Below are 72,089 nucleotides of genomic sequence, written 5' to 3' on the forward strand. Positions count from 1 at the left end.
TGAACAAGTGTTCGTCTGAGACGATAAGTTATTTATGATCATTTTAATGACGGTTAGGTTTGTCCCCCACATCGAATGACACGTGGTTCATATGTATGAAATAAAGTTTTATACATATGATTAGTTATAATAATTTATTCTGCTCATATAACCATGAATTTGCATACAGACAAATGAATACAATTCAATCAAAGGCTAGTGGTTTTGGAAAAACACACACAAACAACACATTGAAAAGAAAATAGAAAATACATAAAGAAACATATTAAGTTTGTAGAAAATTTTATTTATGCATTAAGATTGGTCACACCAAGCTTTGTTATTAATGTGATAAAAGTATCAAATGCTAGTGGTTTTGTAAAAATATCTGCAAGTTGATTTTTAATAGAAACGTGGTTAAATTCAATTTCTCCTTTAGGTACATGATCCCTAATGAAATGATACCTTATGTCTATATGTTTGGTTCTAAAATGTTAAAAAGGATTTTTTAAAATGCAAATGGCACTAGTGTTACCACAATAAATTGGAATTATGCCTTTTATAAATCCTAATTCAGTTAACAATTGTTTCAACTAAAGAACTTATCCCACACAACTTCCTAAGATAATATATTCATCTTTAGTAATATATAGGGCTACTGAATTATATTTTCTACTGGACTAAAACTAATGAATTTCTTATAAATTGATAAATTATAGATGAACTATTTTAATCAACCCAACAACCTCTAAAGTCTGAATCTAAATGTCCAATTATCTCAAATGAAGAGCTAAACTTAGGATACCAAATCCCTAAGTTCTGAGTTCCCAAGAGATATCTCAAAATTCTTTTTACTGCCATTAAACGTGATTATTTTGGATCTGATTGAAATCTAGAACATAAATTAACATTAAACATAATATCTGGTCTGCTAGTAGTAAAATAAATCTAAGATCCAATAATTTCCCTAAATATCTTTTAATCAATAGATTTCCCCTTAGGGGCCTTATCTAACTAAACTGAGGAACTCGTAGGAGTATAAACTGGTTTAGCATTATCTATTTCATACTATTTTAGGATGTCCTTAACATACTTCTATTGACTATGAAATATTCCCTCTTCAATTTGCTTAATGCTAAAATCAATAAAGTAGCTTAAATCTCCCATTAGGTTCATCTCAAATTAACTACTCATTATTTTAAAAAAATTATCACAAATATATTTTATTTGAAGATCCAAAATGATATCATCAACATAAATTTAAACAAGAGGAAAGTGCTTAACCTCTCATATCAAGCCCATGGTGCCTGTTTTAATCCACATAATGTCTTTATTTAATTTAAAAATATGATTTGGGTATTTTGAATTTTTAAAACCTGGAGGTGAATTAATATAAACATCCTCTTGTATCACCCCATTTAAAAGACACTTTTAACATCCATTTGATACAATTTGAATCCTCTAAAATAAACAAAGGCTAACAAATCCCTAATTAATTTAAATCTCACTACAAAGGCAAAAGTCTCCTTAAAAACAACCCCTTCGATTTGATTATATCCCTTAGCCACCAATCTAGCCTTATTTCTAATGACAAATCCTAAGTCATTTATTTTATTTTTAAATACCCACTTAGTTCCAACTACACTTTGATCCTTTGGTCTTAGAATTATTTCCCAAACATCATTCTTTATAAATTTATTTAATTCTTCTTGCATTGCCAAAACTCAAAATACATTCGAAAGTGGTTGATTTACATTTATGAGTTCTATCATCAAAATAAAGGCAGAATGATTGACTTCTTTGCTTAGTCCATAGCTAGTCCTAACACCCTCACTAGGTTCACCTAAAATCAATTCCTTAGGGTGGTTTTTAGAAAATTTCAAATCTCTAGGCAACGGATTTTCTATCTCTAAATTATCTTCCAAATTAATCTTCTCAATCCTTTCGGAGTTTTTTTCTAAACCATCTTCTTCCAAAATTAGCTCTCCTAAAATTTCAAATTCATCAAATATAGCATGTTTGGTCTCCTCAACTACCAAAGTTCTTTTGTTAAATACTCTATAAGATTTTCCAACATTAGAGTATCCAAGAAAACTTCCTTCATCTGATTTTGGATCAAATTTTCCTAAAGAAGATTTTTCATTATTATGTATGAACACCTTGCAATCAAAAATATGCCAATATGACAAATTAGGTGTTCTCCCCTTAAGAAGCTCATATAATATTTTATTTAATTTAGATCTAACGTTCACTCTATTTAGAACATAACATATTTTGTTAACTGCTTCAACCCAAAAATATTTGGAAGTTAATATTCAGCCAACATGGCTCTAATAGCTTCAATTAAAATTCTGTTCTTTCTTTTGGCTACCCCATTCTACTTAGGGGTTCTAGGTGCAGTAAAATTGTGACCAATTCCTCTTTCTTTACAAAAATACTCAAATTTATCATTTTTGAAATCACCATCATGATCATTTTAAATTATTAAAATCTCACACACTAGTTTTCTCTGAATTCAAGTCAAAAAGTCTACAAATTTCTTAAATGATTCACTCTTATGAAATAAAAATTTAACCCACATGAATCTCAAGAAATCATCAACTATCACAAATTTGTATACCTTTCCTCCTAGACTATCAGTGCTAACTAGTCCAAAATGATTCATATGAATAATCTCTAATGGTTTACTAGTTCTCAGATCCATATTAGACTAAAAAGAGGACTTTACCTATTTTTCTAATTGACATGCATCATAAAAATGATCCTTAGTAAAGTCTAATTTTTATATACCCCTAACTAAATCCTTTTGGGGAATTTTTCTAAAGTTTTTCATGCTAGCATGACAAATTCTTTTATGCCATAGCCAAGATTCATCAAAAATTGTTTTTAAACAGAAAGAATTAAGAATTTTAATATAACTCAAATCTAGCATATAAACATTGTTTACACTTTTTTCATGGAAAACATAATTATCATTTAGGCTTAATATGTAGCTAGTGGGAAAAAATTTTATAATGTACCTTTTATCACAAAGCTAACTTATACTTAATAAATTATACTTTAAGTTTTTTATAAGTAGTACATGTGCCAAGCACTTTCCTAGTGGTGTTATCTCCTAGTGTAACTCTTCCTCAATTCCTGGCTTCCAGTGATATGAATTATTTACTGTGTCTATACATATGCTTCTAGCAACTATTATTCAGGTACCAAATGCTCTCATGAGACCTTATACTAGAACGTGCTTTCAAAATAATTAAATATTAGACTTGAGAACCCAAAAAAGTTTGGTTTCTCCTTTTGGAAAAGTAAAACTAGATGCATGTATGATATGACTAGGTTTATGCTTCTTAGGTCTCCTCGCTAAATGAGATTTTCTATCAAAGGTACAAGTGTGTGAAATATATCCAATCATGCCATAAGTATAACATTTAACTCCAGGAAACGAGTTTCTTAAATTTTTTTAATAAATCTGTCTCTTCCTAGATTGTAAAAATTTTTATCTCAAAATAGGATTTATAAAATCTTCATGTGTTGGGTTTCCTATTTTTCTCGAGATATTTCACTTTTAACTTAAGAAATGTGTTTATATCTTCTAACACAATAATATCATATATTAAATAATACTCTCTATTCCTTTATTCATCATTAAAATCCTTAAAAATTCTTTTTCTAATTAAGCATAGGATGTTCTCAAATGATCAATCTTTTTATTTAAGTCATCGAATTCATCAAGTAAGCTCAAGTGGTTATTATCTATCAATGCATGATTTTTTCTAAGGATTTCATGCTCTCTTTGTAATTCTTGCATTTCTAAATTTAAACTGACATGCATTTTCTTTTTCTATATGCATCATGAATTATTTTAGAAACTTCTAGCAATTTATTGTAGGTCAAGTCACATACCACTTCTTAATCTGACTAATCAAGATTATAGGACATTAAGCACAAATTGGTAACTTCCTCATCATTTTTGTTTTTGATGAATCTAAAGATGAGTTCACCCACAAAGCCCTTTAAAATCTCTTATTTCCCTTCTTCACATTTGATTTTTCTTTTACCTTCTCCTTGGTAGGAGTGGCTTTTAGATTTGAGTAATATGATTTTATATGTCCAGATTTCTTGCTTTTATATCAAATAACATAATTAGAAACCATAACATTTTTATTGAACTTGCCTATATTATATTGCTTGTGTCTCCTCTGCTTCCTTTTAAAAAATCTTTTGAACTACCTAGTCATCAAGGCAATGTTATCCTCATCCTCAAGTTATGATTAATCACTCTCTAAGTCCTCCACTTTCAATGCTATATTCTTCTCCTTTTGTTGTTCTCCTGCATCAATCTTTCTTTGACTCACTCCTTGCTCATAAGCAATTAGTGTTCCAAGAAGATTATCAATAGAGTAAATATATAAAACTTTAGACTCTTTAATCATAGTTATTTTAGCATCATAAGAAGTAGGAAAACAACAAAGTATTTTATTAACCATTTCAGCATTCATTAACTCCCTACCTAATGCAAGCAAAGAAGTGACTCTCTGAGTGAATCTTATATACATGTTAGAAATATATTCATTAGGTTTCATGTGAAATAATTCATAATCATGTAACAAGATTTTTAATCAAGATTGCTTTACTTTATTAGTCCCTTCGTAAGTAATATAAAGTCTATCCCATATTTCCTTTCAACTTTTTCTAGTGCAAACCCGTATGTAATATTTTTACTTAAGTGCACAGAAGAAACTATTTAAACACTTTACATTTAGTTATGCTAAGTCACATTCCTCTATGGTCCAATAAGCAAAGGGTGTCTCAAATGTAATGCCATCAACTAATCGAGTTGGTTTGGTATACCCTTCTTGAACTAAAATCCATATGTGATAATCTAGTGATTGGAGAAAAGTAAACATGCATTTTTCCAAAAATTGAAAGGAATATTATCAAATACTGAGGTCTAGTGATCGAATACCTTTCATGTGTGTTTTGGTTTTTAAAAGTAGCCATTCTTATTTTTCAAAAAGTAGTCTAAACTTATAATTTTGAAACAAACCTCTGATACCAGTTGTTGATTTCATATAGGTTATTAAACCTAAGTTATTGTCCCAAATTAGTAAACTAAAAATTTTCTTAGATTTTTATATAGAAAATTATTTGGAATCTTAAAGTAAGTTAAGTTAAGTTTTTAAATGTACTTTTCAACCACAATAAATAACATGTAGAAAATAAAATGTGGAAATTAAAAATATATAAAGATTTATAGTAGTTCGGTCAAACATGACCTACATCCACTCCTTAAAGACTCCCTCTTCAGGTACTGCTCAATTACCAAAGTGACTATCCTTTTGCCCCCATAGCAAGGCAGAGAAGCCTTTACAAAATCCTCTCTTCCACTAATCCCTGGTGTGGCAGAACCATCATTCCTTCACATTCTCTAAGTGTTAGTAGATAACCATCATCCTTTCACACCCTCCAATCGAAGGCAGAGTAACTTCATCCTTTCACACCCTCTAAGTGTCAGCAGAATATTGTCATCCTTTCACACCCTCCTAGTACCGGTAGAGTACTGAATCTTCTCCAGAGATCTTCTCACGATCAATTAGAACAAAGAAAGGAAGAGTAAACACCAAAATTATAAAGAGATCCTTACCTTTGAGTAACCTTGTGAACCCTTCACACTCCACTTGTAAGAAATCTCTCTCAAACACTCTCCCAAACTCTATATTTTAATTTCCCTTGAAATATCACAAAGATAAGACTTTTTCACCTCAATTTTAGTGGACCTTTTATATCAAAGATAAGAAAAACTATCCATAAAATTGAAATTTTTAATTTTGAGCGACCACGATCGTACAGTATAATCTCTCCTAGTGTATCTGTGCATAGTTACTTAATTACAATCACACTGACTTAGACTTAATAAAATGAAAAATACAGACTTTAATTATAAAAACCACTAAACTGATCTGATTTGAAGTCTTCAACAATCTAGAGCATGATTTCCCTGAAATGTTAGTATACACAAATAGAAAAATAATTCTTTCAAAATATGTAAGGAGAAATAATAATGAAAATAATAATATTTGGAATCTTAAAAAACATATAAGTTGCAAGAATATTAATATTTAAGAAAAAAGTAACAAATATCTCAATAGATGGTACTCTACTGATACTTGGAGGGGTATGAAAGGATGAAAGCACTCTATTGTTACGGATCTATGGTTTATGATTTTGATGATAGAAAACATTGTTTATTTCTCTACGATTGCCTTATGTGCTAACATTTCAGGTCCACACGATCAGACCGCAATTTGGAACCAGCTCAAGATTGGGTAGACTACGTCTGTGTCAGTTTGTAATCTTTTTCCTTTCTTGAGTCTATTGTATTTGGTGTGGCATCTAATGATTTGTAACTTGGAAGATTTTCTGTTGTGCCCTAAAAGATTTCTATTTTTGGTAACATCGTCTGGGACGATATTTATATCGTCCTGGACGATCTGACAAAAGTAGAAACCCTAATTAGGGCATCCTCATTAAAGCAGCCATCTTTATGCAAAACACATCGTCCTGGATGAATTTGTATCGGCCAGGACGATCGGCTCAATTCAGCTAGAATCTACCGCCAGATCTACTTAGGAAAATCATATTTTAGGACATCGTCCCGGTGGATCATCCTGGACTATAAAATATCATCCCGGACAATCCAGGACAATTTTTCCAAAATTTCTCATGTAGTTTTGGAAAGCAATTATGGGGATTTCGTCCAGGCCGATCGCAAGATCGTCCGGGACGATTATACATCGTCCATCTTCATTTCAGGGCAATATTGAGGATGATTTTACACATATTTAAACTAATCGGCTAGGATGATATGTCTATCATCCTGAACGATAATGTCGGCAACTTGCATTAATGAGCTCATTTTTAGCTCTTTTATTTAAGCTATGACAAGGCACTTTGTAAGTGTCTTTGGAAGCCATTGAAGCTTCGTTCTTGTGGGGGAGACTTAAAGAGAGAGTTTGAAAGGGAGAAAGGAAAGGGTGGAGTTTGAGAGGGAGAAGATCCTGTGAGGGGGAGTAACTCAAGGGAGTGTGGAGGGGATTCCACACGGTTTGCTCCGGCGAACTCTCACCTTAGTACCATCAGATTCAAGGCTTGTCTCGAGGTAAGTTCACCAAAGAAGAAGATCTCTTTGGTGTCAAAGGACCTGGCGACTCCGCCGTACCGGGGAAGGTGGAATTGATTTTGTAAGTGCTTCTCCGCCTAGCTGTGGGGGCTAAAGGAGAGACACTTGTTTTAGTGCAATTCTTGGAGGGTGCCTCCAAAAAGTGGATGTAGGTCAAGGCTTGACCGAACCACTATAAATCCTTTGTGTTCTTTTCTTATTATCGCTTCCGCATTTATTTTTCTTCCACACTTTGTTTGTGGTAATTTTGGTTGGAGTTTTATCTTTGGTTTTGAAGTTTTTCAATTCACCTCTCTCTTGGTTTGCTTGGGCCAGTTCTATAGGGCTTAACATCCCTAACGAACTTTTAAGTGTTTTCAGAGCACTTTCTAGTGTCATCTGAGAACTTTCAAGTGGTATCAAAGCAAGTTTTCATAAAATAAGTTTTTAAAAGCTTTTGAATTTCGATCCATTGCTAATCGTAATGTTGCGGAAGGTTATTCAATCACCAGACCTCCTTTATTTGAAAATATGTCATTTGATTTTTTGAAAACTCGCATATCTATTTTTTTGCAATCAATTGATTTTCGCATGTGGCATATGATTTTAACTGGTTATTCATTACCATCACATATTGTTAATGGAGTTAAAACTGATATTCCTTTTAATCAATGGAATAGGAAAGAACAAGTAAATACTCAATTGAATGCAAAATCATTAAACTGCTTTTTCTATGCTTTAAATTTTGATGATTTCATGTTAGTATCCACGTGCACTATCGGTAAGGAAGTTTGGGATAAATTGCACACCATATACGAAGGCACTAGTGAAATCAAGCAATCCAAGTTTAATTTATTAATGCATGATTTTGAATTATTTTTCATGAAACCTTTTGAAACGATCTTAGACATGTATACCAGATTCATTCAAATTGTAAACTCATTACATGCTTTAGGAAAAGATTTTTTAAATTTTGAAAAAGTTAATAAAATTCTCCGTTGTCTACTGGATAAGTTTGATGCTAAAGTACTTGCTATTTGCGAATAAAAAAATTTGAATGAGTATTCTATTGATAATTTTATTGGCTCACTCATTACCTACGAGCAAGGTTTGGGTCAAAGACTTTTGGTTGTAGGTGAAACTATTATTCTAAAAGCTGAAAATACAGAAAGAGATAGCCTAGTTGGTGACGAAGGCAATGACGTGTCAAGAAAATCACAAAGCTCACCAAAGCATAAGCAAAAGTATAAAAAAGGTAAAATGGTAAGGATGTTCATATTCCTTCTAACGTTATTTGCTTTCGATGTAGGAAACCTGGACATATGAAAAATCAGTGCCCTAATTTAAAAATTCTTCCTACGAAAGAAAAGGGCAAGGTGAAACAAACTTTGAACTGGGGAAATAATGAAAGGCAAAAAATCTCGTGGGCAGATCTGGTCTCTAAGGCATCAGACCAGGAAAGAGATAATGGTTAAATGTCTTATTTGTGTCTTTCTTTTTTGTTTTTCATTTTTTTTATTTTATTTTTATTTTTTTGTGTTTTTGTTTTCGTTAAGTTTTTCTCTAATCAACACACACATTCACTTTTCTAAAAATGAAAAATCTACTTTTTCTTTTTTCTTGAAATCTTTGGTAAGTTGTGATTGACTTCTTTAAAATAGTCAGAGGAAGGGAACTCATGATTTTGTTTCTCTTTCTCTCTTCTTAAAAGAGGTTATTTTACTTTTGATTCAAAATCTTCATCATATTTTAAATTAGATTTTAAAACTTTTTTTATCTCCCTACATTTCTTCTATCGCATAGGAATCTTTTGCAAGATTGTTGAATCCACCTTAAAATTTTCTTAATCAAGTTGTTCATGTTGTCAATATTTTGGGTTTACTTTAGTTTTGAAAATATAAGAAAGAAAGCATAATTTTTTTTTTCAAAAAAAAAAGTGGCCAATGATGCCAAACCAAAAGATGCGCAATGACGCCAAATTTTAAAAAAAAATTTACACAAAGTGTATTAAAATCAAAAGATGCTCAAAGAGCCATTCAAGTGATAAAAAGCTTAAAATGAGCCCACAAAAAATATATATATGCTTATTTTTTCTTATACTACTAAAAACTTAAGAAAATCTTTGATATGTTCGAAACTTATGCTTGAAAATTTTGGTTTCTGATTCAGCAATTCTTGCATTGATCTTCTATTAGATACGTTTTATGAAAGAAGTTTTGAAAAAATTAATGTTTCTTTTTTCCATTTATTCCTTTATTTTGATTTTGGATTAAAAAGTTTTTGAGCCTTTAAAAGAACTTGAGTTGGGATTATCAAACTCTAAATTTCTAACATTTTTTAGGCTATGCGTTGTCAATCCAATTTTACCAAGTTTTTGATTAAAACAGAGAGGTAACTTTCTCATTTTAAGAATATTTGTTTTTCACTAGATCAAGGAATGTTTTTGTCTTTTGGTCGTTTGGTTTTTGTTTATGCCTCCTCTCTTTTTGATAATGTCAAAGGGGGAGAACGTAATGTTGAATTTATATCATTTTTTAAAAAAAATTTAAAACAACAAAAATATTTTCCTCATATTTGAACTAATCGGCCAGGATGATATGTCTATCATCCAGGACGATAATGTCGACAACTTGCATTAATGAGCTCATTTTTAGCTCTTCTATTTATGCTATGTCAAGGCACTTTATAAGTGTCTTTGGCAGCCATTGGAGCTTCGTTCTTGTGGGGGAGACTTGAAGAGAGAGCTTGAAAGGGAGAGAGGAAAGGGTGTAGTTTGAGAGCGAGAAGATCCTGTGAGGGGGAGGAACTCAAGGTAGTGTGGAGAGGATTCCACACGGTTGCTCTGGAAAACTCGCACCTTAGTACCATCAGATTCAAGGCTTATCTCGAGGTAAGTTCATCAAAGAAGAAGATCTCTTTGGTGTCAAAGGACATGGTGATTCCGCCGCACCGGGGATGGTGGAAGTGATTTTGTAAGGGCTTCTCCGCCTAGCTGTGAAGAGAGACACTTATTTTAGTGCAATACTTGGAGGGTGCCTCCAAGGAGTGGATGTAGGTTAAGGTTTTACCGAACCACTATAAATCCGATGTGTTCTTTTCTTATTATCGCTTCCGCATTTATTTTTCTTCCGCACTTTGTTTGTGGTGATTTTGGTTGGAGTTTTATCTTTGGTTTTAAAGTTTTCCAATTCACCTCTCTCTTGGTTAGCTTGGGCCAGTTCTATAGGGCTTAACATCCCTAACGAACTTTCAAGTGTTTTCAGAGCACTTTCTAGTGTCATCTGAGGACTTTCATCTATCACACTGGGGATTGGTGGAAGAGAGGAAAATTATAAAGGCTTCTCCATCTAGCTGTCGGAGTAAAAGGAGAGTCACTTTGGTAATAGTGAAATACTTGAAGAGGGAGTCTTTAGGGAGTGGATATAGGTCTTGTTGGACAAACCACCATAAATCTTTATACTCTTTTTATTTTTTATCATTTTTATTTTCAATAAGTTTATCTCTTTGGTTGAAAATTTTGTTTTTAAAATTAAAATTAACATGTTTTCTTAAAATTTCAAGAGAAATTATTTTAAATAGCTAATTCACCCCTCTCTTAGCTAGCCTTGAGACAATGACGTTAGGTCTAATAACCTATACAATTTTACATGTGTTATCGGAGCCTTATTTCAAAACTTAAAGTTTAAATTACTTTTTGAAAATGAAAATGACTACTTTTAGAAACCGTCAAACACATGAAGGTTATTTAATCATTAGACCCTATTATTTTATAATATCACTTTTGATTTTTGGAAAACATGAATGCCAACTTCTCTTCAATCATTTGATTATCCCATGTGGATTTTAGTATAAGAAGGATACATTAGGCCAACTAGACTTGTTGATGGCATTAAAACTGTAACACCGTTTGTCGATTAGATTGTAGAAGAATGAGACTTAGCATAATTAAATAGAAATTATTTGTATAGTTTCTTTTGTGCACTTAAATCGGAAGACTACACGCATGTTTTTACTTGCAAAAGTAGAAAAGAAATATGGTATATAATTTGTATAACATATAAATGGACTAACGAAGTGAAATAATATAGATTAAATATTTTGTTGCATGATTATGAACTATCTTACATGAAACCAAGTGAATCAATCATTGACATGCACACATGTTTCACTCAGATAGTCACATCATTGCATGCTTTAGGTAGGGATTAATGAATGTAAAAAATGTTAATATATTTTTTTTGTTTACCTAAAACTTATGATGCTAAAATAACTACTATTATAGAGTTTAAGGATTTAAATATTTATTCTATTGATAATTTTTTTGGATCACTAATTATTTACGAGCATGGAGCGACTCAAAGATAAATTGATGCAGGTGATAAGAAAAAGAAAATGAATATAACTTCAAAGCTGGATAACTCAAGAAGTGATTAGTCGCAGCCTTAGGATAAAGATTATAATTCCTTGATGACTATGCAATTCAAGAGTTTTTTCAAGAGGAAGCAAAAGAGATGCCAATAGTGGAATAAAGGTAAGTTCCACAAAATCGTTTAGGATTCTAACAATTTAATTTGCTATGATTGCAGGAAGCCAGGACACATCAAGTCTTAGTGCCCAAATCTTAAAGCCAATCCTAGCAAGGAGAAAGTTGAGTAGAAAATAAATGTGAGGAAGGCCAAGAAGAGAGTGAAGAGTGCATTTTAGGAAGATTCAGCTTCAGACTCTTCAGAAATAGAGGTAAAAGAAAAAGTCATAAATTTGTGCTTGGTGGCCAATAAGCTTGATCAGTCAGATCAGGAGGAGGTATGTGACTTAAGCTATGATGAGTTAGTTGAAGTTTCTAAAAGAATTAGTAAGGCATATAGAAAATTTAAAAGGATGCATGCTAGATTAAATTTAGACTTCATTGAATTAAAAAAGGATAATAAAATTCTTAGGAAAGATCATGCAATAATTGTTAGCAACCATATGAAATTGCTAGATGAGTATTATGGATTGAATAAACAATATGAATTGTTAAATTAATCCCACGCTAAACTTGAAAAAAGATTTTAAGACTTTTATGGATGAATCTGATAATATAGAGCATTATTTAAAAGTTGATAATGTTGTGTTAGAAAGTGTAAATTCATTCTTTAAAGCTCAATTGAATGCATATGAAAAGAATATGCTTCAACCTACAACTGAATAATTTTTTAATCCTGAAAAGAATTCAAAAATTATAAAACCTAAGAAAAGACAAGTTTACTTTAATAAATTAAAAAATCCTTTTCTTTGATTTAAGTGTTTTTCTTATGGCATGATTGGACATATATCTCACACTTGCACTATTTATAGAAAATAATATATAGTGTGGAGATCAAAGATGCAAAAAATAAATCTTATCATATATGTATCTTGAATAATTTTGCCAAGAGGTGAACCCAAACTTGTTTAGGTTCCCAAGACTAATGTTTGATTATTTGTAAAAATGCTCTAACACAAGACCTCATGAGATCATTTGGTACCTGGATAATTGATGTTTGGATTATATGACTGGAGACACTACACAATTCATATCGCTAGAAGCAAAGAATGGAGGAAAGGTTATACTAGGAGGTATTACCATAGGAAAGTGGTAGGCATAGGTATGATCATACACTTGAATACTTTTTTTATCAACAATGGTTTACTTATAGAAGGCCTAAAGCATAATCTTTTGACTATTAATCAGCTATGTGATAAGGGCTATAGTATTAAAAAAATTTCCATTAGCTGCATATTATTCCAAAATGGAAATGATGTACTGCATGGAACTACGATAAATAATGTTTATATGCTATATTTAAATTGTATTAAAACTCCTAATGCTTTTTATTTGTAAACAATTTCTGATGAGTCATGATTATGGCATAGGAGGCTTTTCTAAGGATCACTTATGTGATGCATGTCAACTAAAAAAAAAAGGTGAAGCCCTCCTTTCATTCAATTAAGGATCTTAGAGCTAGTAAACCATTGGAGATTATTCATATGGATTTTTTTTGACCAGTTAGCACTATATGTCTAGGAGTGAATGTATATGGATTTGTGATTATGGATGACTTTTCTAGATTCACTTAGCTTAAATTTTTATTTCATAAAAGTGAATCATTTGATAAATTTAGGACTTTTTAATTTGGATTCAAAGAAAACTAGGATGTTAAATTATGTCAATTCAAAATGATCATTGAGATGAATTTGAATATAAAAAATTCAAGTAGTTTTGTAAAGAAAAAGGAATTGCTCATAATTTTTCAGCACATAGGACCCATCAATAGAATGAGGTATTCTAAAGAAAGAATAGAACATTAATTAAAGACGCTAGTGCCATGTAGACAGAATACTCACTTCAAAAATATTTTTGGGCTAAAGCAATCAGTAAAGCGTGTTATATTATGAATAAAGTGAACATTAGATCTATGAGCTTCTTAAGGGAAAGTTTAAGAGTAGAACATCAAATTTGTCACATTTATATGTTTTTGGATGTAAAGTATTCATTCATAATAATGGAAACTCTCCTTTAGAAAAATTTAATCCAAAATTTGATGAATTTATTTTCTTGGATATTCTACTATTGGAAAATCATATATAGAGTTTAACAAAAGAACTTTGGTAGTTGAGGAGACAAAATATATTGTGTTTGATGAATCTGGGATTTTAGAAGAACTAAGTTTGGAAGAGGATCATATAGAAAATAACTCTCAAGGGATTGAAAAGATAAATTTGGAAGAAAATATGAAAAAAGAAAACCCTTTGCCTAGAGAATGGAAAACCCTTTTAAACATGGTGATACAAGAGGATATTTATGTTGAGAATTCTTCAGGTTTTGAAAATTCTAAATTCCCTAATAATATTTTTAAATTGAAATGGCATTATATGGATTTAAATAGGCACCTAGGACTTGGTATGAGAGGTTAAGAACTTTCCTATTAGAGAGATCTTTTATAAAAGGAAGTGTGGATATCACTCTTTTTTTGAAAAAATTAGGAGATATGTTGATGATGTCATTTTTCAATCTATAAATAAAAATCTTTGTGAAGATTTTTCAAAAATAATGAGTAGTAAATTTGAGATAAGTTTAATGAAAGATTTGAGTTATTTTCTTGGTTTTAGCCTTAAGCAAAATGAGGAGAGAAATTTTCTTAGTTAGTCAAAGTATATTAAGGACAATCTCAAAAAATATGAAATGCATAATGCTAAATAAGTAATTACACCAATGAGTTCCTCTATTTAATTGGATAAGGACCCAAAGGGAAAATCTATTGATAAAAAAAATTAATGTATAATTGGATCATTATTTTATTTAACTACTAGTAGACTAGATATAATGTTTAGTGTTTCCTTGTGTACTAGATTTTAATCTGATCCAAAAGAATCACATTTGAATACAGTTAAAAGGATTTTAAGATACCTTTTGGGAACTCAAAACTTGAGGATTTTTCTATCCTAAGTAAAGTTCTTCATTTGAAATTGTTAGAATTTTGATTCAGACTTTGTAGGTTGTAGGGTTAATCGAAAGGGTACATCTGGTACTTGTGAATTCATAAGAAATTCATTAGTTTCTTGGTCAAGTAGGAAATAGAATTTGGTAGCCGTATCTACTATTTAAGCTGAATACATTGCCTTATGAACTTTTGTGGCACAAGTACTTTGGAATAAATAATAGTTGGTTGATTTAGGATTTTTAATAGGAACAATTCCTATTTATTCTTGTAATACTAGTGCCATTTGCATTTCAAAAAATTCTATCTAACATTTTAGAACCAAACATGTAGACATAAGGCATCATTTTGTTAGAGACCACGTAGCCAAAGGAGAAATTGAATTGATTCATATTTCTACTGAAAATCAATTTGTAGATATTTTTACAAAACCACTAGCCTTTGACACATTTGCCACCTTAAGCATGAGGTTAGGTGTGATTGATCTTAATGCTTAAATAAAATTTTTTAGAAACTTGATTACTTTTTATGTGTATCTATTTTAGTTTTTAGTTTTTATTTTATTTTCTTTATATTTATTTGTGATTGATTATTTTTTATTTTAATTTTGTTTAGTGTGTTTTTAGTTTGGAAGTATGTCATTTATTAAAATGATTTATTTTAAGAAGTTTTCTAGTTTTCATGTACTATACTCTAAGTGTTATATTCATATTGTACGAATATTTTTTCATCTTGTACAAATTCTGTAGTGTATACATGATAGTTATGGGTGATGAGCATGTGAAACATCATTTTTTGTAAATGTTTCATACTGTATGATGATGTCATTGTATCGCATGATTTGCATGGGTTTGTTTATAGGCATAGGTACAGTTTTACCAGATAGGTTCAGTTGATTTATAACTAATCGTACATATGAAATCACCTCGTCTCTATGATCTAGGTGTCAATTTCTGTAGGGGATGAACCTAACTGTCTTTAAATTAAACTTAAATTTTTAGATTGTCCTGAATAAACACATGTTTATCTATATGATCGTTTGGTCAAAAAGCTTGTACTTTATGCCTCATAAATATCATATTACGAAAAGCCATTTCATCTTTGGCAATTTTCATTCATTCATACAAAAACTTCTTCATCTCGTATGATCTCACAATAATATGTATGATATTCAATTTTTCTATATATATATGGGTTTTGGAAATCATTTTCATTCACTTTCTTTTTCACTTCTAAACTATTTAGAGTCTGTGTCTAAGAAATGGTTAATTGTAGCAAGTGTCCTCGAGGTTCCAAAGGTTCTTCCTCTACTAGTGCTATTGATTCAAACTCCTTGTCTAAGAAGTATGAAAATACATACTTTATGTTATTTGCAGTGAGGATCACTCCTTCTTGACTTCTAATCCAAGATGATCTTCATTTTTTTTGTAAAGCCTCTTTTTGCTTCCACTTAACTGTCCTTCATCCAGACTCTTATCTATGCATATCATAAAGAAACCTTCTATTATTTCATTAACATACATGAGAGTCAGTGAAGACCACACTAGAATAAGTTACTTTATACAAAGATAGCATGTACAGATAACTATAGAGGATTTAAGAACTTTTTGCATTTAAGAACCTAGGGGATTTGAGCACACAAATTAACCTCTAGAGCATATTTTGACTGGTCTTAAATTAGCAAAGTTATTAGAGGTTTTTACCAAGTCAATCACTTAGCTCAAGTGTATTCCTTGAATAAAATTACACGGATCATCCAACATATTTTAAGAACTTCTTATATTCCTAAAGCTGTTGATCGAGTGAATTTGAATTCTGTCTTGTCTACTGTCACAAATCTTTTTATAAGTAGAAACATTTTGATAAAGTACAAATATTTTGAGATTAGTCTACCACATCATAAGAGGAAAAAGAATGTGGGTTCTAGGACACCTTGTTGCATATGTCCTAATAAAGAATTACAATATTATTCATCCTAATCCTCCCACTGAACTGCAAATCTACTTTACCAATGCTTCTTTTAGATCTTTATTTGGGAGAGACAAAAGTTTGAGTACTGATTCTAAAGAAGAAGGGGGAGCTCCTGCACATGCTCAAGGACCTGACCTAAACTCTTTTACGTGATGGTCCAGCATTTTGATCAGTTGGAGACTTACTTTGATCAACATTTTGATCAAATTGAGGCTCGTTTAAATTAGCAGGATGCAAGATACCAGGAGGACATGGGTTGGATCCGTGGTAAGTTTGATATAGTAAATATAAATATAACTATAATGAATAGCAATTTTTAGTGTTCAACCAGCCTCTTCCTCTAGACTAAGGCCCCTTGGAGTTTTAGATGTACTTCTTTTTTGTTGATTCTACCAGTCTTTTGCTAGTGATGTTATGGTGTCTTCTATTTCATGTTTGTAGTGGTGGTTAGATGTTATTATATTTTATGTGATGATGTTATGGATTTTGTTTTAATTAATATCCATGTTGTGAATGCATCTGATATTTTTGATATCAATGAAAAATGTTTTTGAGACTTGTGTTTATTTCTTACTTCTTGAAATATTAGTTTGCCTTTGCAAAAAACTTTTATAATTTATCTAAAATATGGTATAAATTAATTTGTATTATGAAATTAATTTCATTATAAAATCTATTTTTCAAAATTAAATTTAGTTAAGAAGATCAATTTCATGTTCTTTTAGGCAAACATAACTAGAATATCATTATTGCAATATTGATGTCTTATTATTTTTTATTTCTTTTCAATATGCTTTTTTTGTTATCATAGAAGTTTGATTTTAGATTACTGATTTTGGAAAGACCCAAAAAGTAGATAAAAAGAATGCCAAATTACTTCCAGATTTTAGATTACTGATTTTTGAAAGATTGTGCAATTGTTCACAAATTAAAAAGAGGCACAAAATTAGCCCAAATAGAAAAGATGTACAAAGTATGCCACAAATTTTGAAAAGATGCACAATGCCACCAATTAAATTTTTTTATAATTGTGTTCTTTCCACTATTATTTAATCTCTAATTCAAATAAATCTAATTCACAATTATATTCTATATTGAAATTAAAGTTAACTAATCTTCATTTCAGAATTTTTGCAATAATCATTTTTATTTATTTTATTTATCATGAATCAAGACTTTGATTAACTTTTCTTATCTTTGTTGTTCTTTGATTTAAAATTTTAATTTTTTTTCTTTTTTAGTCTTATGAAATTAATATTATTATTGTAATTAGTTTAAATTAATTTTAGAGGTCGATTCTTTTGGTTTATTGTTTTAACATCTTTCATTTCAATTTCTACTTTGATTTTTGTTGTTGTCAAAAGGGGGAGAAATAATATTGTTTATTTTTGTGTTTTTTTTTTATTGTTGCTTGATGTTTTTTGTTTTTTTAGGAGAAACCCACAAAGGGTCGTGCACGTTAATTAAGAAAGGAAACTACAAGGTTCTTAAAGAGAACCTTCAGCTCGCTACTGCTCATAAGCGCTACAAAAAATTGAAAATAAAACCTATGAGCAGATTGTTCCCTATTCTACAGAATATAAACACCCTAATAACATTCTAGGCCTGCCAAAATTTAGGCCCCAAAATGGAAGAACTCTCGGCACCCTCTTTTATCAAAAAAACTAATAGAACTCAAAAATCTCGATTGCTTTAACCTGTAAGAAAGTCAAATTGAAAAACATACATAAATATGTCCAATAATATACAATACTATGAATAATCAAATATTAACACATAAAGGTCCAAGTTTTTAAATAACTACATAAGATACTTCCCTGAAATCAAAAAGGATAACCATTAAAGTTCATGTAATTAATAACCAAGATGTCAGTATGCCACTTCATCTTACTAATGAACCCACCCAAGAGATTGTTAAGATGAATAAAATTAAAGCCAATAAAGGAAATCAGGCAATGATAATAGCAATAGGGACCCAAAATAATAGAGCAATGAGCCTCCAGAATACAACTACACCGGATACCCTTCAAGCTAATATGATGGACTGAATTAATAACACTAGTAATGGGGGATGGTAAGCCAAAAAATAGAAGTCATTAGCGGTACCAGCATCATTATAATTAACCTCACCTTTTAATTATAGATAATCCCATAAATCGGCAGCCAACATTAGCTCATGAAAATAGTATACGAATAGCCAATATTAATGGTAAATGCATGGACTTTAACACCCACAAGCCTACCAAAATTGTTAGCAATATCACAACAAACTTAGCTCACAACCTAGTATTACATGCTCATCAAAACAAATAAATAGAAAGCCATGCCACGACTAATATAATGAAAAATATTCACTTAATTAAGGTAGAAATTAACAAAACCCACAGTAAAATAGTAGCAATGACCTACATTAATCGAAAAAATATGCCAAAGATCTCCAAGGCTATAAAAACAGCTAAAATAGATACTAATAATCAGCAAACTAGAATTCATAGCCTTAGTAAAATGATTCAGGTAAGCCAGATATCTGAGATCATTAATAGAAGTATAGCTCAGGTAATAAGTAATAGTATCATCATGATGTAACCCTAGTCGCAACTCAAATCTAATCCCTGGAACCACTAACCAAAGGTAGCCTAATAAATCAGCAATTGAGTAGACAAGATGATAGGTTAAAGCTTGATACTTAACATGCGAGACACTACCAAGAATGAAACAAATATCCTAGCTATCCCAACTGACAAACCCAATAATGAATGCTCATCAAAGCCATAAACAAGTTTCCAAACACATAAATGTTAGAGCAACCAACATAATCCACGTAAATCTGGTAAGAAGAAACACTAGCCACATCTTCCATAAGGTAACCAGGGATGAGATAGCAGTAATAAGGGGTTAACTCAATAAGATTAAAATTCTAATCATTATTGGCCTCAAACACTAGCCACATCTTCCTCCACCGACCATAACAAAAAAATATAACCAATAAATACGAGACCAAGACACATGTCCTGACATCAATAACACAAGAAAAATGAGCAACGAACATAAACAAAAAGTAGAATTTGGCCTCAAACAAAAAACAATAGAGCACCCAACAAACAGGCCCCAATAACATTAAAAAAAATAAAAAAAAACCAACAAAAGACAAAAGATAATTAGAATGAATGTAGGGAAAACCCAATCGATCAAGTCTAGCAAAGCCTTTAATCTTATTTGGGAGAGTATCCTGATAAAATTCAGTAAAATTAGGTAAATTACAACCCAATTTAGCCAAAGAGTAGGCAATAACTTTCCCCTCTCTTAAGATATGAGAAATATTATAAGTAATGAGAGAAAGAAATACTTAATATCACTAAGCATATAGTAATTAGCATGATTGGATAAGGTGTTGCCCTGGACATAATTGATCAAGAGCATAGCATCAACTTTAATCCATATAGTAGTGATTCCAAGAGAAATGCCAAGTTGAATCTTAAAAAGGTGACTCTCAGTTTGCACTTGAATGACACTAATAGCAATGAACAAACACGTAAAAGCCATAATAAAAAAACAGTTAGAATCCCTGATGGTACCACCACAACCTGCATTTAAGTTAATCCTGACACCATTAGTGTTGAGTTTAAAATAACACTCCAAAGGCTTTCTCTAGTAAATAATCTTGCCAATACCATTAAAAATATTTTGAGTAAAAACTAGGCCAAACTCAGACACCACATGAGGACAACCTTTAAAAGAATAAATCTTTATAGCTTAGCAACATAAAACTAAAAAATTTTATTCTTGACTTTAGAGATGATAGTAGAAGCATCCATTTTAATATTTTCATGTTTCAAATCATTCTTACTTTAACATGTGATTAAATTTTATGGCATTTTTTTTTCTTGGTTGGGAACCACGGGCAAGAGAGAGAACCTCCACAAATCAAGGAAGGATTTGGAAGAACAACTTGAAGATTTCGGTTGCTTGAATTGGAGATGGTAGAAGGTGTCCAATCATCTACGGATGATCGGAACACCAAAGCCATTTTATCTACCGCGAGTCCAATCATGTTGGACTCAAAAGGTAGATTCTCCTTCAAATGCATCTCCCCTCACAATTTTTGGGTTGTAGAATCTCCTCTTGTGATCAAAGGAGGCTTGTTGGCAAAACATAAGGCCTTGCCAGATTTGAGTAAAGGAAAAGAAGTAAATTATAACAATTTACCTATATCTCCTTCACTGAATTCTTTGTTTGGAGAAAATGACAAAGAAGCTTCTTCTTCAAAGCGTACTTTTGTTGATATTTTGAAGAATAACAAGGATATTGACCTCAATATCAATAATCCTAATTCTTCTTCAAATTTGGATAATTCAAATGTGTAGATAAAAAAACCACCCATTAAAATTACTTGGAATACAAATCTAGATGAGAATGATGATCCAAATGTGGTTAAATTGGATATGGAGAAAGAAAAATCCAATATTCAAGTTTTAAATAAATCTTTGGTGGTTAAAATTCTTGCAAAAGATGTTCCTTTCTCAAAATGTTCCATTGAATTAAGAAAGCGATGGAAGAAATATGGAGGATTTCACATAACCCTGCTTGGCCTAGATTGGCTATTATGTTCCTTTCAATATCATGAAGCTATGGAAGAAGTCTTCAATGGAGGACCTTGGTTCATAGGAGGTTTTGTAATTGGGTTAGACAAATGGTCTCCCAATTTCTCTCCTAATTCATTGGAGGGTGTTTCTTCCCCATTATGGGTTCGTCTTCCACACTTACCCCTTCACTGTTGGGATGAGTCCAATATCACTAGAATTGTCACTAGGATTGGAACTCCATTACAATTATATTGTAATATGTTTAGGTGGGGAAGAAGAGAGTTTCCTAGAGCATGTATCCAAGTTAATTTGAACTCTAAACTTCCTACTGGAATATGGGTTGAAGGGTTGCATGGTAGATTTTTTCAAAAAATTGAATATGAGAAACTATCTTCACTTTGTTACAAATGTGGGAGAATAGGACATATTGATTCAGTTTGTCCTTATGTTGAAGAATTCCTTCCATCTCAAATCATACCAACAATCCTTATGGTCCTTGGATGCAAGTGAAATTCAAAAGCATAAAGAAATCAGTGAGAAATCAATTTAATTCCAAGAGTATTTCAGCTTCAATAAAATTTGGAACGGGTCCTCTTCATGAACCAGATGGAAATACTCAAGCTTTGATAGACGGGAAAGGTCTAAATCAGATGGTAGATCATGTTGAAGTTGCAGGTTTCATTTTCCTAAACAAAGAAGTTGCTGATTTCACTGAAGGAGACAAAGTGGAGGTTAATTAGAATTAGAAAATCAAAGTTGTCCAACTTAATCCATGGGATTCTGTTTTTTTAACAAATACTTTTAATGCTTTGGCTGAGGTGGATTATATGGAAACTAGTTTGTTAGAAGGAAATAATGAGATTGGAACTGAAATTGTTGAAAATCTGGACATTCAAAATTCAAATTTTGAAATTTCAAAACTTGAGATGGTAGCTGATCCTCCGGCTATTAAAATTTCTACTCAAAATTCAAAAGACAAGTTGTTGTATTCAAAGGTTGTAGAGGTTCTAGAGCCGGCTTCCTCTCCAACAAATCCATAGAATTCGGAGGCTTAAAAGAAGGATGTTCAAAATTCGGCCTTGACTCCTACAAAGACAACCGATTCTACTCATGATGCAGTAATTCAGGTAACTCATAAAATAGATTTTACCACAATTACTTTGGCGGCTGATGCTAGTGTAATTGGTAATTACACTTATACTACACTCCTTGATTCTTCTTCTTCTCCATCAGCTATTAGTTTGAATTTTAAAAGACCATTCTTAAAAAAGATAAAAAAAAAATTAAGAATGATTCCTCTTCTCAAAGCATGTTTTATTCAAAGAACTTCAAGCATTGGGACTGGTGAAAGATTTACCTAGAAGAAAGATGGCTGAACACAAAGAGAAGAACGGTGGGAAAGGTTCTTCTTCCCTCTTAGCTCACTAATATGAAGGAGTCTTCCGTGAATAGCTAAAAATCGGAGTTATTATTGAAGATAGAGAATATGATCTTAAAATTTGGTATAACTATACCAAACTTTTTGAATTTATTATTGAAATGTAATTTTATTTTTAGATTGTATTTCCTCTTTCGTAGTTTAATTTGTTTTTTTTTAACTTTGCATAATTGTTTATGAGATCTTTACTAATTCTTATTCTCTAACTAGATGGGAACTCTGGGATACTAATCAACCTTCGGGTTGTCTCATATTTTGGTATCCCCTGCATCTCAACAGTTTCAAAATAGGAGTTAGTGGATTTGATTACAATTACAATAAGTTCAAATTAACAAATTACATTTTAATAAGGTCATTTTTATTGTTAAAAAAAAGATCATTTAGTTTTTTTTACTAGTCTGTATTAGGCTATCTACTTTTTTATTCTAATGCAATTTATGCATTTTCTCAAAAAAAAAAAAATCATTCTTACTCTTCCATAAAAACCAATAAATAAGGACCCGGAGGATATTCCTAATATAACATTTAGTAGGAACAAACCACTCTTTAAGAAGTTCACCAATAGTGTTAAAATGAGTATTATTTTGCTTGATGTTTTTGTTGATTGCTTGAAATTTTATTTGATTTGTGCTTATTTATATATATATATATATATATATTATTAGATTAGGGTTCAATATAAATAAAGTATATATATATATATATTTATTGAGTCTGAGAGAGTGTGATCGTAATTAAGTATTCATGCACACATATTGGGGGAGTGTTAAAAAAATTGTAATTTTTTAAAACTAATTGTAGTGTACAATTTCTATTTATACGGGACAAACTGTTTAATTATTTCCCCTACAAGTACTTAATCAAAGCATGGATAAGAAAAGTTTTCTAAGTACTATTTATATTTTATAAAGTTGGCTTCATATAGACAAAATCTAGAGTAAGAAAATGTTGTGATCATTTTTGTTTAGAGGAATAGGTAAATTTTTGAACTATTCATCCGCGATGATATGAACTTCATATAGACGACATCCATAGCACGAAAATGATGCAAACATTTTCATTTAGATAAACAGGTAAATTTTTTGAACTATTTATTCAGGATGATTTGGACATCGTATAGATGACATCTAGAGTATAAAATTATGGGGCATCTTTTTCATTCAGATGAGTATGTAATTTTTAATTACTATTCATATTATATGATATCCTTATCATAATGTACGATATGATTATACAAAAATTTTCATAGAGGATTGTATGTGCTATTTTTGAACTGTTCATCTAAGAGGAATATTGATCGTACTATATGATGGTGTATGGTAAAAATTGAAATTTTTAGTTTTCTGGATGGTTTTTCATGTCTTTCATATAAAAATCCTTAGAAATTGGCTTGGATGAATCTAGTCTTCATGATTTCTTAGAGAGAAAGTGAAAGTATGATTTGGAAGAGTATTTGAGAGAGAGTTCTTGCAAGTGGAGTGTGAAGGAACAAGGTTACTCAAAGGTAAGAATCTCTCTTGTTTTTGTGTTAGTTCTCTTCCTTTCTTCTTTTTAGTTGCTTGAGAGAAGATCTTTGAAGAAGATCCAATACTCTGCCAACGCTTAGATGGTGTTAAGAGATGACGGTACTCTGCCGACACTTGGAGAGTGTGAAAGGATGATAGTACTTTGCTGACACTTAGAGGGTGTAAAATGATGATGATACTATGCCACATCAGGGATTGGTATAAGAGAGGAAAATTATAAAGGCTTCTCTGCCTTTCTATGTGGCAAATGGAGAGTCACTTTGTTAATAGTGCAATACCTAAAGAGAGAGTCTTTAGGGAGTGGATGTAGGTCTTGTTGGACCAAAGCACTATAAATTTTTGTGTTCTTTTTATTTTTTAGCATTTTTATTTTCGGTAAGTTTATCTCTATTCATGAAAAATTTATTTTAAAAATTAAAATTGTGTAGTTTTCTTAAAATTCTATGAGAATTTTCTTTAAATAACCAATTCACCCCTCTCTTGGTTAGCCTTGGGATAATAATGTTAGGTCTAACAACCTATATGAACTTTACATGAGCTATTGAAGATGATATAGAATTTGAGCCTTCTAATAAATCCATTTGGAAATTAGGCCATGCATTTTTGAGAGTTCATTAGGGATGTTAAACCCTTATTAACTAGCCCAAGGCTAATATGAGGGGGGTAATTTGGTATTTTAAAAAATTCTCGAACAAAAATCATGATCAAAACCAAACATTCACCAAAATAAAAATAAAGTGCAAAAATACAATAAGGAAGAATACACCATATTTTATAGTGGTTCGATCAACTTGACTTACGTCCACTCCATAGAGTATTTTCTCCAGGTATTACACTAAACTTAATGACTCTCCTTTTGATCCCATAGCAAGGTAGAGAAGCCTTTACAAAACTCCATTCCACCAATTCTGGTAAGGTAGAGAACCTGACCTCCTTTTGCTTCCTCTTGAAGCATGCAAAGAACATTAACCTCCTTTCACTCCCTCTTGAAGTAGGCAGAGAACCTTGATCGATCATTGAAATAGACTTCTCTAGAACCTCCAATGAACAAGGGATGATGATTGTAGAACATGAATCAGATCCTTGCTTGGAGCAACCTTTATGAACCCCTCATTAACTCCCCCTAACAAGATCCTCTCTCTCTCCCCCAAGCTTTCCCTTTCTTTCTTTTGGCTCTCTCATGTCAGGACAATAACAAAAGATACAATCTTGAGTAACCAAGATATTTTATATAAAAGGGCTTTAAATTTTTCCTTAATTGCAATAAACTATCAAAGATCATCTACGATGATCGATGGATCATCCTTTATGATCAGTACAAATTTAGATCACTCAGCCAGGATGATATGGGGGAGGATTAATGATTAGAAGATTTATTTGTTTCGATCGTCCAGGATGATCGGTACATTATCCTGGATGACATTATCATCCATACAATCGCTCTATTCATCCAAACATTTTATACTAGATGATGAAAAATATCTAATCATCTAGTACAATTCTTTGATCACCTTGTATGATTAATTCAAATTTATATAAATAATTTAAAACATCACTCTATTCATCCAGGAAGATACTAAGTTTTGTTTAGCTGATCGTCCAAGATGATCCTGCGATCATCAAGGATAATATGATCTATCAATCAAACCTTAATTACTTTTCTTAATCATCAAAATAATTTATATATAATTATAATGCATCATCTAGGATGATATCATGTATGATGTCAAAAATAAAATAAGCCTAAAAGAGCTGGTGGCTGATTCTTTTTTATTCAGGCATGTCATTTTTTTTGAGAAGATGCAAAGTGCAATATTATTGAATAAGAACTACAAACAACCTAAACAAAGTTAAGATTATCACATTCCTCCTTCAACAATTTGAAGAACATGGGAGGAACGCTATTGATAATTAAGTTATTCCAAGTATAATTACCCCACTTAGCATGGTTAGCATAATAATCGGCTAACTTATTACATCCTCTCTTCACAAATTGAAAAATGACTTGATTGAAATTCCTAAGAAAGAAAAAATCAAGTAATTCGAAATGATTACTTACAGCTGGTCCCTTTTTAAAAATGTCTTGGATGTGCTTTATAACATTGTAGTTATCCCCTTCTATAATGATACCTTTAGCTTCATACATCCATTCATGAGTAATCTTCTTAACATCCATGAAAGCTTCCAATTCAAGAGCTGAGATATCCAGTGTAAGCTTTTGAAACCAAAGGCAAATAAAATTCTACCTTTGTTATCTCTAATTACTCCACCAATTCCTGCATAATAATTGTTGTTGAGAGAAGCATCCAGATTTAGTTTTATCCAATCAGTTGGAGGGGGTTTCCAAGTATTTTGAAACAGCAATTGCTGATTAGAAACCCAGTTGACCGAAATGAGATCTTGGCTGAATGATAAAGAAGCAAAACTGACTGCATTTGCTGTAATAGAAGATATACTGTCTTCCACCGATCCATGCACCCGTTTGTTCCTACTTTTACAGGAGAAAAAAATTGCAGAACAGTATACATTGGCTATAAAAGGGTTGTAACTAAATAGCTTAGAAAGCCAAATAAAACAACTCTCCAATTTGGTGAAAGTAGGGATATCATAACCCCAGCTTTTTAATGAGATAATGATCTTATTCATGAAGAAGCATTTAATAGCTAGATGACTAGCATCCTCAGCATCAACATATCCTCTTGGGCTTCCATTATTATTGATAATCCTTCTATACATCAAGAAATCATTGGTTGGAATTACTTTGTTAATCAATCTCCACCAAAAGATATTAATTCTTGGCCTCAACTTCAACATTTTAAGCCATCTCCAGTTAGCGTCCTCTTCCTCATTAAAGTTGCTATGTTCAGAAATCAATGCTGCAATTCATTTCCCATAATACTTATACATGATTTCCACTTCATCTTCATGAGTATCAAAATTTGAAGGAACCAAAGAAATCAAGTTTGCTAATTCCTTACCGAATGCCTCATACAATCTATTGATGTTCCAGTTTCCGTCTTTAAGAAAATACTTCAAGCAACATTAATCTTCATGTAAGTTGGACACAAACGTAGGCCATTTTCTAAACACTTATCAAGGATCCAAATATCCTTAGTAGTGTTAATGTGCTCACCATTAAAAACCTTCCATCTAGTAATCTGCTGCAGAATTTTGCCTCCAGAATTTATAATTTTCAAAGTTGGTGAACAACCAACTTTAGCTTTAGAAAAACAGAAATTTCTTCCATATTTTGCAATGATAATTCTATTCAATAAAGATGATGTCTTAGATAACATACTCCAAGAAAATTTGTCTTTCCACAAATCAACTTTATCAGCAGCCGACATAACACCTTGCTCTCCAAATTTAATCTGCTTACAAAGGGTTTTCCATTCCACAATGAATTCCTTTACTCTTGTTCTATTTCATCTAGAGAAAATACCTACACAACTTGTCAAGGTCTCTTAACACCCCCATTGGCACAAGAGAATGTGTAGATATGAAAATAGGAATGGATAAAAGTGTTGTTTTAATCAACTGAATTTTACTAGCTAAAGTGAGAGATAGATTACCCCAACCGTTGAGTTTATCAAAAGCTTTTTCCAATACATCTTGGAAATTAGAAGCTGTATGGCTCCTCATAGCCATCTTGATGCCGAGATAGTTAAGTTCTTCAACTGCTTTGAATCCAATTAATTTGGACAGAATTCTGGATTTATCTTTGTGTACAGCTTTACCAAAAATAAATGAAGATTTCTGTTTATTCACTTTCTGCCCTGTCCAGCCGCTGTACTTCTTAAGGATATTCTTGATTTTAATAACATTTATCCTACTAGCTTCCGCAAAAATAATGATATCATCAACATATTGAAGATGTGAAACTTTTTCTGCATTCGATGCCATCTACACTCCTATTTCAGCTCCATCTCTATTGAATGCTTTGGTGAGAATCTGAGAGCACATAATAAACAAATAAGGGGATAGAGGGCATCCCTGCCTAAAGCCACATTCCACTTGAATCCAATTAGTATTCCTACCATTTACATTAATAGAATACTTAGTGTCCACCACACTTTGGATTAAGAGATTAGAAAAAGATCTTGAAAAACCGTAAAGTTCCAAAACATTATTCAAGGTGTTCCATCCCATACTATCGTATGCTTGCTCCATGTCCACCTTAGTGGCCATCAACCATTTCTTAGATTTAGAGATTCTAAATTTATGAAATATTTCTTGAGTGAGCAAAATATTCTCCAAAATGGATCTTCCTTTGATAAATGCAACTTGATTTTATGAAATAATCTTTGGAATAATATTGATAATCCTATTCAATAACATCCTTGTCACTATCTTATAGATAGAATTGCATAGACTAATAGGTCTATGATTAGAAGGAGTTAAATTATTTTAGGAATAAGGACCACAATGGTTTCTCTCCATTCATCTCACATCAAGCCGGATTTAAAAAATAGGCAAATAGCCTTCCAAACATCAGATTTGATAATAGGACAATAGTATTTAGAAAAAGAGTAGGATAGACCATCCATACCAGGTGCAATATTGCTCTCTAAGTGTGAGATAACATTCTCCAATTCTTCCTCAGAAAAATCTGCCAACAACCGTTCCTTGTTAGCTTCATCAATAATTCTAGAAAATCGTGGCCAACCAGAGAAAGAGCAGTTTCTGAATTTCCATTTCTCATGGAAATAATTAGAGAGGATTTCTTCAATGCATCTTTGATCTTCAGTAAGAGAGCCATCCGAGCTTTTAATTTGATTAATAAAGTTGCTGTTACGTCTTGCTGAAGCCACCGAGTGAAAGTATTCAGAGTTAGAATCACTTTCTTTATACCATTTAACTTTAGCTCTTTGTCTCCACCAAGAGCTTAATCTACCCAATGTAGAATTCAATTTCTTAATTTTGAATCTTAACAAAGAGATTTTGTCTTCTGAAAGACTTCCTAAATTGGCCTCCTCCTCTTGCAAAGACATGATCTCTGCCTTCAAATTTTCTTTCAAAAGGTTAAGATTTGCATGCTTGGCTTTACTCCAGTGAAAAAGAGCTTTAAGGATTCTTTTGAGTTTGAAATTTAATTTCTGGACATCATCTCCACCTGATGGATTTTTCTAAGAATTGGCTATAATTCCTTTAGAAGCTGGATAGGAGATCCAGACTTCTTCGAATTTTAGTTTTTTATTCTTCTTAAATTTTGGACCACAAATACTGATGGCTATTGGACAATGGTCAGATGAAATTCTTCCAAGATGATGAATTGCTGCCAATTGGATGATCTTCAAAGCTGCTGAATTCAAGAAACATCGGTCTAACCTCTCAAGGATGCGAGCTCCACCTTTTTTATTGTTACTCCAAGTAAATTTGGGACCTATAATCCCAATATCATGAAAATTACATCTCTTCATAAACATTTGCATATCTTGAGGGCCTTGAGAAAAAACAAATCTCTTCCCACCTCTCTTCTCCTCCTGTGAGAGAATGCAGTTAAAGTCACCTCCAATTTTGCACGGGATGTTAGAATTAGTAAATGTTTGTAGATCTTCTCAGAGTTGTCTCTATATACTTCTTTGCTTCCATAAGTGGTGGCAATAAGCCATTCACTTCCATTGTGCATCTTCAATTTCCCAATAACCACTTGATTAGAAAAATGGATGGGGTTAAAACAACAAATGCTGGAGTTCCAACAAATGAGGATCCCACCCGACAAACCTTCAGCTGGAACATTAAAAAAATCCCGATTGCTACCGATTAATTTGTTGATTTCATTCATGTCAAAAGATTGGACTTTGGTTTCAATAAGTCCAACAAAAAAAAAAACTTCAAGATCCTTGACAAATTCCCTTAAATACCGAGAGTCCTCAACCTTCCTAGTCCCTCTACAATTCCAAAATGATAGAGACGTCATTTGGATTTAAAAATGGGATTACTCCCATTTTTAATCTTCTTATTAGCTTCTCCTTTCCTTTTTTGTAATAAAATGTTGTCTCTTCCCAAAGAATTAAGCTCTTTGATGAGTTTACCTTTGCTTCTTACAGAATCTTCCATCTTGACAATAGTATGAACATCTGGAGAAGATTTTTCAATTTCTCCATCATCAAGATCTACTACTTCATCCACCATGCAAGATTATGCTTCTGGATTATGAGCCTCCAGCAAATTGAACTTATTCAGATCTTCATTAGGATTAGAAGTATTTGTAGGAAGCATAAATATCATCTACGAAATATTGTTTTCTCCTGTTAAGACTCCATCCAATAAGAAGTCTACTTTCAAAATTTCTCCCTTGTTGACTTCAGGATTAAGATTTATCTTGTTCTCTACATTCACTTCCTTTTCAGCAACATGATCAAGATTAAATTCTTCAACTCTATCAGGACCAAATGCAGATTCCTTGCCAGCTTCTTCATTAATAGAGCTTAATGACGACTTGGAGTATGTTTTCTGAACATAAACATTCTTAGTCTTCCTGAAAGAAGAATTTTCCTTCTCCTTAACAAATGTTGGCTTCTTTCTTTTCCTTGAATTTTGAACTAGGATCCATGGCCCATAATCTTTATTAGAATCTACAACTTGCTGAGACTGAATGTTAGAAGCTTGAACTTCCTTCTCCAATGTTTTAGTTGGTGCCGTTAGATTTGTTAACATCCCATCTCTACAATTGTCTTCTAGATGACAAATTTTCCCACATTTGAAACAAAAATTGGATACTTTCTCATATTCTACCTTCTAAAAGAAGCGTCCAAAGGAGCCTTCTATCCAAACTCCCTTAGGAAATTGCTGATCCAGTTGCATACGAACGAAGATTCTTGCATAATCCCTCCTGCTCCATTGAAACATATTACCATCAATCCACAGTGGAACTCCGATTTTACTAGAAATTCTAGCCACATTTTCTTCATCCCAACAAATCAATGGGAGATGAGGAAATCTGACCCAAATTTGGGATGATAGACTTTTTAAGGAGGTAGGAGAAAACATTGGAGACCATTTTTCAATACCCACAATATGGCCATTTACATACCATGGACCACCTTCCAAAACTTTATCAACAACAACCTTATCGAAAAAGGAGCATAAAGTCCAGCCAAGTCCAAAGGAAGTAATATGAAACTTCCCAAATTGACTCCATTGATGCTGAAGCAATCTAGCAATCACAAAATCCATATAATTATCTCCAAAAACCTTTACCACCAAAGACAATTGTAATTTGTCTACATTTATTTTCAAACAGTCTTCATTCAATTTAACAGCTTCACCATCTTCTGATAGGAAAGATTCATTTCCTTTGAAGCAAATTTTGATATTCGATTTCCTGGTCCAAGTATCAATAGGATTGGGCAAAGCTTCATTAATAAAGTCATCTACCTCGGTATTACTTCGAATATCTGATGAGTTTGCCATCAAATTCTGAGAAAACAAGACTCCTTCCTCAACTAAATGTGGCTTGAACGCAGGGTTGTTGAATTTATTCACAAACAACTTCAGCCCAGACGAAGACGACACTCCATTATCTACTAAATCATTTTTGTAACCAATTGGAGACTTGAAGATCTTCACATGAGACTGATTCAAAATACCTTTGCCTTTGCCTTGAACAATCAGAGATTTCTTCTGAACCACTTCAGATGGTTCATTAATTTTAAGAGTACCAGATCTTTGAACTCTGATCAACCCATCTTCATGAATGGAATTGCGAGTGGTGTCGCCAGGAGGAATCCGACGATCTGCAGTGAACGCCGCGTCCATTCCCGTCGACGGAGAATAACCCGCCACCAAAATTGGCCCGTTAAAATTTGAATTTTAATGAAGTTTTCTATTACTGAATCCGGGAGCTTCTCTCACTACTTGACCTTTCTATTCAAACTATTAACTATAGGCATGTCATTTAGGATGATGATAATATTATCTAGGATGATTTGCTTAATTTTGGATACCTTAATTAGGATGCCAAGACATAGGCTATGATGTGTCCTAAGGCAAGGTTAAGCTTTCATCTATGCCCTAGATCCCTAATGCTAGTAAGATGCTCAATATAATGGAAAGAAGATTAATAGTGTTAAATTCTCTATGGGCCACTATATAGAAGGTGGTGATTAAAAGGAGTGGAGTGATGTGGAACCGATCATAAACTTTAGAATTAATTGAGGTGCGAAGTACATATTGGATTATCCTAGCATCCTTGATGAAGGTGTTAGACACCCCATCATGATAGGAGACATGAGTGCTTCTCATAAGGTGATTGGAAGGATCCTAGTCATAATCAAGATCATAAGATTAGAGGTAAATCTTATCTCCAATAGTGGACAATTGGAGGAGTTTATGGCAGTCCTGATAGGTAATCTCTATAGGTCATTTATTAATATAGGATTAAAGGATAGTGTAAGTGCAGTTTATCCTAAGGCTTGCAAAAATTCAAAAAGAAGTTCATAAGTAAAGGGGAAGGAAAGTGTAAGAATGAATGTGAGGGATCTGTGAGAAAAAAGATTAAGGGTAGGTAAGTGAGCGTATGAGGATTGACAGTCCTTAATAGTGTGATCATGACAGTCTTGTAGTGAAGATAAGACGATTGGTCAGCCTCCTTAGTGAAATGAGAGTCAATAAATACCCTCGAAGAATTATCGGTTGCCATTCTAGATTGTTTCCCACCCACCATTGACAAGAATTTTATAATATGAGTGGGAAAAAAGAGCAATAGAAAGATTTAGGGTAAAAAAATTGTTTGAGGGTGGTTGTTTATAAAAAAAGGGAATATCAACCAAGATGATCACAAAATCATCTAGGACAATAAAGTGAAACTTTGACATCCGGGATGATTGGTCAAAAAAGTGGTCATATCATCCAGAATCATTAGAAATCATTTGAGATGATTAGAATAAGGTGATTATCCCAATGAGTTAGCCCAGATAACCATTGAAGAACTGGTATCATTTAGGAAAATTAGGTGGATCATCCAGGAAGAACAATAATAAGGGATTGTATGGGCTAAATTTAAAATATGTAACAATTTTTGCCATGTGGATCGTCCAGGATGAACATGTGTATCATCTAGGATGATTACAGATAATTTAGTAGGATTTAATCATATCATCCAGGATGATATGTACATCCAGGATGATTATAAATAATTGTTCAGTATTTGATTAGATTGTATAGGATTATGTGGATAGTCCAGGATAATCTCAAATGATTGACTCAGATCAACTATCAGATCAAAGATAAATGGTTGATTGATGATATTATTTAGGAGGATGTAAATATCATATGGGATAATGTGATAAAAAATTAAAGATTTTGTGAATGGATAGAGGTGATTAAAAGAGGCTCTAAAATATAAGAAACTAGGAAAAAAATGAAAAAATGATAAAAATGACCAAAAAATGAAAAAATAAACTTTTTTTTTATTCTTTTCAGCAAAGCACCAATATGATAAATTTTTCATGTGATTGAATTAAAATTTTTTTCAAAAATGACTTAAAATCATCAATATCTAAAAAATGATTGAATAATTGATCTTGATAAGCCTAGCTCAATCTTCTTATAGGGAAAACCATTTTTTGAAAATAAAGATCTTACTCAGAAAAAGTAATTGGATAAGAAAATGTGATCCGTTCAAAAATTATTTCTAGAAAAATATCTTATAGAATAATATAACAAAGTAATTAGTCACGATCATGAATTTCAAAATTAAGTCTTTGAAAATATCAAGTGACACATGAATTCTTCTAAGACTTAAAAGTTTGAAAGGGAAAGGAAACTTGATTTCTTGTGGGTTCATTTTGTGCCTCTTATCAATTGGTTGGTGCACCATAAGCATCTTTTGATTTTTGATATACTTTGTGTATATTTCAAATTTTTTTTTGGTGATTATTGTACATTTTTTTAGTTTTCTTTTCCTTTTGAGCTCATTTTATGCCTCTTATCATTTTTCCAAGCTAGCTTTCTTTTGAAACTTTTAAATACTCTCAGTTGTGAGAATATATTTGAGATATTAGAGAATAAAAACTCACTCTCTAATATAAGAAAGAGTAAACCATAAAGTAGAAATAAATTTATATGATAAATGCAATTACAAGATTTTGAATGCTTGAAGTGATTTAATGACTTTGTATATTATTTATATAAGATAGTTTACTATAACAAGTTAGCAAAGATCTCAATTGCAAAGCCCAGTTGTTAATTTGAGATAGAATTTTATTTAGAAAAGAAAATTACACTGCTAAAAAGAGTTAGATGAAGGGAAATAATCAATGGTGTTTCTCCCTTTAAATGATTTAAGGATGTCTTTCATTGACTAAAAATTTTCAAAAACAAAAAATAAGGCATAAAATATCATTTTAGCTGTGACCAACAGAAAAACTAAAAGAAAGGCTAAAACATTAGAAACAAAAATATGAAAACTAGTGAAAAATAAAAAAGTAAAAATAAAAGAAAGAACACAAAATAATAACAAACAACAAATCAAAAAATACAAAATTCAAAGTTCAGAAAGTATCATGTTCATACATTTATGTCAATCACACCCAATCTGGTCTTTAAGATGCTGAATGTGTCAAAGGCATGTGGTTTAGTAAAGATGTCAGCCAGTTGATTCTTAGTTACCACATCGTGCAACTCAATATGTTCTTTGCTAACATGGTCCATAATAAAGTGATGCCTTATGTCAATGTGCTTGGTTATTGAATGTTGGATAGTATTCTTTGAGATGCAGATGGAACTAGTGTTGTTTCATAAAATTTAAATTGTGCCTACAGGTAATTCTAAATCCAAAACTTGTTTCTTTAATAAAATGACTTGGGCTACACAACTTCTTAAGGTAATGTATTCAGCTTCAATAGTGAAAAGTATAACAGAGTTTTATTTTCTACTAGACCAAGAGACTAAAGACTGTCGTATAAATTATCAAGTTCCAAAAGTGCTCTTTCTATCCACCATTCATCCTGCAAAATAAGAATCATAATATCTCAAAATTGAACCGTATCCTGGTAGATCCTGGGGATCTAATAATCTTAAAAGAAGTGTTTTATCTAAGATATGAGATTCTTAAGTTTAGGTTCCCTATAAGATATCTAAGGATTCTATTAACTGCAGTTAGGTGTGATTCTTTAAGATCAACTTGAAATCTAAGACAGAGGTAAATGCTAAAAATTTCTCAAATAAAATCACTATCAAAACCAAATATTCACAAAAAAAAATAAAGTGCAAAAATTTAGTGCAGAAATATAATAAGAAAGAATACTATATTTAATAGTAGTTCGATCAATTTAACCTACATCCACTCCATATAGCCACTCCTCTAGGTATTGTACTAAATTTAGTGACTATCTTTTTACTCCCACAACAAGACAGAGAAGCCTTTACAAAACTCCTTTATATCGACTCAAGCGAGGCAGAGAACCTGACCTCCTTTTGCTTCCTCCTGAAGCAGATAGAGAACCTCTACTCCTTTCACTTCCTTTTGAAGCAAGTAGAGAATCTCAACTGATCAGTGAACTAGACCTCTCTAGAACCTCCAAGGAATAAGGGATGGTGATTAGAGAAGATGACTCAGATCCTTGTATGGAGCAATCTTTATTAACCCCTTATAAACTCCCCCTCACAAAATCCCCTCACAATATCCTCTCTCTCTCTCCCAAGCTCTCTTAGGTTAGGACAGTAGTAAAAGATACAATCTTAAGTAACCAAGGGATCTTATATATAAGGGCTTTAAATTTTCCATTAATTGCAACAAATTAATAATGATTGTATAGGATGATCGATAATTATCCTTGTATAATCAGCACAAATTAAGCTCAATCAGCTAGAACAATATGGGGGAGGCTAGATAATTATAAGATTTGTTTATTCTAATTATCAGGATGACTGGTACGTCATCCTAGATGATTAGTTTAAAAAGTTAAGTATCATACAGACCATCGCTCTATTCAACAGACTTTTCACATAAGACAATGAAAAAATAACTAATCATCCAGGATGATTCTTGGATCATCCTGTAAAATTAGTTCAAATTAGTACATATTGAAAGTTCATTAAGGATGTTAAGCCCTTAAGAACTTGCCCGAGGATAACATAGAGGGGGGGGGGGGGGGGGAGGGGGGGGGGGGGGGGGGGGGGGGGTGAATTGGTATTTTAAAAATTTTCTTAAGCAAAGCACAAATAAAAATTAAACTAATATCACCATAAAGAAATCAACGTGCGAAAAAATAAAGGCGGAACATAGGAAGAAAAGAACACAAAGAATTTATAGTGGTTCAGTCAACTCAACCTACGTCCACTCCCCGAAGGCACCCTCCGAGTATTGAACTACAAACATGGCTCTCCTTTTGCTCCCACAGCAAGGCAGAGAAGCCCATACAAAAACTCCTTTCTGCCAACCCCAGTGAGGTAGAGAACCCAACTCTTTTTGCTTCCTCCTGAAGCAGGCAGAGAACCTCAACCAATTGCTGAAGAGGACCTCCCTTGAACCCCCAGGAATGAAGGACAAATATTAGAGAAGACACCTTGGAACCTTTCTAGGAGCAAAATTTGTAAATACCTCTCATAAACTCCCCCTCACAAGTTCCTCCCTCTCTCTCCCTCTCTCCCTCTCCTCTTGGCTCTCTAAGGTCAAGATAGCATCAAAAGATCTAACAAAGTGAAGAACAAGAGCTCTTAAATAGAAGAGCTTCATAATAGCTCAATAATTGCAACTTGCCGACTTTATCATCCATGATGATATAAATATCATCTTGTACGATCATTGCAATTTAAGCCTAATCAACTGGGATGATCTGGGATGAATAGAAGAAATTTGTTTATATCATCCATGAAGATAACATATTGTCATGTACAATTAGTTCAAATCACAGATTATCGGCCAAACAATTTCTCTAACAGGAGGTCTAGATGATCCAAAATTAGGTTGATCGTCCGGGCTGATCGTACGATTGTCCTGGATGATTTGTTCAAAACCGAGGAAAATCATCCAGAACATCACTATGAATAAGAGCTGGATGATATTGATCATCCAGGAGTAACCAAGGATTTTTGAACTGATCATCCCGGACGATCCTGTGATTGTCCAGGAGGATGTGATTGTATCAATCAAGCCTTAATTGCTTACCTTAATTACTAGATTAATTTAGACATAATTATGTTAAATCATCCAGGCCAATCTAATGGATCGGCTTGGTCGATGTCCAAAAAAAAATCTTACCTAAATAGATCTGGCAGCTGATTCTTTCTTATTTAAGCCTATCTTCCTAGTCGATACAAGGATCATCGAGGACAATGTGCTTAATGAAGGCTGCCTTAACCAGGATGCCCTAATTAGGGTTTCTATTCTTAATCGGATCATCCTAACTGATATGGACATCATCCAGGCCGATGTACTTGAAATAGAAAATAGCAAAGAAACCCTCAAGTGTGTGTGTGTGCAAGGTTACTTAGCATCAGGAACCACTTTTATAATGGAATCAAAAAAGAAAAAAAACACAGACTGACTTAAAGTTAATCTACCCATTCTTGAGCTGGCTTGAGTTGCACTCGATCTTATGGACCTGAAAAGTTAGTAGGCAGGACAGTCACATATAATTATGAATGTTTACTATCATCAAAATTCTAATCTATAAGCTCAGATTTGATCAATCTCCCCCTTTTTTATTATGGCAAACACAACCTGAAAAATCTAAGTAGTTATGGTAGTCTAATGAAAACAATGTAACAAAAAGTAGTTAACTAAATTCCAGAATCAAAAGTACAGGTTACAACAAATTACTCCCCCTTTCAACATCACAAAAAGGAGGAGGAAAGTAAAAAACCAAACAAAAACTAAAATAACTATAAGAAAAATAAACTACAGAAAAATAGTATAACAAAAAACTTGTAAAATGAGGGATCCTAATCATCAGATGGAGGAGGAGGTGGTGGTGGCTGAAAGTAATTGGTCAATGTGGCAAACTGAAATCCAAATCAGGCCATGTCTTGGTCATGCTGGTGCTGCATGTAGATGATGTCCTTAGTATATCGCTTCTCCTATGCAGCAATGTAGGCCTCGAAGCGGATCTCCCATTGATCAAATCTCTTCAGCAACTGATCCAGCTTAAAGTGCTGGCGGAGAGGAATAGGTGCAAGATTAGGAGCGGGAGCCTCCTCCTCCTCATCCCCTTAAGCTTCCCCATACCCTAGGTGAAGACGAGTACTATGAAGGACGTTGAAGGAAATATTTGAGTAGAAGGGTGGAAGAAGGCCAGGAGGATCAGGATATTGAAGATTGTATTTGAGTTCTAGAACATATTCAATTATGTGTCCTAGGGAAAGATTGGGCTTCCTTCTATGACCTGGATCTCGAATTGTAGTTAAATGGTTAATGTAGCGAAATATCAGGTCGGTTGCATTGAATTCATGATTGGATATTATGTAAAAAGAGGTGAGTGAAAGAAGGGGAGTTATATGGATTCGGTCACTGGCTTTGGGATTCACAGAGGTATGAAGGATGTGTTGAATCGTCCTAGCATCATTAAGTAAAGAGCTAGTCTCTCCAACATGAAAGTGGGCATTTGTATGGTGAAGAAAGTGATTGGCCGTAGCCCAGTTAAAATCAGGATAAAAAACTAGGGTATGCAGCTTATCCCAGTGGTGGAAAGGTGTATCAATTCTGTATAATCTTGGTACGTGATCTCGACAGGGTGTCGATTCACATATGAGGTGAGTGCAGTGTAGGCAGAATTTATTCGGAGGTTGGCATAAAATTCAAAGAGAAGTTCTGAATTAAAAGGGATTACAAGAGTGATAATAAAATATAGAGAGGTTTGAGTGAATAGGTTGAGTACCGGATAGAAGAGGTGGTTTAGATTGATTGATCGGGAGAGAGTAATACTTTACGTCTTGTATCGGTGGTAGGCAACCTGATCGTCTGCCATTTGAAATTGAGGGTCCAGCATGGCCCTTGAGGAGCTTCTAGACATGTACGAGAATGCTTGCCTCCAGCCATTAGCAAAAAAAGTAAGGAACTGGAGGAAGGAAGCAAAGGGAATGAGAGGTGTGAAGAAAAATGGCTGAATTTGGCCTCAATTTGAAGAATTTGACTGATCATCCAGGAGGATCGTAGGATCGTCCAGGCCAATCCAGTGCAATTATTATGGCTGGAAGATTGGTTAAAATTGGTGGTCTGATTGTCTAGGACGATCAGATATTATCTGGGATGATACGACATAGGCGATCTTCCCGAGGAGTCAGGTCGGACGACCGTTGAAAAAGAATATAATCCATGACGATTATGTGGATCATCTAGGATGATGATCAATATTGGATCATACTAGCCATATTTAAATTTTTTTAAATCATATGCCACGTGTATCGTCCAGGACGAATAGTGATTCGTCCAGAACGAATATCCAAAAAAGGATCATTTCGGATGAATTTATAGATTTTAAACATGCTAACACGTGTATCGTCTAGGACGATCAGGTGTATTGGACGGGACGATTACCAATAAATGCATCATCCAGGATAAAAATGTATCGGCCAGGATGATCAAAATGATTGTAGCAGAGGATGATCATATCATCCAGGACAATAATGGATCGTCCATGACGATGAGGAGTAGAAAAGTCAAAAAATTCAACATATGGAGTTTTTGAAGAAAGATGAGCAGATCGTCTAGGATGATATAATTATCATCCAAGATGATATGATTAAAATTTGAAATCAGAGGATGGATGGAGATGATAAGAGAAGGTCCAAAAATAATAAAATAAACTAAAAATAACAATGATAAAACATGAAAAAGTAATAAAAACTAGAAAAGAAATAAAGTTTTTTTTTAAATCATGGCGTGAACATGACATAGTCTCCATGTGATTGATTTTAAAAATTTGTAAGTTAACAAGTTAACAACATCAAAAATGAAAAAAATGGTAAAATATCCAATCATGTTAACCCTAAGCTCGGACTTCTTTTAGGGAAAAATTGCCTTTTGAAATCAAAAGGCCTAACACAAAAAAATCAATTGGATAAGAAAAAGAGACCCGATCAAGACTTGGTTTCAAAAACATATATTATAGAATAATGTATCAAAGTAATTTATTATAATCATAGAATTCGAAATCAAGTCCTTGAAAATCTCAAGTGATACATGAAATCCTCTAAGTCTTAAGAGTTGGAAGAAAAGAAGATAGCTTGCTTTTGATGGGCTCGTTTTATGCCTCTTGTCCATTGAATGATGCACTTTATGCATCTTTTGATTTTTGATACACTTTGTGTGTGTGTGGGTGTGTGTGTGTGTGTCTATATATATATATATATATATAAATGGCGTCATTATGCATCTTTTGATTTTGATATCATTGGCCACTTTTTTTATTATTTTTTGCAAGCTAGATTCTTTTACAAAAACTCTTAAATATTATTTGTTGTGAGTATATTATAGATATTAGAGAAGAAAAAACTCACTCTCTAATATATGGAAAAACAAAAACAAAACAGAATAAAAAATCATACGAGAGATGCATTGACAGGATAACGAGAAATCTTAAAGTAAAAAAAACTTTGATTTTTATAAATATAAGCTAGATTATTATAGAAAGGTAGAAAAGATCTCAATTGCAAAATCTAATTGTTAATTTGAGATAGACTTTTCTTTAGAAAAGAAAATTTTATCACCAAAATAGGTTAGAGAAAGAGACACAATCAATGGTATTTTTACCCTTTAGCAGCTAAAGAGATGTAAAACATTGACTACAAATTTACAAAAAGATAAAACCAAGGCATAAGATATCATTTCAGCGATAATTTGAAAAAGAAAATGAATTAAGGCATACAAAAAATAAAGTAAAAATAAAGAAAAAAACAACAACAAAGAACTACCAAAAATAAAGCAAAGTAATCAGCAGATAACATATCAAAATTCAGTAGAAATAAAGTTAATGCATTAATGTGAATCACACCCAATCTGGTCCTTAATGTGCTAAAAGTGTCGAAGGCAGTGATTTAGTAAATATGCCAGCCAGTTGATTCTCAGTCCCCACATTGTGTAACTTAATGTCTCCCTTAGTCACATGGTCTCTAATAAAGTGATGTCTAATGTCAAAGTGCTTAGTACTTGAATGTTGGATAGGATTCATAGAAATGTAAATGACATTAGTGTTATCACAAAGAATTGAGATGGTGCCTACAGGTAATCCTAAATCCAGTACCTGCTGTTTTAACCAAAGGACTTGCTCCACACAACTTCCTAAAGTAATGTACTCAGCTTCAGTAGTGGAAAGTGCAATAGAGTTTTGCTTTCTACTAGACCAGGAGACTAAAGACTATCCTAGGAATTGTCAAGTTCCAGAAGTACTTTTTTTATTCACCTTACATCCTACAAAATCAAAATCAGAATATCCACTAATCTCAAAAGAAGTGTTGTGCCTAGGGTACCAGATTCTTAAGTTTTGGGTCCCTAAAAGGTATCTAAGAATTCTCCTAACTGCACTCAGGTGGGATCCCTTAGGGTCAGCTTGAAATCTAGCACAAAGACAAACACTAAACATTATATAAAGTCGGCTAGCACTCAAGTAAAGTAAAGATCCAATCATCCCTTTGTATTTCTTCTGATAAACAGACTTTCCACTTGGGTCCTTATCTAACTGAATATTATAGGTCATGGTAGTATTAATTGGCTTGGATTTATCCACCTCATACTTCTTCAAAATGTCATTTACATATTTTGATTGATTTAGGAAGGTTCCATCATCTAATTGTCTTATGCTAAACCCCAAAAAGTAGGACAACTCTCCCATCATACTCATCTCAAACTCTTTACTCATTATTTTAGAAAACTCATCACATATTCTCTTATCAGAAAATGAATATTGAACTACCTAACGAAGGCGTTAATTCACCTTAGTTGGATAGTAGTAGATTTCATGCACTATCAGCTACTGTTAGAGAGGAGAGTATATTATACATAGAAAGTTCACCTCCTACTCTATTCTGTGAGGATATTATCCTTCTTTCTCTATCTAAATTGAAGAGAATGTCTAAGCCTTTATTAAATGGGTTTATTCAGGACTGTGCTATTAGTTATGGACAGTTTAACATGGAATTCCTAATAAGCACTAAGGTTGTAATCTCCACTGAAGTGCATCCATACTAGATGGGAAGTTGAAAAGAGCCCCTTCTTATGAAGAAAAGAGTTCAATTCTTGGAATCGGGGCTATGTGGTCCATCTGCTATTTTAGATAGTCATAAGGAGCCAAAGAAGCTTTCATATCATGAAAAGTATGTATTACCAAATCATCAACATTGTAAATAAAATCATATAAGATATTTGGAGTAAGGAACATTAGTACATCGAGAGTATTATCCAATATCTCCTCTATATTCACATCAGTCCAAAAATATTCTAGCGAGAACTTTTGATCATCCTTCATAGTAGCACTAATTAAAGGTTTGATTGACACCATTCAAGAGGTATCAAACCAATGTCTTATTTTGATAGGAGGAGAATGAATATCACAAATTAGTCAACCTCACTACCTAACATGAAGAGGGTTTAGCTTCCAAAGATGGATCCCACTCCAATTGCATTTTTTAATCAAAAAAAATAATATAGAGGATGAATAATAAAGGAAGATAAAGTCTATAATAGAAAAATCTCATTTTATAGACTATACTCCAATGGATCCATGCTGTGCAAACGAGGAGTCAAAAGAAGAGATGGTGGATCATCTGAAAGAAAGCATCTGCTAGTTTGATGAGCAAGAAGTTGTTGAGGATGAAGATATGAATGAAGAGAAGTTAGATAGTGTTAATATGGTTGAGACTCACTCACCTCTATAAAGGGAGAAAACTTGAGTTTAGACTTTTGTTAGAAAGTATTTGATTCATCTCTCTTCAAGGGAATGTATCCTCTATCCTAAAATTTAAAAGAAGAAAGTTGTGGTCGACTACATAAAATTAATATTAGAAGGTAAAAGAGTGTATAATTGATAATAGATATAAAAAATGTATATTCTTTCCTTTCCACCTGTTGTGTGTAGGTAGGCATCTATCTTAAATTTAAATCTATATCAAAAGGAAAATTAGCTTATAAATAAAATCTTATCATGTTGCTTACGATTTTATATCTTGTAGGTATCATTATCATAATCATGAATCTATTCAAAGATTCTCTTAATCAAGTTTTAATTTATATAAAAAGTAAATGGGTTTATTTTGCAGAACTTTCTTCATTATATAAGAGATTGAGTTTTTTTCTCTTGTTTTCTGAAGATATTCTTACAAATAAGAATCATTTTTAGGTTTTAAAAGGAAGTCCCTTAAAAATAAATAAATAAAAAGAAAATATGCACAATATGCACCAAGTGAAAAGATGCATATAAATGTGCAAATAAAAGATGCACAAAGTGCACCAAATAGATATTTGATTAAAGAAAAGTACATAAAAGTATGCCAAATAATGAAAGATGCAGCTAGTGTATCAAAATAAAATAAGTAAATGGTTTTCTTTCAAAAATCCTAAATCTTAGAAAATCCATTTGCTCTATATATTTTCCTTGATACTTTATTTTTAAAATATCAATACCAGATTCATCTTTATGCATTGAAATATTATTAGATATAAAAAATCAAGCAAGAAATAAAAACATTACCTTTATTTTCCTTAATTTAATCTTTTGAAATAGGTTTTAATTTAAAAATATAAGGGAGTCTACCTTTTTAACTTCTAGGGATGTTAATCTGAGTCCAAAATTATTGGTCGATGATTCTATCATAGTTCGACATTATAGTCACTTCAATACAAGCAGTGAAAAGGATATGGTATAGTAGATTTTTTGGAAACTTACCAAGTGAATGATAATTTCCTAATAAATAATGAACTACTAGATGAATAAATCCTAAAATTTGAGACGAATATGAAGTCCATCTAGGAATTTATTTTGACGGCAATACTTGCTTTCAATAAAGAACATCAGATGATATTTTTTAGTGCATAATGATTTCAAGATAAATGATTAACTACCAAATGAACAAATCATGAAACTCAAGTTGAATGAGAAGTCAATCTAGGAATTCTTTTTTTTGCGGCACTACTTTTAGTCAACAAAGAACAGTATATGATATTTCCTCATGACATTACGCGATTAGTATATTATTCATCACACATAAAAAAGGTGTAATGTATTACTAGTATCATATATTAGAACCCTATATGAATAATTAAGCTGAGTACGAAGTGCTGATAACTCGGCTAGTATTAACAATATTAAATGGGATCAAAGAGATCAAAATCTTTGGGAATTCACAACTTGTGATTAATCAAGTAACTGGAAGTTACAAATTATTGAAACAAACTATAATTCTTTACCATAAGTATACTATGTATATATTATAAGAGATTCTAAAAGTTACGTTATATAAAATTCCCCATGAAAAGAGTTCTAAGTTGGACGTTGTTGCTAATCTAGCTAAGGCACTAGCATATTCTGAGGAAGACACAATTTTGTTAAAAGTGTAAGGCCGGTAAGTTCTTTCTCCCATAGTTTCTAAATATATAAATAGAAAGTCACTAGTTGAGGTGAAAATTATTTCAGCAGTAGATGATGAATCAATGTATTAGGGAAAACATTTCATCGAATACATGAAAGAAAATAAGCTCCCTTAGGAGAAATCGACTATAGATTAGACCAAGAAATGATCATTATCCTATGCTCTGTTTAATGACACTCTATACAGAATAACATTTGATAAGATGTGGTTGGGGTGTCTGAATAAAGTTGAAGCATAAAAGATAGTAGAAAAAGTACAGGCTGGATTGTGAGGCACACAAAAATATAAGCCTGAAGATGAAAATAAAAATCAAATGAATAGGATATTATTTGTCGTTTTATGATAGATGACTTTATGATTATTATACATTACTGCCATCAAGGCTAGGTGCATTCTGTAGCTCTACATCCGCCACAATATTTTGTACATCCAACCATCATCTCAAGGCCTTTTGAAAGGTGGGGATATTATTTTTATAGATCCTCCATCCTCCAAAGGTCACATATTTATATTAGTAGTTGCAAACTATTTCTTGAACTAGGCAGAAGCAATTCTCTTAATAGAAGTAAAAGATCATCATATTCTAAAAGTTTTCAAAGAGAAAGTTGAGTACTAGTTTGATATTCCTCATCGCATTATCTCGAATAATGGTCCTTCATTCATAAGCAATAAAATAATTTTTTTGGCTATACATCATAATATCGATTGGAAAAACTTTGCCATTTATTACCCGCGGCAAATGGATTGGTGGAGGCCTTCATTTAAACCTTGTTTTTTTTTTTTTTTGAAAATTTCAAACTGTATTGATACGGAACTATTACAAACTACTAAAGCATAAGACAATTATTAAATTCCTTCTAAAATCTTTATTCAAATTTTAAAGAAGACCTTAGGCGAAAATAAGTTCATATCGAACCACATACAAAACTTTAATTCTATTGATTCAATATGCTTTAGTCTTTGGTGCAGAGGTTATTATCCCTTTGGAAACACAACTGCCTTCAAAAAGAGTTTCAGTAAACTACCAGATCACTTAAGAATAGAATACAAAACTCTATTAAGAAGAGCTTAAAGGATTCTAAGAGAAGCATTTAAAGGATAAATAGAACCTCAAGTTATATAAAGCTAAAATAAAACAAACTCATGATAAATTGGTTCACCTAAGAACTTTCCAAGAAGGCTAATTGGTACTAGTTCTACACAGATCTATCTTAGCTCATCAGAAGATTGGAAGAAAATTGTAGCCAACATGGGTCCATTAAAGGAGGTAAAGTCTACCAAGGAGGATCTTATCAGTTTATAGAGTGTAAAGGCAATTGTCCTATATTGCCTATAAATAGATGATTCCTTAAGAAATATTACAATAGCTGATGCACTATATAAATTTTACAATTTAGTAATTTTTCAACGTTTAATTTTTTAGTATTAAATAAGTTACATAAATTAAATTGTTTCAAAAAAATAGAATCAAGAAACTTATCCCTAGTGGAGTTCAAATGTCATGGCTCTAAATCTACTTATTTGGAATTGATCTCTCGTTTGGGTATTATGCTTTATCAGGAAATTGATCTTCTAGTCAAAGTTTGAATTTCACTATTTTGATAGTTTATCTATTAGTCAGAATTAAAATCCACTCATTCGAAAATTGATCTTATGTTTGATTATTTTGCATTGTCGGGAAATTGATCTTCCAGTCATGTTCTAAATTTACTCATTCAGGAATTGATCTCCCATCTAAGTATTCAACTTTATTTTGAAATAAATTTTTAAATCAAAGTTTAAGTTCACCTTTACGATAATAGATATATTAATAATGTTCTAAATCAACTCATTCAGGAATCAATCTCATGTTTGAGTATCTACTTTATCTAGAAATTAATCTTCTAGTCAAAGCTTAAATTCTCTTTTATGATAATCAATTTATCAGTCAGGCTCTAAATCCACTCATTTAGGAATTGATCTCCTATTTGAGTATCCACTTTGTCTAGAAATTCATCTTCCAGTCAAAGTTCAAATTCACATTTTTAATATTTAATCTATCAATCAGGTTCTAAATCCACTCATTCGAGAATTGATCTTCCATTCCATTACTTTATTTTATATAAAAATAAATCTTTTAATCTAAGTTTGAATTTCACCTTTTTGATAATCGATCTATTAATCATGTTCTAAATCAACCCATTCGAGAATCTATCTGCCATATGAGTATTTCACTTTGTCTTAAGATTGATCATCTAATCAAAGTTTAAAATTCTCCTTTTTGATAATCCTTCTATTAGTAGGGTTTTAAATCAAAACATTTAGGAATCAATCTATCATCTGAGTATTCCACTTTATCTAGAAATAAATATTCTTATCAATGTTTTAATGCACTTTTTGATTAACTATTCTATCTTTTGGGTTCTAAATCCACTCTTTCAGAAATCGATCTGCCATCTGAGTATTCCACTTTATCTTGAAGTCAATCTTCTAGTCAATGTTTTAATTCAAATTTTTAATAATCAATCTTTCAATTAGGTTTTAAATCCACTCATTCAACAATCAATCTCCTGTATGAGTTTTCTACTTTATCTTGAAATCGATCTTCTAGATAAGGTTTAGATTTGTATTATAGATAATCGATCAACCAATTAGGTTCTAAATCTACTCATTTTTGAATTGATTTACCTTCTGAGTATTTCACACTTTGGATATTGATCTTCCAATCAAAGTTTAAATTTACCTTTCCAGTAATCGATCTATCAGTCAAGTTAAAATCCATGCATTTTGGAATCATTCTCCTATCTGAGGTTTCCAATTTGCTAGAAATTGATCTTCTTGTAAAAGTTTAAATTCTCCTTTTTGATAATTGATCTATCAGTTAGGTTCTAAATCCATTCAATTAGGAATCGGTATTCCATCTAAGCATCTTACTTTGTCTTGAAATCCATATTCTAGTCAAAGTTTAAATACACCTTTCTGATAATATATCAATCTGTTACATTTTAAATACACTCATTTAGAAATTGAACTCCCATTGAGTATACCACATTGTCTTGAAATCAATCTTCTAGTCAAAATTTTAATTTCACCTTTTTGAATATCAATCTATCGATCGGTGATCTAAATCCACTCATTCAGGAATTGATATCTCATTTGAGTGTTCTTCTTTGTTTAAAAATTGATCTTGTTGTCGAACTTTGAATTTCACCTTTCTGGTAATAGATCTATTAGTTAGGTTAAAACCCCACACAATTTGAAATTGATACATTGTCTGAGTATTTCTATTTGTTTGAAAATTGATCTTCTGGTAAAGATTAAAATCACATTCTTAATCATTGATAAATCGATCAAGTTCTTAATCTACTCATTCATGAATAGATCTATTATTTGAGTATTTCACCTTGTTTAAAAACTGATCATCTAGACTAGGTTTAAAATGTTCCTTTTTGATAATAGATCTATTGGCAATGTTTTAAATCCCCTTCTCTTGGAATCAATTCCATTACGAGTGTTTCAAATTATCTTGAAATTAATCTTTCACTCAAAATTAAATTACCTTTTCCAATAAACAACCTATAGGTCAGGTTCTAAATCTACTCATTTAAGAATTGATCTATTGTCTGAGTATTCAGCTCACTTTAGAAATTGATCTTTTTTACAAGGTTTAAATTATCCGTTTAAATAATCCATCTATCAAACAGGTTCAAAAACCACTTATTTAGGAATCTCTTTTATGAGAATTTTGTTTTGTCTAGAAATTTATATTCTAGTCAAAATTTGTATTTCACCTTTCTGATAATTGATTTATCAGTTAGGATAAAAGTCCACTCAATAAGGATAAGATCTCCTATTTGAGTATTTCATTTTTTTAAATAGATATTCCTACCAAAGTTTAAATTCACCTTTCCAATAATTAGACTACTAGCCAAGTTCTAAATCTACTCATTCAGGAATTGATCTTCCATATAAGTATTCCACTTTTTCTTTAAATTAATCATCAAATCAATGTTTAAATTCACCTTTATGATAATCAATCTATCAGCCAGGTTCTAAATCCACTCATTCAAGAATCAATTTCCCATTTGATTATTTTGTGTTGTCCATAAATAGATCTTCCAGACAAGGTTTAAATTCACTATTTTGATAATTGATAAATCGGTTATGTTTGAATTCCACTCATTCAGAAATCAATCTACATTCTAAATATTTAACTATTTGGAAATCAATCATCCATTCAATGTTTAAATTCAAATTTCCAATAATCGATCTATCACTCACATTCTCAATCGACTCATTTGGAATTAATCTCTCATTTGAGTATTCTACTTTCTCTAGAAATTGATCTTCTTATAAATTTTTAATTCTTCTTTTAGATAATCAATCTATAGGTCAGTTTCTAATTCCACTCATTTGGGAATCAATCACCCATCTGAGTATCTAAGTTTGTCTTGAAATTAATCATTAAGTCAAAGTTTAAATTCACTTTTATGATAATCATTCAATCTATTACGGTCTAAATCCACTAATTACGCAATCAATCACCAATCAAAGTATTCCACATTATATGGAAATCAATCTTCCAGCACATATTGAACTTTACCATTTTGATAATTATTTATTTGTTAGGTTCTAATTGCCCTCATTCCTGAATTGATCTCTCATCTTAGTATTTTGAATTGTCTAGAAATTGATCTTCCAGTTAAAGTTTTAGTTTCACCTTTATAATAAATGATCTATCAGTCAAGTTAAAAATCCACTCCTATTGGAATCAATCTTTTGTCTGAGTATTTTGCTTTGTCTAGAAATTGGTCATCCAATCAAAGTTTAAATTAACCTTTTCGATAATTAATCAATCAATTAGTGTCTAAATGCACTCATTTGAGAATAGATCTTTCATATGAGTATTCCACTTTTTTTAGAAATAAATATTTTAGATAAGGTTTAAATTCTCCTTTCCAATACTTGGTCTATCAGCTAGGTTTTAAATCAACTTTTTGGGAATTAATATCTTATTTGAGTATTTCACTTTATTTAGAACTTGAACTTCCACTCAAAAATCAAATTCACCTTTCGGATAATCGATCTCCCATCTTAGTATTTAACTTTTTTTAGTAATTGATCTTCTATTCAAAATTTATATTCACCTTTCTGTTAATCGATCAATTCGTCAGGTTCTAAATCCACTTTTTCATGAATCGATCTCACGGCTGAGTATTCTTTTTTTTTTTTAAATAATCTTTTTCTCAAACTTTAAATTCACCATTTTCATAATCTATCTAACAGTCAGGTTCTAAATCCACCTATTCAGGGAAAGTTCTCTTATATGAGTACTTTGCTTTATCTAGAAATTGATCTTCTAGATAATGTTTAAACTCTCCTTTCTGATAATCAATATATCGAGGATGTTCTAAATCTACTCTTTATGGAACTGATCTCCTATCTGAGTATTCTATATTATATAAAAATTAATCCTCTTATGAAAGATTAAATTCACCATTTTGATAATTGATTTGTCGGACAGATTCTAAATCCACACATTCAAGAATAAATATCTCATCTATGTATTGTTCTTTGTCTAGAAATTGATCTATTAGATAAGGTTTAAATTTCCCTTTTCAATAATCAATCTGTTAGCCATGTTTTAAATCTTCTTATTCGAGAATTGATCTCCCGCCTGAGTACTTTACTTTGGCTAAAAATCAATCTTCCACTAAAAGTTTAATTTCACCTTTTTGATAATTGATCTATAAGTTAGGTTCTAAATCCATTCATTCAAGAATCAATCCCTCATATGAGTACTATGTTTTGTTTATAAATTGGTCTCCTAGATAAGGTTTAAATTCTAGTTTTTGATAATTAATTTATCAGCAAGGTTTTAAATCAACTTATTCAGGAATCATTGTCCCGTCTTTGTATTTCACATTGTCTGAAAATCGATCTTCCATTCAAACTTTAAATTCACCTTTATCATAATTGATCTATAGGTCATGTTCTAAATTAACTCATTTAGGAATTGATCTCCTGTTTGAGTATTTTTCTTTCTCTCGAAAAAATCTTATAATCAAAGTTTGAATTTCACCTCTCCGATAATTGATTTATCAATTGGGTACTAATTCCATACATTCAAGAATCAATCTCATGTCTGATTATTTCACTTTATCAAGAATTTGATCTTAAATAATCAACATTAAAATTCACCTTTCAACAATCAATTATCAATTAGGTTCTAAATGTACTCATATGGTAATCGATTTCTAGTCTAAATATCCTGCTTTGTCAGGAAATTGAACTTCTGGTCAAAGTTTGAATTTTGCCTATTTGTTAATCGAACTATCAACCAAGTTTTAAATCAACTCAATTTTTTTTAAGCAAAAGCCAAAAAGATTTATTAAAGACTAAAAAGGAAATTTCAACCTAAAATCAATAGATTCCTCCTTTAACAAATTGATAAAACAAGGAGGAATATTATTCATACCAACATCATCCCAAATGAAAGAGCTAAAACAAGCATAGTTAGCAAAAAGATTAGCTAACTTATTACATTCCCTATTAACACAATTAAAGATAACAAAGTTGAAATATTTAATAAAAGAGAGATTGCTCATCTCGCTTCCACCTTTGACCACCGATTTTTGAATGAAGTTGATAACATTATTGTCCCCTTCTATGTTCAAGCCTTTTTAATCATACATCCAATCTCTCACAACATCTTTGATCGATAGGATTGCTTGAAGTTCCAAAGAAGCAATATCACAATGAACATGAGTGTTGCCAAATGCCATCAAGAATATCCCCTTATGATCATGAAAAATGCCACCTAACCTGCCTTATAGGAGTTAAAAAGAGAGGCACCTATATTAACTTTCAACCAATCAGGTGGAGGAGAATGCCAAGAATTAAACAACCTCAACAGTTGATTAACATCCTCGATACTTGAGTTCAAACAAATGAATGGCTTATATACCACAGAAATACTTACTACATTCATTGCAATCATCATAGGGCTTGTAACTTTCTCATCATGTGCTTACAAATTCCTAGCTTTCCATGATATGTATATTGTATTGCAAAGGATATTGACCAACAAATGATTTTGTTTATCCATCCATCTATAATAAGAATTAAGATAGTTGAAAAGAGGGATGCCAAAACCCCATCTGTTTAAATATTGCATAACTTCTTAAACTTTGATGAAACTAGAAACTATGTGATCAATATCTTCCACCACCTCGCATCCTCTTGGACATTTATCAAATCCTTGTAGTCTTCTATAACTCAAAAACTGATCAGTTGGAATGGCCTTATTAAGAACCCTCCACCAAAATGTTTCCACTCTAGGATTTAATTTTTCTTTCCAATCCAATCCCAAGAAGCAAAATCTAAAAAATCGTCTCCTAATGCCTCAGATGCTAATGCAGAAATAGTCTTACTTGAGATTTTGTGAATGAATTCAGACTATCTTCTTCACAGTCAGCCAAAATCTTAGTAGAGGTAATCAAGTTCACTAGCTCCTCACCAAAGTGTTTTTGAAGTTCTTGAACATTTCAAACACCATTGCATATAAGTTTGTCAATTTTTTGAATACATCCTCCCAATGGTTTGACAAATGTGGCCATTTATCAATGCTTTTATCCAATAACCAAATATGTTGGAAAACATGAATTGATTTTCCATCAATAATTCTCCATTTAACTATTGGTTTAAGAAAATCTCCCCCATTGCATAATAACTTCCAAGCCACTGAACCTCCTTTATGTTTAAAACTCCACAAAGGATAGATCCATATTTTGGAAACAAAACATTATGCATTAGTGAATTCCTTTCCTGGCTATACTTCCAAGCCAATTTTCCCTTTACTTGACCAACTTTATTAGAGCAAGAGTTTATACCACATCCACCAAAAATCTTTGGCCTGCACATGCATTGCAAGCTCACATAATGAAGACCTACACCTCCACCATTTTTTATTCCATATGAACCTTCTACATAACTTATCAATCTCATTCAAAATGTGCATTGGAGTCAAAGAGAGAGTTGAATGAAAGGTTGGATATGAGAGCAAAATTGACTTCACCAATGTAATTCTACCAGCCAAGGAGATGAACTTTCTACCCCAAATACATATCATACTCAATGGTTTATCTAAAAAGAATTGGTAATGAACTCTTACCATTCTCCTTAGTGCCGTCTTAATACCCAAATAAGAAAACTCCTTAAATTCCTTGAATTCCATAATTTAACATATTGCTTTCCTCTTCTTTCTCCTAATCGACTTTCTAAAAAGAATTCCAGATTTTTGTTTGTTCACCTTTTTTCTAGTCCATCCATAAAAGTCCATAATTAAGCATTTAATTTCCACAAAAATCCACTCAATTTGGAATCAATATCATATCAAAGTATTTTGCTTTGTTAAGAAATCAAATTTTCAGGAAAGGTTTAAATTCTCCTTTCTTATAATTAATCAATCGGTCAGGTTCTAAATCCATTCATTCGGGAATTAATCTCCCTTATGAGTATTTCAATATTTAGAAATCAATCTTCCAGCAAAAGTTTAAATTCTCCTTTTAATAATCAATTTTTTGGTCAAGTTTTAAATTCACTCATTTGGAAATAAATCCCCCGGCTGAGTATCTTGCCTTGTATGGAAATGATTCTTGTAATCATAGTTTAAATTCACCTTTTCTATAACTGATATATCTATTAGGTTCTAAATCTACTCATTTTAGAATAAATCTCCTATGTGAGTATCCCTCTTCTTTTGGAAATAGATCATTCAATAAAAGTTTAAATTAACCTTTTTTATAATTGCTCTTTTGGTCATGTTCTAAATTAACTCATTTAGGAATCAATCCTCTATGTGAATATTCCACTTAATCTCTAAATTGATCCTTCAATCATAGTTTGAATTTAATATTTCCAATATTTGATCTATCTTTTTTTGTCCTAAATCCACTAATTCGGGAATTGATCTCTTGTTAAAGTATTCTAGTTTGTCTGAAAATCCATCTTCCTGTCAAATTTTGAATCTGACCTTTTGTATAATCGATCTATCAGAATGTTGAAATACATTCTTTTGGGAATCATTCACCCATATAATTATTTTATTTTGTCTGAAAATCAATATTACAATTAATATTTAATTTCACCTTTTTAATAATTGATCTATCGGTAAGGTTCTATATTACTCATTCAGGAATTCATCTCCAGTCTAAGTATTCTACTTTGCCTGAAATCAATATTTGAGTAAGAATTTAAAATCACCTTTTCTATAGTTTATCTATTAGTCAGGTTTTAAATCCACTCATTCAGCAATCGGTCTCCTATTTGAGTACTTGGTTTTATATAAAAATTGATCTTCTACATAAATTGTAGATTTTTCTTTTTATAATTAAAATATTAGAATGGTTCCAAATCCACTTATTCAAGAATCACTCTACTGTCTGAGTATTTCACTATGTTTAGAAATCGATCTTCCACTCAGTGTTCAAATTCACCTTTCTGATAATTGATCTATCAACCAGGTTCTAAATCCACTTATTCCAAATTAAACCTACCATATGAGTATTTCACTTTATCTAGAAATAGATATTTCAGTCAAAGTTTAAATTCACCTTTCCAATAATCGATCTATCGATCAGGTTTTAAATCCACTAATTTGGGAATCAATCTCCCATCTATGTATTTTTCTTTGTCTAAAAATTAATCTTCTTATACAAGTTTAAATTTAGTATTCTGATAATCGATCTATCAGTCAAGTTCTAGATCCACTCATTTGGGAATCAATCTCACATCTAAGTACCCTGCTTTATTTGGAAATTTATCTTTTAGTCAAAGTTTATATTCAACTTTTGATAAATATATATCTGCCAGGTTTTAAATCCACTAATTCGGGAATCAACTTCTCATATGAGTATTCCACTTTATCTGGAAATCAATCTTCTAATTAATGATTGAACTTCATCATCCTGATAATTGATCTATCTATCAGGTTTTCAATACACTCATTTGAGAATTGTTCTCTATTTTGAGTATTTAGTTTTCTATAGAAATATAACTTCTAGTCAATGTCTGAATTTTACCTTTTCTATAATCGATCTATCAGTTTAGTTGAAAATCCACTCCTTTGGGAATCTATCTCCTATTTGAGTATTATACTTTATCTAGAAATTAATCTTCCAATTAAATTTTAAATTCACCTTATAGATAATTGATCTCCTATTTGAGTATTCACCAAAAATGGAACTTTTGGTCAGGTTTTATATACACTTTTGTGGGAATTATTCTACTGTCCAAGTAATTCACTTTGTTTAGAAATCGATCTTCCACTCTAAATATAAATTCACCTTTCGAATACTTTACATATTGGTCAAACTCTAAATCCACTCATTCAAAAATTGATCTCTAGTCTGAGTATTCTTCTTTGTCTGGAAATTGATCTTCTTTTTGATAATCGATCAATCAACTATATTGTAAATCCACATACTCAAGAATCGATCCCCCATCTTAGTATTTCACTTTTTTATTCTATTCAATCATTATATTCACCTTCTTGATGATAGATCTATAAGTGAGGTTCTAAATCCACTCTTTTTGGAAAATAATCTCCAAATTGAGTATTCTATTTTTTTCTGGAAATCAATCTTCCAAATAAAGTTTAAATTCACTTTTTCAATAATCCATCTAATGATCAAGTTCCAAATCCACCTATTTAGGAATAATTCTTGATTTTGATTACTCTGCTTTATCTAGAAACTAGTCTTTTATATAAGGTTTAAATTCATATTTCTTATAAGTGATCTATCGGTCAGTTTCTAAATCCACTCATTCTGGAATCGGTCTCTAGTGAGTATTCTATATTGTCTGAAAATTAATCTTCTAGTCAATGCTTAAATTCACCATTTTGATAATTGATTTATCGGTAAGATTATAAATACAATCATTTAGGATTAAATATATCATCTCACTATTGTGCTTTGTATAAAAATTAGTCTTCCGTATAAGGTTTAAAATTTCATGTCTTATAATTGATCTATTGACCATGTTTTAAATCCACTTATTTTGGAATTAGTCTCTCATATGAGTATTTCACTTTGTCTAGAGATTAATTTTCCACTTAAAGTTTAAATCCACCACTTTTATAATCAATTTATAGGTCAAGTTCTATATCCATTCATTCAAGAATTGATCTCCCTTATGAGTGTTATGCTCTGTCAAGAAATCAATCTTCCATACAAGGTTTAAATTCTCCTTTTTGATAATCTTTCTATCAGTCAGGTTTTAAATTCTTTTATTTGGGAATTGATCTCCAGTCAAATTATTTCACATTATCTAGAAATTGATCTTTTATTCAAACTTTATATTTACCTTTCTGATAATCGATCTATAAGTAAAGTTCTAAATATAATCATTTAAAAATTCATCACTTATTTAATTACTTTGCTTCATTTGGAAATCAATCATCTAGTCAAAGTTTGAATTTCACTTTTTATATAATTGATCTATCAATTAGGTACTAAATCCACTCATTTAGGAATCAATCTCTCATCTGATCATTTTGATTTATTTGGAAATCTATCTTAGAAAGTTAATTTTTAAATTTGCCTTTCCTATAATCAAATTATTAAATAGGTGTTATATACACTGATTTAGGAATCGATCTCCAATATGATTATCTCGCTTTGTCTTGAAATCGATCTTCTAGTCAAACTATGAATTTTACCAGTTCTATAATCGATCTATCATCCAAATTCTGAATCTAATCATTTGAAAATCAATATCTTATCAGAGTATTTCACTTTTTCTAGAAATTAATCTTCCAAATAAGGTTTTAATTCTCTTTTTTGATAATTAGTCTATCGGTCAAGTTCAAAATTAATTCGGGAATCAATCTCCCTTCTGAGTATTTCACAATATAGAAATCAATCTTCCAATCAAAGTTAAATTCATCTTTCTAATAATCATTCTATTGGTCAAGTTCTAAATCCACTTATTCGAGAATCAACCTCCCATATGAGTATTATGCTTTTTGTGGAAATTATTCTTGCAGTAATAATTTAAATTTACCTTTTTGAGAATTGATCTATTAGTTAGGTCATAAATCAACTCATTCAAGAATCGATCTCCAGTCTGAGTATCCCTCCTTATTTAGAAGTTGATCATTCAATCAAAATTTAAATTGACTCTTTTGATAATTGATATATCTGTCAGGCTCTAAATTAACACATTAAGAAATTTATCTTCTGTATGCGTTTTTACTTTATCTGGAAACTGATCCTGCAGTTAAAGTTTAAATTTTACCTTTTTGATATTTAATCTATCAGTTTGTTTTTAAATCTTCTCATTCGATAATTAAGCTCTCATCTTAGTATTCCGCTGTATTGAAATCAATATTCATGTTAAAGTTTAAAAATCCAACTTTTTGATAACTAATCTATTAGTCAAGTTCTAAATGCACTCATTCTAGAATTGATCTCTCATTTGAATATTCCAATTTTTTTCAAGATTAATCTTCTAGTCAATGTTTAAATTTACCTTCTTGATAATCAATCAATCAATCAATCAGGTAGCTCTATTCTAATAACACTCCAACTTCTCTTTTGCTTTAGCTCCTGAGGCAATTCTAGGGCTCCTCTATGCACATTCATTTGGTGTCTTCCTCGTTAGCTTTTTTTATGGTTTCTCGCTCTGGTTTTAGTGGTGTTCTTTTCAGCGGCTTTGGGTTTTAATTTTGCTTCCTGGTCTCCTTGTGTGGTTTCATCTCAGGCAGTTTCTTGTGAGGTCAGTGGCTTCTTCTCTTAGGTTTCTCTATTCCCATGGTTTTTGGTATACTCGTGTTGATTTTGAGCTTTTGTTTTATTTTTTTCATCTTTTTTGTTGTTTAGGGGGATGACGACCCCGTCATCATCTTACCCCCCAACCCCCACCCCCTTCTACTTCTTCTCATCCCTTCCAAATTATTCACTCCTCGTTCAAGGGCTATCTTGCTTTAATGCTTGAAGATTCTATTGTGGCTCAGTTAGCCACCCCTTTTGCTCTTACTCTTGTGGGGAAGTTTATTTTGAGAAATCCTAATCTAGACGTTATCCACAAGTTTTTTGTGAGTTTGAAGCTTCTGGTTCCTTTTAGATTAGACTACTTGACCCTCATCATGTTGTGATTCAACTAAGCAACTACTTGGGCTATAATTGGATTTTTTTAGGAGATCTTATTATATTCAGGCATGCCGAATGAGGCTCCTTAAATGGACTTCTGACTTTGATGTCCATGAGGAATCACCAATTACTCTTGTTTGGCGTTCTTTTCCTAATTTGCGGCTTTATTTTTTTAATTCTAAAGTGCATTTTGGACTTGCTTCTATTCTTAGTAGGCCTCTTCAAAAGGATCTGGCCACGGCTTTGGTTTCAAGGCCATCTATGGCTCATGTTTTGGTTGAGCTTTATATTTCTAAAAAAATTCCTTTGGAGATATGGCTAGTTTCTGAATTGAATGGTTATTTCCAAAAGGTTGAATTTGAAAATTATCCAATTTTTTTTTTCTCACTATAAGATGCACGGGCAACGTTTGTGTGAATGCTTTAAATTAAATCCTCACCTTAAGAAGGAAAAAGAATTTGTCAGGTCTTCTAAAGTGAAAGAAGGAAATTTAAATGTTCATGTTAATGTTGCTTTGAATTATAATATGGTGGAAGGTGATGGAGTTATTACCTAGGGTAATATTGATGGTAACATTCAATCTGATATGATCTTTTTTAGGTTGCCCCCCTCCTCTTGTAAAGGTGAACTTCTTTGTGCTCAAACTGTGGATCCTTTAATGGCAACAATACATTTATTTTCTAATGGGAAGGAGCATACATTACCTATTAACTCTAAGATTATACCTGACCCATCTTCTTTATCTACTCCTTCTGATACACAACAAATTTTGCCCCATATAGTGTCTTGTGATATTATTACTATTTTTCCTAATCCTATTCAAACTATGTCTGTGAATGAGCACGTTAATGATCTTACTAATGAAAAAACTGACCCTCTTTTGTCGGAGGTAGATTTGTCTTTACAAGTGAACCCCCTTAATGCCCAAATCGAGAGTGTTATAGAATTTTTTAGAGGTGTTGAGAGGAATATTTCCACTTTGGAAGATGGTGTTTTTTATTTAGGTGAGCTACCTACTTTTAAGGGATCCTCAAGTAACTTAAATGATAATAAGTTTCTTTTAACTGATCAATATCATTGTGATGCTTTTACTGACACAAAAATGGATATTTTGGATAAATGTTATGTTATAGAAGATCATGATTTGAAGGGTCATGGTAAGAGAGATAGAAAACTCAAAAATGTTTTCTTAACCCTCCTAGAAATACTCGTTTGCATACTTCACATTAATTCAGTTTTTTATGTTTAACGCCATCATTTGGAATGTCCATGGTATTGGTTGCCCTACTTCTAAGTTTAGAGTTAAAAATTTATGTCATATTCATAATGTGTCTATACACATTTTGCTTAAACATCTTATTTCGGTGGATAAATTACTTGGTACTGCTAAATACTTGGGTTTTAAACATGCTAAGTCGAATATTGCCAAAAAAATTTGGGTTTTTTTTCGAAAGATTATGTTAGAATTGATATTATTGGGGACTTTAAACAAGTTTTGCATTATAATATTGAAAGTGCTAATTTTCAATATATTGTGTGTTTTATGTATGCTGCTTCCTCTCATTATACTAGAAGGATTTTGTGGGATCAAATTATTTAATTTCATAGTATTTGCAACATTCCTTTGCTTGTTGGTAGAGATTTTAACAATATTACCAACACGACTAAGCATATAGGGGGTTCTCTTCCTATATATCAATCGATGAAGGATTTCAATGACATGATTATGGAATATAGTCTCATTGATATTAATTTTTCTAGCAATAATTTTACTTGGCTTTAGGGACATTTGTGGCAAAGAATTAATAGAGTTCTTGTCAATAATGCATGGCTTAGCTCTTTTGATTTCACTAAAATTGACCACCTTAGTCGCACCCTATATGATCATTCTCCTCTTCTTATCAAAATTAAGAATAAATTCAGGGGTATTCCTTCTCAATTTAGATTTCAAAATATGTGGTTGCAACATGAGTCTTTTGTTGTGGTGGTACAGAATCATTAGCAAGGTCCTCTTTTTTTGAATGATTCTATTTCTAACATGAATAGACTGTAGCTTAAACTGGAAAGGCTTAAGAAAATTTTGAACTAGTGGAATCATAATATTTTCAAAGATCTTTTTTCCAATATTTTACTTGCAAAAGATAGGGTTAATTCTACTAAGGATATTTGTCAATTGGATCCCTCTATGTCCAACCTTTGTTTTTTGAATGAAGTTAAAGTGAAGCTTTGCAAGCTTCAAGTTTAAGAAGAAATTTTTTGGAAACCAAAAGCGGCCGTCATGCATTTGGCGGAAGATGATAACAATAGTAAATAATTTCATGCTTTGGTGAATAAGAAACGTGCTATAAACTGCATTAATTAAATTTCTCGTGAGGATGGCACTGTTACTGTGGTAGTGATGAGATTGCTAATATAGCTACTAATTTTTTTCAAAACCATCTTAATAAATCTTTTGACCGTGTTATTATTCCTAATATTATTTCTCAAGAAGAAAACTATGGTTTTTATAAATCTCCTTCCCTTAAGGAGATTTAAGATACTTTATTTGGCGTGAATGTGGATTATGTGGTGGCCCGGATGGCTTTACTACTAAGTTCTTTCAAAAAATGTGGCCAATTATTTTCAATGATATTTTCTTTGTTGTCACTAATTTCTTTAATGGTTCTCCTATTCCGAAGTTTTTTTTCTTCTACTTCTATTATACTTATTCCCAAGAACAATGCTGTGAATTCTTGAATTGAGTTTAGAACTATTAATGTGTACTATTTTTTATGAATAGCTTTCTAAAATCTTGATGATTCAGTTAACTATTTTTTTGCCCAAGCTTATATCTCCCATTCAGATGGGATTTGTCAAAGGTCATGCCATTGCCGATAATATCCTATTGGCTTAGGAATTTTTTTAGGATTTGGATGTAAAGGTTTAAGGTGGTAACATGATTATTAAACTGGATATTGCTAAGGCTTATGATAATATTAATTGGAATTTTATTTTTAATATCTTGAGTTTATTTTGTTTTGATTTTAATTTCATCAGCCACATCAAGACTTGTATTGAAATCCCTTTTTTCTACATTATTGTGAATGGTAAGAGCCATGGTTTCTTTATGGATTCTCATGGCCTTAGGAAAGGGGATCCCATTTCCCTTGTGCTCTTTATTATTGCAGCATATTATCTTTCTAGAGGCCTTACTGATCTTTTTAATAATTATCCTAGTCTCTATTTTAGAACTTCAGGTTGTATTAAATTTTCTTATTTATATTTTACTGATGATTTCATTATGTTCTCGAATGCTTCGATGAACAGGATTGATGAAATTTTGAGTTTTTTTTTATCAGTTTAAATCAATTAGTATTTTGGCCTTTAATAAGCACAAGTACTATTTTATTATTGCTAAAAATGTTTCTTCTAAATGTTTTAGGGATATTTAGAATCTTACTGGTTTTACTCAAGGTACTTTGCCTTTAAAATATATGGGTATTCCTCTGTATAAAGGCAGAAAGAAGTCCTTTCTTTTTGATGAATTAATTTATGTGGTGAATAACAGATTGTCTTCCTAGGATTCTAACTTCTTAAGCTTTTGTGGCCATCTTATTCTTATTAAAAGTGTTCTTTGCTCTATTCTGATCTACAGTTTTCAAAACCTATTTCCTACTAAAAATGTGTGCCATAGAATTGATAGGATTTTTAATAATTTATATTGGAAAGGTACTGGGAACAATTCTAAGATTCATTGGTCTCCCTAGAGTAATTGTTGTGGTACTTTGCAAGTAGTTTTTTAAGGGTGTAAAACTTTGTTTGATTTGGCTTATGCTTTTTCTTGCAAACTTTGGTATAATCATAGGTCCAATGTGAGTCTTTGGGTTAGTTCTATGTTGGTTAAGTATTATGATGGGGAGACACCCTTCCATGTGTGGTTTTCTAAAGACCATTCTAAAGTATGGTAGCTATTTTGCTTGGTTAAATGGAAGGTGGAGCCATCTTTAGTGTGGGTTCTTGGTAAGATCAGTGGTTGAATGGCCAGTCGATTCATTCTTTATTGAACTCTTTTACTATTGCTAAGGTGAAGGTTAACTATTTTTTCTCTACTTATGGCCGGGATTTGGAGAGGTTTTTTGTTGTTCTCCCTGACTTTATTATTCAGCTTATTCTTAAGATTCCTCCGAATATTATCCCGAAAGATGTGTTACTCTGTACTTTTACTAAAGATGGGTCCTTTAAAATTAAGGATGCTTGGCACTCCTTTAGATTTCAAAATGAATCTTCCAAGCTTTTTAAAATGATTTGGCACAAAAGTTTCCCTCTACTATTTCTATCTTTATTTGGAGAATTCTTCACAAGCTTATTCCTATATATGAGAATTTGAGGAAAAGTGATTTCATCTTTCCTTTTAAATGCCAAAGTTCTTACCATGTTGACAATATGCATCACATTTTTATTTATATTCCTATTGCAGCCCTAACTCTGTTAAGTTAATGTGGCTTGTACTAAACTGGGTGATATTGTGGATTGTGGTGGCCTCACTAGAGAACATAATGGCTCTTTTATTTTGGGCTTTGCTCAGCCTGTGACTAATGGTGATATTAATTTTACTATTTCCTGTGTTGTGCTTCATGGTTTAAATCTCTGTGCTAACCTTTCTCATATTAATATTGTTCTACATATTAGGTCTTATTTTAATTTCAATTTACTTCATGTTAATGATGATAGCATTTATTCCTTTGGCCTGTTTTACATTTGGAGTGACATCAGGGAGATCCTGAACTCTCTTAACTTCTCATTTTCTATCATTTTGGATGAGGGGAATGTGTGCATGCAATCCATGGCCAATCTATGCTGTAATTTCAATATTTTGACTGAATTTTCTTTTTCTCATCTGCCTGTTTTTGTTAAAGGCCTTTTAAGACTGGATCAAATTGGTTTACCCTTTATTCAGCTTTGATTTTGGTTTTTCTATTCCTTATTGGTGGTCGTGGGGTTTCAGCATTTGGCTGCTGTGGGGTGGCGATTCTGCTACCTTTTACTGGCTGTGGGGTTCCCCTCTTATGTAGTGGGGTGTTCTTACCGTCCCTCAGTTTGTTTGTGACTTAGCTTTATTATTGCATTATTATTTACAACCCTCTTTGGGTCCTTTCTGGGGGTGTTTTTCTAGTTTGGTTTTTTCCTGCTAGGTCTTCTGTTTCCTTATGTAGTATTAAATCTTGGTTTGGATGGGTGTGCTTTAGCTGTTTTAGGGTACTTCTATGACTTTGCTTGGGTTTCTGTTGGGATGAAGGTTGTGGTTGTTTCTTTTGGTTTCCCAGGTGGTTTGGAGGGGTTTTCTTAAGCTATTGCAGGGTTTTCCATGCCTCTACTTAGGCATTTTCTGGGTGCAGGATGGGCCTGTTATTGATCTGGTGCTGTCCCAAGTTTCTTCATGGGCTGACTTTATCTTTTTGTTGTTGCTTTCCTTGTATGGCCTTTATGGTGGGAGTATTGGTGACTTCTTTTGGTTATATCCTTTTTGGGTGGAGTTGGACTATGGTAGTTAGTTTTTCTAGAATTTTGTTAGTATTGCCTTGTTCTGTCATTTCTTTGTTGATTATTTTCCCTATTTTGCTATTTTGGTGGAGCCTGATCTTAGTTTGGCTCTCTCTTTTCCCTTTGTTACTTTTACTATTATTCTTGTTATTTTTCTTTTAGGCTGCCCCCATATTTTATTTTAGCCATATTAGTTCTATATCCTTCTTGCCCATCTGTCTTTTTTGCAGGTTAATTTTTGGAAGTTTGATTGTAAGGTTGCCATAAGGATTGGTTGATGGGAGCATTTTGGCTATTATTTTTTGTTGTTAGCTCATCTTTTTTACTTTTTCTTAAGCACCGTAGCATATTCTTAGGGTTTCTTGTATTGCTTTTTAGTGGGGAACTCGAGCTCCTAGGGTTTTCTTATCTTTTTTTTTGTAGCTCTTTGAGCAGTAGTGATGTTGAGGTCCCCTTAAGGATTGTGTACAATTTTGCCTCAATTAATGCATAGGCCCGTTGTCGATTTCACCTAAAAAAAATCTATCAATCAGGTTCTGAATCTGCTCATCCAGGAATTGATCTCTCATTTGAGTATTCTATGTTTGTCCATAAATGGATGTTGCAATCCAGGATCCCTAGTGTGTGATTCTGATGATGACAAATAATAATGTTTGAATTAATTCATTCTTCATTAAATATCTTGAATGTTATACTTGTTTGTGACTACTAACATTTTAGGGAGATTACACACTGCTCATGATAATAGAAAACTTATGATTAGGTAGAATAGAATGCAAAGGAGTCTATAACTTTTATTTTCTTTAATTTTTATTTCATAAGTTATGCCACAAAACAATGTATGCAGACTGAGTGACCATGCACACACACAGGGGGAGAGTTTTTTTTAAATTATCTTTTATATAGATCATCCTGTATGATTTTATAATATACTGTAGATATATTATCAAGTGTATGGCCTAATGGCTAGCTGTAAATTAGCCTCTATGAACAAATCATACTTTACGATTTGAATCATACTATACAATTTATTTTCAACCCTAAACCCTAGCTGCCATATTAATTTAAGCAAGTTTTTAACATTTGAATATTAAACACATTCTATTGCACGATGTAAATAGAACTATATGAATTTTTTAAAACTTATTAAAATTAACCCCCATGATTAGTCAATTAAATAAAAGTTTAATTAATGATTGATGATCATATCTTATGAATTGGATCGTACCGTACGATGAACTGAGACAATTTTTTGTCATACCAAATATCGTACCAGATGAAACCTTCATTTTTTTGAACTAATCGTACTATATGATTTATACATTATACAAGATGAATTGAATAATTTTAATTAATCCTATTATATAAATGTGATAAAATTAGATAATGAATAGAGATGAATTTTGGTCATCCCAGTGTTTGTCCTGTATGAATAGAAGAAATAAAATATATCATACTATATGTTGTATTAAATAAATATTACGAATTCATACTCATTCATACCAAGATGAAAGCTATTTTGAACTACTCGTACTGTACGAAATGTGATCATACTTTATGAACTTTCATCTAATTTGAATTTTTAGGGTTTCTGGAATCCTATTATATAAATAATGCTATTATTTATTAAAATGAGAGAGAGGAATATTACTACTTGAAGAACTCTTGAGAATGAGCTTTTTGAAAAGATTCAAGGCTTTTGAGAGAAAGGAGAAGGTAAGTTTGTGTGTGAGGGAGAAGTAGTGTGAGGGGATCACACGGTTTCTTCAAGCTAGCTGTACACTTGCTCCTCCTTTGGCATGGGTAAGTCTTGGGAGAGCTCTCTAGGGGGATATTCTTCAAGGTAAAAGTCCTCGAAGGTTCTCTTCCTTCTATAAGAGGGAGAAAAATGAGAATATTCGCTACTATCAATGAGAGGGTGACACTCCACCTCACTAGGGAAGGTAAAAGTGAGTTTTTGTAAAGGCTTCTCCACCTTGCTGTGAGAGCAGAAGGTGAGTTTCTTTTAAGAAATGCAAATCTCAAAGTTGAGGACTCCAGGGAGTGGACGTAGGTTAAAGTTGACCTAACCACTATAAAACATTATGGTGTGCTTTTTTCATTTTCCATATTTTACTTTTCTTGAATTTAACTTTGCTATAACTACTTTGTGAAAATTTGATTTAAGTATTTCATTATGTGTTTTAAAAATTCATTTCTTTTGTTGCAATCATTATCAAATTATTAGCTTTCACATTGAATTGGTTAAGTCATCCTATTGAAATAAATAAATAAAAACTGCTATTTAAGATTTATTTTTAAATACCAATTCACACGCCTCTTGGCGTATCTCTCACACTTTCAATTGTTATTAGAGCGGGGTCTCAAAAATAGTGTTTTAGAAAACATTAAAAAAATCAATCATGACATGTTTTAATAACTATAACACTATGGAGGGTTATTCTATAACTCCTCTACCAATGTTTGACAACATAAATTTTGATTTTTGAAAATTCGAATGTCAACATTTTTAAAATTAATTAACTACTGCATGTAGATGTTGGTACAAGAAGGTCACCCTACACCTTTTCAAAATTTGAATGGTATTAAAACTAAAATATCATTTAATGAATGGAGCAATGAGGATAGGAAACTTGCACATTTAAATTAAAAATGGTTGAATTTTTTTTTTTTAGCGTTTAAATAAGAAAATTACATGAGAGTGTCCATTAGTGCTACTGTAAAGGAGATCTTGGATAGACTGTGTATCATGTACGAAAGAACTAGTGAGGTTAAACAGTCTAGATTAAATATTTTATTACATGACTATGAACGCTTTCATATGGAACGTAGCAAAACTATATCTGACATGTACACTAGGTTCACCCAGATAATGATATAAATTCATGCACTAGGTAGAGATATATCTAATTCTAAAAAAGTCAATAAGTTTTTGAGATGCTTACCAAATTCATAAGATGCAAAAATAATTACATTCACTGATTCTAAAGATTTAAATGTTTATTCAATTGACAATTTGCTAAGGTTACTCATTGCTTACGAGTAATGAGTGTGTCAAAGGAAAAATGATATAAGATGAAAGAAGAAGGGGAGAATAGTGGCTCTAAAAGCAAACAATTCAAAAATTGACAGTTCTGTGGCAGAGGAAGATGATGATATAGCCTTGATGACCCATCAATTTAAGAATTTTCTGAAGAGAAAACAAAAGTGTCATCAAAATAACTAGAACAAAGGTAAAAGCTCAAAGAATATTAAAGTTACATTTGATACAATTTTCTTTGAGTGCAGAAATCTAGGTCACCTCCGAGCTAATTGCCCCAACATAAAGACACATCCAACCAAGGAGAAGGGTGAGGAGAAGCCAAAGTATAAAAAGGACATGCTTAAGACACTTAAGGAATTTTGGGCCGACTCTGCCTCAGAATCATCATAATAAGAAGTAGAGGAAGAGGTAATGAATATGTGTCAAATGGCTAATGATAATCTCTATCAATCGAATCAAGAAAAGGTATGTCAACTTTCTTTTGAAGAATTGCTAGTTATTTCTAAAACAATTCATGATTCATATAGAATGTTAAAGAAAATGCATGTTAACCTTAACATTGAATTTAGTACTTTACAAAAAGAGCATGTTATTATAGTTAAAGAACATTCTGACTTAGATACATATCAAATATCCTTGCTTGATGAATTTGATATATTAAACAAGAAGAATATTGAGTTATATGATGTACATAATTTCATGAAAATATTGCATATTGAGTTAGAGAAATAATTTAAAGAATTAGATGAACTTGCATGTCAATTATTTAATAATTGAGTATGCATTAAAAGTGTTCTTTAACCCTCATTAGATTAAATGAACAACCCCATAGCATCGCATCTCATCACACAACTTTAGGAAGAGGGACCACCACCCACATAGGTTGGTGAACCCATTACCTTGTATTAGTTGCTTTTCTTGTGGCATGTTAGGTCACATAGCCTGCACTTGATCAATTTACTATAGGGCACACCTCATGTGGAGACCTAAATTGCATTCATCATAGCATAGCATGTATACATCTCACTCACTTAAGCATAAGGAGGAACCTAAACTCACTTGGGTTCCCAAATCTAATATTTGAATGACATTGTAGGGATGGTCTCATAAAAGACTTAGTGAGACATGTGGTACATGGACAGTGCTTGCTGAAGACATATGACTGGAGACATGAAGTATTTTATTACACTAGAAACCATATTAGGAGGTAAAGTGACTTTAGGAGACAACACCATTCGGAAATTGGTGGGCTCAGGTATCATTAGAAATTCTAAAAATTATTCAATTGAAAAAAAATTATTAGTTAATGGTTTAAAGTATAATTTGTTGAGTATTAGTCAATTATGTGATGAGGGATTTGACATAGTGTATTTCCAACAAATGTTTGATTAGCTCAAATGATAGACTTGTATTAGAAGGAAAATGGATAAATAATGGCTATATGTTAAATCTTAAATGTATTGAAAATTCAAGTTCCTTGTGTTTAAAAACAATACTGCATGACTCTTGTCTATGACATAGGAGACTATGCCACACTAGAATGAAAACACTTAGGAACATTACTTAGAAAGGCTAAGTTAGACTTCTCTAAAGAACATATATCTGATGCCTGCCAATTAGGAAAATAAGTATAATCATCATTTCATTCAATCATGGAAGTGAGCACATCTAGGAGACTAGAAATCCTTCATATGGACCTATTTAAACATGTAGCACAACTAGCCTAGGTAGGAAAAATTATAGATTTGTGATTGTAGATGACTTCTCTAGATTCACTTGGGTAAGATTCCAAGCATATAAGAGTGAGTCATTTGAGGAATTTAGATCTTTTACCACTTGGATTCATAGGAAAATTGGATATAAAATCTCAGTAATCCATAGTGATCATGGTGGAGAGTTTCAAAATGAAAAGTTCGAATCTTTTGTCAATAAATAAGAATAGAACATAACTTATCTACCCATAGCACTCCTCAGCAAAATAGGACAGCTAAGAGAAAAAATAGAACCTTGGAAGAAGGTACTAGGGAAATACTAGATGAGTTCACTCTTACTAGATATTTATGGGTAGAATCAATGAACTCTGCTTGTTATGTTTTAAATAGGTTGAACATTAGATCCAAGTTAGATAGAACTCCCTATGAGCTCCTTAAGGGTCAAACACCCAATCTTTTCCACTTGCATGTTCTTGGTTTCAAATGTTTAATCTTAATTAATTGGAGCCACCCTTATAAAAATTTGATCCCAAGGCTTACAAAGGTGTCTTCTTAAGTTTATCATTTATAAGTAAATCCTATAGAATCTTCAATAAAAGGACCTGGTAGAAGAAGAATCTACACATGCAGTATTTGATGAATCAAATAGGAACTTTGAACCTAAATTTGAAGAAGAAGAGGTAGAGGTCATTCAGGGGGAAGAAACCATTACCATAGGAGACGAAATAGAACCTCAGGAACCATTGCCTAGAGATTGCAAATATTCTTCTAGTAATCATAAAGAATTAATCATTGGAGACCCATATGAAGGTGTGCAAACAAGGCACGAACATAAGAAGGAGGTTAGTAATTTTATATCTATCTCTATGATAGAGCCCACAATTATACATCAAGCTTTAGGGGATGAATTTAGGATCCTAGCGATAAAGAGGAGCTAAATCAATTTATTGGGAATGGTATATGAGAATTAGTCAAGAGACCTAAAGATCAGAGTGTGGTGGGAACAAAGTGTGTCTTTACAAATAAGGTAAATGTCTCAGGAATCATAGTAAGAAATAAGGTCAGACTAGTAGCTAAAAGGTATAACTAAATTGAGGTCATAGACTTTGAGAAAACATTTGCACAATAGCTAGACTAGAAGTTATTAGGATGCTCTTAGTCTTTGCTTACAAGTGTTTTAAATTATATCAAATGGATATTAAGGGTGCTTTCTTAAATGAGGTAATCAAAGAGAATGTTAATGTTGAGCAACGACCTGTATTTGAAAACTCATAATTTCTAAACCAAGTATTCAAATTAAAAAAGCCACTTTATCGGTTAAAGCAAGCACCTAGAGCCGAGTACGAAATACTTAGTTCATTCTTACTAAAGAGTGGATTTATTAAGGGTAGTGTAGAAACTACCCTCTTCCTATAAAGGGTAAAAGATGATGTTCCCATTATTCAGATTTATATATATGACATCCTATTTGGATCTTCAGATTAAACCTTATGTGATGAATTCTAAAAAATAATGAGTTATGAGTTTGAAATGAGCATGTTGGGAAAGCTAAATTATTTTTTTGGTTTTAGTGTAAAATAGATGGAAGATAGAACATTCCTTAGCCAAACTAAATACATCAAAGATATTCTGAAAAAACATTAAATGGATCATGTTAAGGTCATGATCACTCCCATGAGTTCTATAATTCAACTAGACAAACACCAAAATGTAAAATCAGTTGACCAAAAAAAATATAGAGGAATAATTGGATCATTCCTTTATTTAACCACTAGTAGACCAGATATAATATTTATTGTGTACCTTTGTGCTCGATTCCAAGCTAACCCAAAATAGTCTCACTTAACTACGGTTAAGAGAATCCTTAGATATCTACATGGCAATCCTAACTTACAAATTTGTTATCCAAGACAGAACACCTCCTTTGAAATCTTAGGGTTTTCAAATTTTAATTTTGCATATTGTAGGGTAGATAGGAAAAGCACCTCTAGAACCTATCAATTAATAAGGCAATATGTACTTTACTGGTCCAGTAGAAAGCAAATTTCAATAGCTCTTTCCACAATCGAGGAACAACATATAATAATAAGTTGTGCTGCATAAGTTTTATGGTTGAAACAATAACTTTCAAATTTTAGATTACCCGTAGGAATCGTTTCAATTATGTGTGATAACACTAGTGAAATTTGTATATCCAAAAATCTAATTCAACCCCCTTAAATAAAATATATAGACATTAAACATCACTTCATATGGTATCATGTAGCCAAAAGAGATATACAATTGCACCATATAACTACAATAGATTAATTAGTATACGTATTCACAAAACCACTAGCCTATGACACCTTTAGTAGCTTGAGGATAAAACTAGGGTTATAGACATTCATGCTTCATAAAAAAAACTAAAAAAGAAAAAAAAAATAGTTTAAGATATTTTTTGATCTTGACACACTGATCTCATTTAATTACCAAAACATTCAACTCTCTATCCATATCATACTATACAATACCAAATCGTACTATTTGATTATCACGAATGCACAGATCACAGCCCTCTATTTAATCAATGATCAAGATTAGAACACTGATCTATATATTAAATTGCATGATACTCTAGTCGTATTGTACGATGCACATGTTACCGATCATCTACACATTCAATTCATTTGGTATGATATTATTTCTATTAGTATTGTTTGATATTTTCATTCATAATGTACGACAGACATGACAAACAAGATTGGGACAAATTTAATAGGGTCAGTATGATATTATTATAATTCGTACTGTATGAACACTTGTTAGTACTGTATGATCCTTGATCAAAGTATTCAAACAACTAAAAACTCCATAAATAGGAAGGAAAATCTACACATTTCACTCAACTCTTCTTCAAACTTCTACTTCCTATTTTTTTCTACTTAATGGCCAGTGGAAGTAAATGTTGACGAATGGTTCTAGGAAGCTCCTTTTCCTCTCATTATTTTAACAACCACTTCCTTTTTGCTGAAGAAGAGGATTCTTACCATAAGTTCAAAGCATGCAAAATCACTCCTGGTATGCTCAATCAAGCCACACTTAACTTGGAGGTGATGATCCTCTTCATCCACTTCCCTTCAATTTCTTCTTACCCTGGCCTTTCTGTGTAATTTTGAATTACTCTACAAGTTCCTTACAAACATTAGGATCAACTTAGACAACATGACACTGACTTCATGTGTCTGCTGTCAAAATATTGAAATCACCAAAGTAGACTTAGCTAAACATATCAGTCTTTCTGCTAGATGACCTCGAACCTACTCCTTTATAACCAATGACTTTGATTAGAGTTTCATATATTTATTTCTTAGAAATGTTGCTTTGAATGAACACCAACCTCATTTTCAATCCTTAACACAAAATGCATGCGTCATCCAACATGTTCTTAGGACATCCATAATACCCAAAGCTAGAGATAAGATATGCATAACCCTAATTTTGTCAATCTTTATTTAGCTAATCATGTCAAATACTAGATTTGATGAAGCCTACAAGATTATAGGATATATCCATAACATGACTCAAATTCACCTTTCTAGCACCTACAGGAAACAAAATCTGGCCTTAGGGTATCTTATAGGATATATTCTTCACCACAAATACCAATTGACCTACCTAGGTGAACCTAATAATGTCTTTATTTTCTATATGGATGCCTCTTTTTGTATGTTATTTCATCGTGGGCAAGAGCATGATGAGACAGATTTTAATGAAGAATGGGAGCCTACTCCACTAGGAGGACCTGCTCCACCAAGGGGTCCTATTCTTGCCTATTCTCAAGATGATATTACATAACAACTTGATCGACTTGAAACCTGAATTAACTCTTGAAAGTATGAGATGCTCCAAGAGGGGGGGAAGGGGGGGGGGGGGGGAATTAGCATTTTTTGAAAAAAAAAACAAACCCAAAAAAGGAGTGAACAAATCCTAAATAGGAGTTCTAATAAACTTTTTAATTAAAAAAAAATAACTTAAGTTAAAGCGGAAGCTAGTGATC

Source organism: Dendrobium catenatum, unplaced genomic scaffold, assembly GCF_001605985.2.
Source record: "Dendrobium catenatum unplaced genomic scaffold, ASM160598v2 fragScaff_scaffold_989, whole genome shotgun sequence".
Classification (NCBI taxonomy): domain Eukaryota; kingdom Viridiplantae; phylum Streptophyta; class Magnoliopsida; order Asparagales; family Orchidaceae; genus Dendrobium; species Dendrobium catenatum.